General features: G+C 45.2%; 1 protein-coding gene across 1 annotated transcript; it reads left to right on the forward strand.

Annotated features, from left to right (window-relative positions):
• The first annotated feature begins 1,541 nt into the window (after nt 1-1,541).
• tspan11 (tetraspanin 11) lies at nt 1,542-53,231 on the forward strand. The gene is made up of 7 exons (XM_041216256.1): nt 1,542-1,628; nt 9,199-9,390; nt 19,281-19,355; nt 26,195-26,299; nt 30,178-30,336; nt 44,184-44,270; nt 53,226-53,231. The coding sequence occupies exons 1-7, from the start codon at nt 1,542-1,544 to the stop codon at nt 53,229-53,231; spliced, it is 711 nt and encodes a 236-aa protein (XP_041072190.1).
• Nucleotides 53,232-64,764: the final 11,533 nt, after the last annotated feature.

Below are 64,764 nucleotides of genomic sequence, written 5' to 3' on the forward strand. Positions count from 1 at the left end.
GGTGGTAAGAGCTGGAGAGATTCCTGGTCAGCCAAGGGTTGGGAAGAAATTGGAATCTCTCCCATCACCATCCACAGCTCCAGACTACAACATGCATGTAAAAAGTGTAAAAATAGAGGATAGCTGGGTCACTGGGTGGAGAGCTGTGAGACTGAACAAGTCAATAAACTCTCTTAATAAGGAAAAGCTCTGTGTCTTGCTTTCTGCTTCACCAACTGACTTGGATCCTGTTAACAAACAACAATGTACATTTATATAGTGCCTTTAATGTAATGATAGGTCTCAAGGTATTTCATGGGAGCATAAAAAAAATGAAGTTACAGAGAAGGATTTTCTGTTATTGGAAGGGTTACAGGGAAGATATTCTGTTATTGGGGTGCAAAGGAGAATATTCATTTATTGGGGTGCAGAGAGGATATTCAGTGATTGAGGTACAGAGGAAGACATTCAGTTATTGGGGTACAGAGGAGGATATTCACTTTAGGATGGAAAGATATTCAGTTTGAGGTACAAAGGATTTAGAAAGATTTGGACAAATTGGACCCAAGTACAATTTTCTATCATGTTCAGAATTTAAGCACAAGCGGTCATACTTAAAATAAGCATAACAAAAGCTAAGGGAAAATGTAGGAGGGACTTTTTTTTAACCAAAAGGGTGGTGAATGTGTGGAACAGATTACAGGCAGAGGGGGATTGAACAAGAAATATAAACAGGGAGAAGAAACCAGACAGTAGATTTAGACCAGCAGCAAAGGAATATTGTGGATAGGAGAGATAGGTGGGCCGAAGGTCCGCCTGAAACAATTGCTATGAACATGCATCCCCCTCAAAAATAAATTGTCAACTTACAGTTGAATAGGAAGCCTTAACAGGCAAAGCTATAAAAAACAGATAAAGGTAAGTCTGTTCATACCTGGAAGTTAGTTCAATATTAGGGAATACTCTCCACTTGCCTGGATGAGTGCAGCTCCCACAACACTCAAGAAGCTCGACACCATCCAGGACAAAGCAGCCCACTTGATTGGCACCCCATCCTTCAACTTAAATATTCACTTCCTCCACCACCAACGCACAGTGGCAGCAGTGTCTGCCATCTACAAGATGCACTGCAGGAATTCACCAAGGCTTTTTAGACAGCACCTTCCAAACCTGCGACCATCACCATCTAGATGGACAAGGGCAGCAGATACATGATAACACCACCACCTGCAAGTTCTCCTCCAAGCCATACACCATCCTGACCTATTTCATTGTTCCTTCACTGTCGCTGGGTCAAAAATCCTGGAACTCCCTCCCTAACAGCACTGTGGGTGTACCTACACCACATGGACTGCAGCGGTTCAAGAAGGCAGTTCACTACCTCCTTCTCAAGGGCAATTAGGGATGGGCAATAAATACTGGCCCAGCCAGCGACACCCACATCCCGTGAAAGAACATAAAAAAAATGCTTTGCACCAAAGTGGGAACACTTTCTGGTTCATTCTGATTGAATAATATGTAGAATTGTGATGTTGGTTTTGTGTGTGTTTCAGTGAATGACGATGACAGAAAAATACAAAGAGGATTCAGAGGACTGTGTGACAATCTGCTTAAAGTACCTGCTGTTTGTTTATAATTTCTTCTTCTGGGTAAGTGTGCTGACATGTCCAGAACATTCCCAAGTTATAAAAATAACCTGGGCTTTGGAACTTGTGCAGTCGCTGTAACACACTCCATCGCTTACACTGGAGGAAGGTGATAATAGGGCTGAATCGGTCAGAGTTGGTGGAGTGTGCCTGGGGTGTGCTTCCTCAGAGAGGTTTCGATTTCAACATTTCCATACTTTCTAACTGCTTGACTTTTTAATCATCAAAACAGAGAAGTAAAGTATCATTTGACCTTTGATTAAGCCAAACAAACCATCACGATGAGCTACTTTTGAGTTGCGGTCACTCTTGTAAAGGTAAAGACACCAGGAAGCTGGACTGATGCTGAGTGAAGCCTTTGCTTTAGTCTCCTCTGAGCAGGTGGATTTGGGAGTGTTAAATCACCAGGTTCGGGTGTGGAATAATCTCTTGAGGGTTTTATTCAAAGGCATATGGTGCTGAAGAAATGATTCATATTAAAGCAGACCGATGGAGGCTGAGGGAATGTTTGAGGTACTTAACGAGTTCTTTGCATCTGTCCACATCTAAGGAAGAGGATGCTGCCAATATCACAGTTAAAGAGAGGGCAGTAGCAATATTGTATAGAATAAGCAGCAACAAAGGAGAACTACCTTAAAAGGTTGAGGTCATGTGGTGCAGTGGGTAATGTTCCTGCCTTCGGGCCAAAAACTCCGGGTTCAAGTCTTTCAGAACGTGATCAAAATCCTTCCAACACACGCCAGTGACAGGTGGTAAGAGTGGGAGTTATTCCTGGTCAGCCAGCTACCATCACTATCTATAGCTCCAGACTACAACATGCATGTAAAAGTGTATGTTGTCATAGCAACTCAGTGTCTTTGAGTGATCTGTAATACACCACCACTTAAAAAGATTGACAGGGTTCAAAGTCAGGAAGTCATCCTAGTCTGGATGGGATGTAGGCTGGGATACTAAATGAAGTAAGGGTAGAAAGTGCAGAGGGTTTGGGTACATTCTCCCAATCCTCATTGGATATGGGAGTGGTGTCAGAGGACTTGAGGATTGTAAATACCCTGTTTCAAAAAAATGGGAGAGGGATAAAGCTGACAGCGACAGCTTAACATCAGCGATGGAGAACCTTTGAGAGACAATAATCTGGGAAAAATTCATGGGAATTTGGAAAAGTATGGGTTTCTAATTGAAAATCAACACGGACATATGAAGGCAAATCATGTTCGACTAACTTGATCAAATTCTTTGGTAAAATAACAGACTTGATGAGGGTATTGGAGTTGGTGTTTTAAAAGATGTTTAATAAAATATTACATAATAGACTTGTTAGCAAAATTCAAACCCATTCAATTAAAGAGACAATGGCAATATGTATATAAAATTGGCTAATGGTCAAAACGCAGAAAGCAGTGATGAACAGAATGGAAGTAGAAAGTCCTGGATGTACTCAGCAGGTCAGGTAACTTCTGTGGAATGAAAACTGAGTTCATGGGTGGAATCGTCCAAGATTTACACACAGTGCGGTAGCAGGTGGGAAAAAAAGTCATTTTACCCGCTGGCTGCAATGGTGAGTTTTTGCGCTGTATGGTCCCATTCCCCCCTCGTTATTTATGCAGCCACAGGAAACATGCCATCTCTCTGGTGGGTGGCCTCCAATTTACCCGCCATGCTGTTACCTTGCTGCTTCCTCACACAGGGCGTCATGTTTAAATTGTAACCATGCATACAGTTCTCAATGCTTGTAGTGGTGAAGACATGGCCCCAAAAGCCAAGTAGAGTGCAGTCCCCCGATTCAGTGACACATCCCCGGGATGCTTCTGGACAACGAGGAGGTCCGCCGCAATGTCCTCTACCCCAGCTCTGACTGCAGGAGGCCCATCAGTTCCACCGCTCCTGCTTGGGAGGCGGTGGCAGAGGTGGTCAGTGCCAAAGCTGCACAGAAGAGGTCGGCCATCCAGTGCAGAAAACGGATGAATGATCTCAATCAGTGCTGCCAGGGTAATTCAGCCATTTTATTACTCTAAACTCAGACACTCACAAGCCCATCACACACTCACTGGCACCTCACTCACTGACACTCAAGGGACATCACCACTCACTCTCTCACACACACCCTCACATCTCCATCTGGCCCCATCTCCTCTGAGACTGCCTCCTCAGCCCTCACCATCTTGAGGCCACTTGCACAGATCAGCATGCACCCCCGCACATACCCTGAGTTACCCTTCTTCCCTAGTACCGCCCTCAGCCTGCAGTCTCTCCCCTTGCCTGAGACCACTTCCTGCCCCTCCCCCAAGCAAGCCCTAGTTGTTATAACCCCAAGCCCAACACCAATGGGGCTGGAAAATTCCGGCCAATGTTACAGGTTGATTTTGTTTGACTATTTCCAGCATTTTCTATTTTATTTTGAATTTCCAGCATCTTTTGCTTTTGTGGTAATGATAAAGATCAGACTAAAAGGGAAGGATATTGTGGTATTCCCCAGGAGTCAACATTAGGACCACTGCTCGTTTTGATATGTATTAATGAACTGGACTTGGGTATACAGAACATAATTTCAAGGTTTGCAGGTGATATGAAACTTGAAAGTGTAGTAACAGGTGAGACGGATGGTAACAGGCTTCAGGAGGATATGGACAATAGGGTTGCCAACGATGATAAAACATATTCCTGGAGGTTTCGTCACATGACTTGCCCCCAGGTTCCAGTCATTCATCAGTCAGCACAGCCATCCTTGTGATATACTGCCCTCCTACACCAACTGGAAAGCAAAAAGGCTCATTACCCAATTGGATGATGCTTGACTGTCAGCCAAACAGTTTTTCTTCCCACCTTCAATATTTTCACATTTTTCAAAATTAAGGGAAGTGGTCAAAGAAAATGACAAAAAAAACCCAATCTTTTTTAATGTCCCGATGATTTTCTCCAGGGTTTGCACACAGCAGCATCCTGGAGATTGACCTTCAATTCCTGGAGACTCCAGGCCAATCCTGGAGGATCAGCAACCCCAGTAGACGGACTGGTGAAATGGGCAGACATATGGCAGAAAAAATACATTATTGCAGGAAGAGGCAAAGTGGTACAATGGTACAATTTTAAAAGGCGTTCAGGAGCAGAGACATCTGAGGAAGGGAGTTATGATGAACCTTTGTAAAACACTGGTAAGGTTTCAGCCTGAGTTTGTATCCAGTTCTGGGCACTATACTTTAGGAAGGATGTCATGCTTTAGAGAGGGTGCAGAAGAGATTTGCTAGAATGGTACAGGTGCATAGATCATTAACATGTCATGGACAGTTACAGAAAATGATCAAAAAGGCTAATGGAATGCTGCCCTATATATCTAGAGGAGTAGGATACAAAGGGTATGTAATAATATATAATATATATTGTATATAATACAAAGTCATTCTTCAGCTATACAAAGCCCTGGTTAGAGCACATCTGGATTTATTGTGAGCTGTTCTGGGCACTATCGCTTATATTAGCTTTGGAAGTGGTGCAGCGCAGATTCACCACAACAACACTGGGGATAAAAGGGTTAAATTTTGAGGGCAAGTTGCATAAACTTGGCTTGTATTTCATTGAGTATTCCTAAACTCCAAGGGTTAAGTTACGGGGAGCGATTAGACAGACTAGGGTTTTATTTAATGGAACTTAGAAGGTTAAGGGGAGATCTTGATTAATGTTTCCAAGATATTCATTGGAACAGGTAGGATTGATGGAGAGAAAATATTTCCACAGGCTGGGGAGTCTAGCACTAGGGGTGTAGTCTAAAACTTAGAACCAGACCTTTCAGGAGTGAAATTAGGAAATACTTCTACACACAAAGGGATAGTAGAAGTTTGGAACTCTCTTCTGCAAATAGCAATTGATGATAGATCACTTGTTAATTTTAAAACTAAGATTGATAAGTTTTGTTCTCCAAAGGTATTGAGGGATATGGGGCAAAGGCAGGCATATAAAGTTAGGTCACAGGTCATCCATGATCTTATTGATTGATAGCACAGGCTCAAGGGGTTGAATGGCCTTAATTTATTGCAAGGGGAATGGAATATAAAAGTAGGGAAGTTTTACTGCAGCTGTACAGGGCCTTGGTGGGACTACATCTGGAATACTGTATACAGTGTTGGTCTCCTTATTTGAAAAAAGATATAATTGCATTGGAAGCACTTCAGAGAAGGTACATTCAACTCATTCCTGGGATGAGGGGCTTAGCTTATGAAGGAGGGTTAAGCAGGTTAGGCATATACATATTGGAGTTTAGAAGAATGATAGATGATCTTTTTGAAACATATAAGATCCTGAGGGGACCTGATAGGGTGGATACCGGGAGGATGTTTCCTCTTGTGGGTGAGACTAGAACTTCCTTTAATGTGGGTATCACTGGCAAGGCCAGCACTTGTTGCCCATCCCTAATTGCCCTTGAACCAAGTGGCTTGCCACACCATTTCGGAGGGCAGTAAAAGAGTCAATCACATTGCTATGGGTCTAGATTCATATGTAGTTCAGACTGGGTAAGGACAACAGATTTCCTTCCTTAAAGGGCATTTGTGAACTAGCTGGGTTTTTATGACAATGGTTTCATGGTCACCATTACGGAGACAAGCTTTTCTTTCCAATTCCAGATTATTAATTGAATTTAAATTCCATTAGCCACTGCGATGAGATTTGAACCTTTTCCCCAGAACCTTCTGGGCCTGGGGATTACTAGTCCAGTGACATTGTTGTATGATAGCTACATGTGCCACGTAGAGGTGCTGTACCTTTAAGATACATGATGGTTACATCATCATGATATCGGAGCATCATAAAACCTCGAAGCCATTTTGTCAGTTGGTACAGTGTGGTCTAATGTAGCAGTCACTCCAGTCTAGCATAGTCTAACAGTTTAGCATGTGCAACCAGTCTGTAGGTACATAGAATAAGTGATAGTAGCTCAGCCACGCCATGTGCCTGTGAGATATACATTGTTAAGAATGGTTAGTTTGTTTAATAAACCTTCTGAGATCTTTACTACTTAGAATCCAGCTTCGTCTCCTATGTTACATCAGATGACATAAGCACAATAACACAACAACACTACCACTATGTCACTGTATCCCCTACTAGGGTCACAGTTTAAGAACATTAGGTCTCCCTTTTAAGATGGAAATGAGGAGAATTTTTTTTCTTAGAGGGCCTCAATCTGTGGAATTCTCTTCCTCAAAAAGCAGTGGAGGCTGGGTCATTGAATTTATTCAAGGCTGGTTTAGAGAGATTTTTGATCGACAAGGGAGTCGAGGGTTATGAGGAGTTGGGAGCAGACAGGAAAGTGGAGTTGAAACCGCAACCAGATCAGCCACGATCGTATTGAATGGCGGAGCAGGCTCGAAGGGCCGAATGGCCTTCTCTTGCTCCCACATCCTGTGTCCCTGTGGCCTCTTCTTGTTCCGATGGCCAGGGATTTAAGTTATATGGAGAAGCTGGTGCTTTTCCCCTCAGAGCTAAGAAGGTCGGGCGGACATTTGATGGAGATGTTCAAAATCAGGAAGGCTTTTGACAGAGTGAAGAGGAACTGTTTCCTATGCTCGAAGGATCTATAACCAGAGGGAACAGATTTCAGATAATTGGTAAACCAACTGCGGGTGTTTTGCATGCAGTGAGTTGTTATGATCCAGGATGCACTGCCTGAAGCATGTGCAAGCAAATTCAATAATAACTTTAAAAAGGGAGTTTGATAAAAAAAAAAGTTACAATTTAGAGAAGCCAATTAAATGGAAATTCTGCATTAGAGATTGTTGTGTGCATTTTTGTTTTTGAGTTTGTGACACTGGGTAACACTGCGAGATTAATAATTGCCTGTAATTCTACCTCCTTCACCCCAGAGGGAACTGGGGAGATCTATGAGGATGTTCCCAGGAATGGAGATTTCTAGCTATTTATTATTATTAAACTAATAATAATTGAAAATAAAAGTGGGAACTTTAATCACATGCAGCATCCTACAGGTACAGGTGATGTCAGAAGCCTGTGCCTGTCTGGGAGGCCGAGGTTGTTCACTTAGGCTGGGATTTTCCAACCCCAACCCCACCAGGGTCATCAGTGGCCATTTGGCTTGCCCACCACACCCCATCCCCCGCAGTGGGTCCCACCATGGTGGGGCTGAAAATCCTGGCCTTTGGAACAGACCCGGCTGAGAGAAGATTTAACTGAAGTGTGTGAAATTATGAAACTCACAAAGTTCTCACAGGGCATGACAGGGTGGATGGAGATAAGGTGTTTCCCCTGGCTGGTGAATCTAAAACTAGGGGACATAATCTCAGGATAAAGGGTAGGCCACTTAAGACCGAGATGAGGAGGAATTTCTTCACCCAGAGGGTGATGAATCTTTGGAACTCTCTGTGGAAATTCAGCCATTGAGTACATTTAAGACAGGGATCGGTTGATTTCTAGAGATTAATGACAGGGGATTTGGAGATAACACGAGAAAGTGGTGTTGGGGTAGATGATCACCCATGATCTCATTGAATGATGGAGCAGGCTCGATGGGCTGAATGGCCTATCCTGTTCCTTTGAGAGGCCGAGATAGAGTGCATAAGAAAGACCTGTTCCCATAGGAGGGAGGTCAACAACCAGAAGATATAAATTTAACGTTATTGAGGGCTTGAGGGGAGATGAAGAGAAATTGTTTTCATCCAGAGGGTGGTGAACATCTGGAACATAGTACCTGAAAGAATGGTACAGGCAGAAACCCTCATCATATTTAAATAACACTAGGATATTTAAAATGTTGTAATGCACAGGGCTATTTACCAAGAGCTGGAATGTGAGATTAGGCAGACACAGCCAAGATGGGCCAAATGGCCTCAGTCTGTCCTGTAAATTTCTCTGATTCTATGATAAATACTTGGAGCGAAAAAATGTCCAGGATAATGGGGAAAGGACGGTGGACTGAGACCAACTGGATAGCTCCATCAAAGAACCGACAAAGACCTGCACAGGCATATTGGGCGAAATGGGCTCTTCCCTGGAATAGCATTCTAGGAGTCACTGAGAGATCCTCGCGCCAGATAGGCAGAGACAATCCCGGGTAGAAAGATGTGAAATAATGCAATTTGGAAATAAGAAAAGGAAACACACTTTGACTGAGGAAAGATGTGCAGGTTAGGAAAGGGAATAGTGCAATCTGAGCGGGACATTTACAGGTGAATAGGTTACACAGGGTAAAAACACAACTTTGATGAACAGCGGATGGGTAGAATCGGCTGCATTGTGGAATTCTCTGTCAGGAACAGTTGCGAAGAAGAATCCATACATTATCTGAAAAAGAGGATGGAAGGGAATGAAAAATGAGCAAGAGAGGAGAGTAGGCCAAGTGCTTTCTATAGAGAAGTGTTGGGATGTAGCTGATGGACCAAATGACCTGTGACTCTACTGGAACATTCCATCATTTTTATCTTTACACTTGAAAATGTTTTGTATGATATTGATTGAAGCAATTATATTTGAAATGCCAGGACCAACCCAGCGTATAATATTCTTATGTTTACTGTGCTGCAGATGAACAAGTTTGTGTAATGGATGTTTATTGTTATACCCCTAGATGGCAGGTGCTGGAGTGATGGCCATAGGAGCTTGGACATTGAATGAGAAAAGAAACTACTTAAGCCTCCTACCTTCAAGTACATTTGCCGTCTCTGCCAGTATTCTCATCTTTGCTGGTAGCCTTGTGATAGTCACTGGATTCCTTGGGTGTTGTGCAGTTGTTAGAGAGCAGAAGACTGGTCTTGCAGCAGTAAGTACTCGATCTCTGGCGTTGTAACGAAACACAAGGTGTTTCTGAGAATCAGTGAAATTAAGGCCCTGGCGCAATTTTACAAAATGTTTTATCTTTGAAATGTTTGACCTATGTTAGAATTTGCTACTTATTTCAAGAGACACTCACCAAGGCCCCTTTGACAGCATCTTCCAAACCCAAGACCGCTACCATCTATAAGAACAAGGACAGCTGACGCATGGGAATGCCACTGCCTGGAAGTTCCCCTGCAAGTCACCCGTCATCCCCACTTGGAACTAATTTGCCGTTCCTTCACCGTCGCTGGGTCAAAATCCTGGAACGCCCTCCCTAACAGCACTGTGGGTGTACCTACACCACACAGACTCCAGCGGCTTGAGAAGGCAGCTCACCACCACATTCTCAAGGGCAGTTAGGGATGGGAAACAAATGTTGGCCTAGCCAGCGATGCCCACATCCCAAGAATTAATTGAAAAATAATGGGATTTGTGGGGAAAATGTGAATACCTCCCTTTGGGTTTATTAAAGTTAAACATGATTATGCACTGTTTATGCACAAACTCATTGGAACTGTCCAACTGTCAAGGAACTGTCCAGCTGTCAAGGAACTGTCAAAGAAATGTCAAAACTGTCAAGGAACTGTCCAAGGTTACTAGGTGAGTTGGCATGGAGTGGGTAAGAACAAAGTGTGGTGGTTGGGGAGCATGGGTTAGCATTGGGGTTATATGAAGGGCCATGGGGGTGTGTGGGAGATATGGGTTGATTAGCTTGGATGGGGCATAGTGGGTGTGTGGGAGTGGGTGACAGCTGAGGGCTGGAGCAATTTCTTTGTTTTAATCTTTTCTTTTCTTTATTTGAACACAGTGCTGTGCACAGAGGCAGGCCATCCACCCAGGGGCCTCCGCATTTGCTCCTGGATCACCCACCTTGACTCCTACATCCACCCGCACCCCCCCCCCACCCTCCATAAACCAAATATCCAACCTACACACAGACGTTTCTAAAGGTCTGGTTTGCAAAGCCAGCAAACCACCCCCCCACCACCCCACCAACTTGGCAAACCTGACCCGGGGACAAAAATCTGGGCCTCAGTTTCAAACCTTCAGAAATTTACGATGCAAATGTGAGGAATTTTCGGATGCCCAATCCCTCCCATACTTGGCTCTGTTTGACACTCTTACAACTACCATCCACAAGCCTGGGTACAAATTGTAATAATTGTGAATGAGCTTAATTTGGGCTGAAAAATGTACAAACTTAATGTGGGAGTCGTTAGCTAATAAGGAATTAAAGTGGGGATATTTACCCTTTCCCCACAAATCCTATTATTTTTCAATTAATTCTTGAGATGTGGGCATTGCCGGCAATGTTGGTGTTATGCCAATTTTCGACATCAGTGCCTTGCTAGGTCATGTTGCTGTGGCACTGGAGTCACAAACAGAGGCTAATTACACAAGGATAGCAGATTTCTTTCCCTAAAGATTGTCAGGGAGGAGCCGTGCGATACCACCTCTGTTCAGAGTTCCGGTGTGGGTGGTCTATATCATTTCCAAAAACAGCATCGCTATCTTCATCCTGCACATTTTCCCTCCCTTCCTGAGGGTGTAACTCATGCTGGGTGTCAGTCTGATGGGTCATTAGCCCCGTGTACCTTTGTCCAAATGCCCACACTTTATATATAAACAGAAGATACGGCCAGGCTCTTAAAGGAATGGGGAATCACAGGAGGCCTACGTCCATTCTGGTAGAAACCTTGTTCCGATGCCCTGACTGACCCAGCCTGCCCTGAGGAATTGCATGAGCAGCACGCGGCTGGCTTGATAATCAGCAAACCCAGCACGTGTCGCTTGGTGGTACAGAGTTTGAATATTACTGAAAAAAGAGACATTTTGCTGAAGCTTTTCATCTTGCACTCAACAGGACAAATGCAAGAATGCCAAATTTCAAACAATCCCAACAATTTATACTACTGGAGAAAAGGGTGCTGATTGGTTGGCAAAATGACTCTGATTGGCCGAGGCATTGCCATGGAGACAGCGACGGGAAACTACAGGATCTATGTAGGTTCTAGCCAATCAGAGTCAACTCGCCAACCAAACGGCACCCTTTACTTCCATAATATAAATTGCTGGATTAATAGCAGCAAGGTCAGGAAGAGACCCTTAAGTGATCATGAATTGCTCAGTCAAGGGCCTCAATTGGTGGCAGGACAGGCAGACCATCCACGGGCCTTCCTGCCACATACTAAATCAGGGTGGAGGTGGGAAGGCAGCGGGATGCTCGGCTGTCACTCTCCCACCCGATTAAATGCCTTCCCTGCCCCCAAACTTGCGCCATGAGGGTAGAAGATTCTGCCCGCGTCTGGCCCCAACCCGGCTGGCAGTCAAAAACCTGGCCCATGATTTTGGAACAGGGGGTAAAAAGCTTTAAGACTCCACTTTGTGGGGGCTTAAAAGTTAATTAGGCTTGGCCTCAAATATAATCCTGTCCATTGAGTAAAGATTTAAAAGTGTATAAAAGCAGGGAAGTTGGGTTTGAGATATAATTGGATGGTCTATTTATGTAAAATCCCAGGTGTGATTGTGCTAGAACTTCCTGCGCTGCTTCCCAAACCTGGCTGAGTTGTCCCAGATAATTTGAAAGATGAGCTGTCAAAGTGCCAAAACCATTTGTCTCTTTTGTTGTTTTTTTTATCCTCCTCTTTAACACTGGAGAGTTTATTATAACACATGCTGAGTATTTTTAGAATTTGAGAAGGTTGTGCAACTAGAGAAGGGAAAAGAGTAAGTGGTTCCTCATAAAATTTTGTTAACTTTGAACCACTTTCACTTAATATTCTAAAACCTCAAACTTGGCATGTGCTATTATTAACAACCAGCCCCCGTGACCACTTTTTGCCTTTTCATCTATTTGCCTATACACAGGGGCACACTTGTGACTCCAGACTCTGGTAACACCGGTTCCACATTTTTCTGGTGCCAGCCCACAGCTTATCAGAATTTTTTCTAACTTTCAAAACGTGCTGGGGTGGGATTAGCACTCTCAAGCTCTGGATTATTAGCCTGGTTTCTAGCCAGTGCTTTCAATTGGATTTCAGTCATTTTTCAGACTGGCTGCTTCGCTTTATCCAGTATCCCGGTCCCGTGTATCTGTTTGTACTTCGCTCTTAGGGAATGGAAGATTTTCTCGTGTAAGGTGCCAACTGTTGGCACCAAGTGGTTTCACATCAAGAATGGCAAAGTCAACTGTAGGATAAAGCTTTCCCTAATCTTCCCAACAGGGTGCACTAACTGCCAAAGAACAGTCTTGATACACTGTTCCTGTTCCCCATGTGAGGAATCAGATTGCCTGCTTTGTTCTGACTTGCATTGAAACTTCTAAATCTCATTTCACTGTGACTTCCTTGGCCGGAGAGAGGAGACGCCAATCCCAGCCAAAATGCATGGCGGGGGTTGGGGGGGGTGGGGGGGGGGGGTGTGGGGTGGTGGGTGGATACTCCCTGGTCTCTCCTTGATAAACTGGTTGTCATGTGGAATTATCTACCGCATCATTTGTTCAAGCGTGTTTCAGGGATGGGATCTCCTGGACGTATCTAAAAGTATTTTTGTGCTTTGCTTTGGGCTTTGCAAGTATGGGCTGGTTGAGTACGGTCTGTACTCTGCCTATTACGAGCAACCGAAGGAACATGTTAGATATGATTCCGCAATTGGGCAGCACTTGCTGAAAAATCCTGAGTGCGCTAATGGCTACACTAACAACCGATTTAAGATAATCAGTTGAGCTCTTAATGAAGCGACATACATTCATACACAGGGGAAAAATATGAAAAAAACATGTCTAAGCATTGTGCCCTTTTTGAATTACTGGGAGCTTTGGGAGCCTATAGTTCCTGTTGCTTACTCGATGGCAATGACTCGGCCAATCAGAGTTAATTTGCCAACCAATCAGCGCCCTTTTCTCCTGTAGTATAAATTGTTGTGATTGTTTGAAATTTGGCATTCTTGCATTTGTCCTGATGAATGCAAGATGAAAAGCTTCAGCAACATGTCTCTCTTTTCAGCAAGATTTAAGTCCTGTACTACTCTCACTTCATTGTGGGGTTATCTTCCTCCCTGCAGCTATCTTGGACCTTGTCACCATCTGACTGAGAGGCAACCCTTATGTGCAAATTATCTATCAGTTTTCACTTCTTTCTAGGTTTTAAACAAAACAACTTATTTTTTGGCCGCTCAACTCATTAACTCCGAGAGGAGACTGAATTCTAGACTTTTGTCGTCCACTAGCTATTCTCCCTCCCCAGTGTGCAAAATTCCCTCATTCTTATTCAGTCCTCGGAAGTTTACTCTGTGCTTCCTTCCCACCTCTGGCAAAAAGGCCACACCTGAAAGCGCGGACTTGTTCAGGTGTCAATAGACGTGTGTTTCCAGCAATTCTTTTCCTTTTTTTAAATTCCTGATTTTCTGCAATTGCAGTTTTATTTTCCCCTTCTCGACTGTCGAAATGCATCTCAGCACACTGCTTTCTGTACCAGGGTGACGGGCTTGTTCTCTTTGGCACTGTAAGCTGTCCTGGTCAAGGCTTTGCTCGGTGAGGTGTGAGCTCTGTTTAGTCAAGTTAGCCCTTCAAGAGCCGTCCTGTCAGTCACAGGCAGCAGGAGTTAACATTATTTGCTGAGGCCAAAGTGCTATTTTTGTCCCTCTGGCAACTGCAAAACAGAAATGGGGCAGATGAAATTTAATGTACAAAAGTATGAACTTATACATTTTGGTAGGAAGAAGGAGAAGAGGCAATATAAAAGTAATATAATTTTAATGAGGGTACAAACAGACACCTGGGGATGCACATAAACAAACCTTTAATGGTGGTAAGACAAGTGGAGAATGCAGTTGAATAAAGCATATTACTTTATGAATAGAGGCATAGAGTACAAAAGCAAGGGAGCAGTGCTATATCTTTATAAAACGCTGGTTAGGCCTCAGCTGGAGCATTGCATCCAATCTGGGCACCACACTTTAGGAGGGATGTCAATGAAACGCCTTGGAGACGGGGCAGATTTACTAGAATGGTGCTACAGATGAGGGATTTCAGTTACATGGGGAGACTAAAGAAGCCTGGTTTGCACTCCTTGGAGTAGGGAATGTTAAGAGGACATTTAATACAGGCATTCAAAATCATGACAGAATCTGACAGCTGACCGATAGCACGCGTGGGTTCTAAATCCCATCCTTGTTGCCAGTTGTAATAAACTTGATGTATTGGCAAGGTTTCCTAATTGAAACAGCTTTATTTACGGAGCTCTTGTAGAAGCTACATGCGTGAGCCAGGTCCACCCCTAATGGCCGTGCCTTCAGCTGCCAAGGCCCAAACTCTGAATTCCCTCGCTAACCCTCCCATCTCCCTCTACCTCTCTTTCCTCCTGTAAGACGCCCCTCAAAACCTACCTCTGGGCATCCGACCTAATGTCTCCTACACGGCTTTGTGCTCTTGTGAAGGATCTTGGGATATCTTGCAATGTGAAAGGTGCTATACAAAGCCAGTTGTTGTTGCACAGTAGTTGGTTTTCTTTAGTCAGATATCTTGAATAGTTTGGCATTGAGCGGAGGCACAGAGGAAATTAGAATTCTTTCCTCTGATCTTTCTACCAGGCCTCCTCATTAAACTTTCTGCATTTGGCAATGGAGCTAACAGGATTGCACCACACAGAGCCAGCATGGATTCAGTGGGCTGAATGGCCTCTTTCCCTGTGTTGTAGGGTGGCCGAGTTGTGCCATTAGTGATAGAGTTGATCTGCAGACACTTCTTGGGTGGAAACTTTAAGTTTCTTTACAATGTACTCAGCAGCAACTACACGTGTACTTTCAACTCCAACTCTATCCCTACACTGACTGCTGAGGTGGCCAGCGCTACTTTCCTATTGGTTACTACAGATCATGTGATCTCTCTTAACCAATATTATTCTTAAAGGTACATTGCACACTAAATAAAACAATGATTACTACCCCCTCCATTTATGACTCTATGACATTGGTTTGTTTATTGTTCCTTGCTTTCTTTCACGCTAATGTCTCTTCTCCATGCCACAACACTCGATCCTGGAAACTCTTTCTGCCTCTACGCAGGGATCATTAAAGTCCCAATGAGATATAATTCAGGGTCAGCCTGAAATGCTAGATAAGAACGAAGCTTGCATGTGTATGATGTTTTATCAGAGCATCTCAAAGCACACAATTACTTACTGTAAAGTGGAATAACACAAATAAGTAAATGACATGTAATTTTCAGAGTTGCTTTCCTGGCTGCACTCATTTCTATTTGTGGGTCTTGTGTCCTTGATCCTCACTGCCACCTGTGTTCAAATTCACCCCCAGTTTACAATGCTTAACAAGAAAATGGAACTCAACAATGCTAAGACAAATGAGTTGTGACACCTGGCGAACCTTTGTGCCAGCTAATTATTGACACCATCTGTTGTAGACCAAGAGAAGCCAACTAAAATGAGCCAGACCAATTACTAAATCCCTATTCCAAACTTTATGTTAGTTAACTAGGAAAAATTATGGTCACGTTTGAAAACTTGATATCAGTCATATAATCGTGGAATGATACAGCACAGAAGGAGGCCATTCAGTCCATCAGCCTGTGCTGGCTCTTTGGTAAAGCTGTCTAATATATCCCACTCCCCGGCTCCAGCTCCACAGCTCAGTAAATGTCTTCTCTTCAAGTATTTACCCAACCCTTGGCTTTCACCAACCTTTCAGGCAATGCATTCCTGATCGTAGCATTCAGTGTAAAGAAACAAAGTGATTCCTCTGGCTCTTTTCCAAATATCTTAAATCTGGGTCCTTTGGTTACCAATCCTCCTGCCAGTGGAAACAGTTTCTCCTTAATTGCTCATGCATTCATGATTTTGAACACCTCTACTAAATGTCCTCTTAACATTCCCTACTCCAAGGACTGCAAACCAGGCTTCTCTAGCCTCCACATGTAATTGAAATCCCTCATCTGTAGCACCATTCTAGTAAATCTGCCCCATCTCCAAGGCGTTCATTGACATCCCTCCTAAAGTGTGGTGCCCAGATTGGATGCAATGCTCCAGCTGAGGCCTAACCAGCGTTTTATAAAGATATAGCACTGCTCCCTTGCTTTTGTACTCTATGCCTCTATTCATAAAGTAATATGCTTTATTCAACTGCATTCTCCACTTGTCTTACCACCATTAAAGGTTTGTTTATGTGCATCCCCAGGTGTCTCTGTCCTGTACCCTCATTAAAATTATATTATTTTTGATATTGCTTCTCCTCCTTCTTCCTACCAAAATATATAAATTCACACTTTTGTACATTAAATTTCATCTGCACATTTCATGGCTACTCAATCTGCATAAACAACTGCCCATTTGTTGTCTGGGTCTAACTCAGCAGTGGACAGGCCTGAAACTGAGAGCCAACTGCCTGGAGAAAGCTTGCTGATGGCGGGGGTGGGGGTGGGTGTACCTGCGACTGGGCCCTCTCTGTACCTGCACTGTCAATAATCACAACCCAATGGAACGTTCAGATACTATAGCTCACTGCTGATTGGATGTGGATGCTTCGCTTCGGAGCGGAAATTGCAACATTGTAATTCCGCGCCTCTGATTGGTTACTGCAGCTCCAGCCCGGGACTTTTAAACGATCTAGGGGCAGCCGGAGCTGGAGTAAAGGATTGTCCTTTACCCAGGACAACCCAAAACCAGGGGTGGTGGCTTATCTACATAATAACGTACACTTTTGTTAACTTCTTTAGGCAGGGAGATGTTTTGGATGCTGTAGGTGGTGACTGTGGAGATTTGAAGCTGATGTACACAAGTGACGGTTATTGAGTTTGAGCTTCCCAACTGACCAGTGATCCGATTTTGACTTCAAGCCTAAAAGCAATGCTGGAATTGCAAAGCCGTGGGTTTTATTTGAATCAAAAGAGGTTTGGTTTGGAGCCTCCTTTGCTAAAATGGCAAAGATTTCTGGCGTTCCCAGACCCACCCACTGCCGGCATTCCGTGATGTCACTTCTGCCGACGCCCCCTGGACTATGTCCAGCCAGAGTTGGTAAACCGAGTGAAGCCTCCGTGTTTTAATCCCCCCTCACCAGAGATCAGAGGGTTGCTGTTGTGGCCGCCGGCCATGAGGAGGTGATTCCCCTCCACGGGCGGGGCAGCTGTGGCCACTTTATTTAACTGAATACCTCCAAAGAGGGAACCTCAATCTGGAGGCACACTCACATCCCCCTCCCTCCAACAGCAGCAGTTATTGAGGATGTGGTGGCGTAATGGTATTGTCACTAGACTAGTAATCCAGAGACCAAGGGTAATGCTCTGGGGACTGCAGTTCGAATCCCACCACGGCAGATGGTGGAATTTGAATTCAACAAAAAAACAAATCTGGAATTTGAAAGGAAATCTGCTGTCTTTACCTGGCCTGGCCCCTGGTTGACTCTGAAATGCTACTCAGTTCTCAAGGGTGATTAGGGATGGGCAATAAATGCTGGTCTAGCCAGCAACACCCCCATCCCCATCCCACGAACAAATAAAAGAAAAGTGCCACCTCTGCCACTTGGGTTCTTGTCCTTCCAATGTTGTGGGCCCTCTGATTGGGCCTGCAGCCTCAGAGCTGCGCCAGCCCAGAGTCCACCTCTTAATTGGTTGCCTCTGGGAATATCTAACAGTCAGTTTAAGGTTGGGGCCTGGAAATGGTCCTGACTCATGTTCATAGGCTAAGAGCATATGATTCCACCCATTGAATTATTGTGGAACTGTTTAGTACACTGCACTGTGTGATGGAATCTGTGGGCAAATCTCGTAATTCTTGAGACAAACCCTAATTGAAAAGGGAAACTAAGAAAGGAACCTGCTGCTAAGGAAACTAAGACTGAAATCGAGAATTGGAAGCCAAAGCTTCTGGTTGAAACTATCTAAAAGGAGGTCGAGCCATCAGAGCTCAGTAGAGGTCGGTGAGTCCAGTGGTGCAGTACAGCCAGGCTGAAGAAGACAGAGGTTTGATTCAGAAGCTGAGAGTAAGCAAAGGTACAGTTGCTGCAGCTGTTTCTGTTATTTGAAGATAACATTGATGGATCTACACCATCCAGACTGAGTTGAGGAGATTCTGCAGATGTGTGCCATTTTTGGTGAAGACTGTGCCCGTGGAACTCAAGCTGGCTGCTGCTGTTGGCAAGGGATCAGGCTACATCCTAGAGAAGAGGAGCTGAAATTCTTCATGAGGAAGTCAGAGCTTTGAAGGACTTTGTGACTGTGTTTGATGACCTATATGCTGAGTGGACTGCTGAGCCTGTTTGTAAGATCTGTCTTAATTGTATCTGCCATTTAGTGTTTAATTTCTAGTTTATAATCAACTGCAATTCACTTGTTGATTCACTTTTACTTAATGTTCACTATGGGTTTTAGAGTAAAGATGATTAACTAAGATAGTACTTAGTGTTTGCTTTGTTTGAGTCTTGCATAGTAAAAAATCTTCTGTTTTAAACCATGGAATCTTGTGGTTTCATTCTTTTAGTAAATATCTGGGATTTTGGTTTCCATCTACTTAAAAAGAAAAGTTGCTAGTCATTACTGAGATTGCAACAATGGTAAGTTCAATAGGGAGTGAAGAATTAAAGCTTGAGGCCTATTAAATAATTAAAAATATTAATATCATCATCAAAGATAAAAATCTGGAAATTCAGTACAAACAGCTCAGCTAGTGGGGATCCTTTGTCTTTCCTTTGCTGCACAATGATGTAATTATATGCAATTCTATGTATTAAAATATGACTATATTGAAAGTTCTGTAGATAGAGCCACTTTTCATACAATATAAAAGATAAACAGGTTTATGATTGTCATTGTTTTGTTTTACTTTTCAGTACTTTTCCTTACTTCTGCTGATTTTCCTGATTGAGTTGGTGGCTGGCATTCTTGCTTGTGTTTATTATCAGCGGGTAAGTTTAAATCTTACTTCTTAAATGGGTCACATCCAGAGATAAATGTTTATGTGGGAGAATGTGCTGGTGGGATACGTTGGAGCTTGGATGCTCTGCACTGTGGACCATTAGAACCGCAGTCCAGGGCAGCAGTCTGCACACACCAAGTTCCTGTTTGCAGCTCGGTGCTAACCCAATGGATGTTCCATTGAAAAAGCATGATGCCAATTCAATGGAGCATTGGGAGACCCAGGATGGGGTCGGCCAGAGCGGGAGAGTGAGATTTTAACAAAGGGCTGCAGGAAATATGACTTTAAAAAGATAAGTTCCTGTCTTACACAAAGAATAAGAAATAAAACAGGGGATGAAATTAACCTGTGGAATTCTACAGTTTATAACTAATGCTGGATAGGAATATGCATTGCAAAGTTACATCAATGTTTGAGAATCAGCAGCAATGCTGATTCATTACCCTGCTGATCAGTAATGGCTGATCAATAAACTAATTGATCTCTAACCCTCTGCTAGGTAATTCCATGGAATCATAGGATAGTACAGCGCAAAGGAGGCCATTCGATCCATCAAGCCTGCACTGACTATTTCAAAGAGTGATCTGGTTAGTACTACTCCCTGGCTCCTTCCCTAGATCCCTGCAACTTTGTTTCCTTCAAATATTCATCCAATTCCCCTTTGAAGACTGCATTTGGATCTGCTTCCACCACCCTAACAGGAAGCACATTCCCAATCTTAATCACTCACTGTGTAAAATGAAGCTTTTCCTCATGTCACTGCTGACTCTTTTGCCAACCACCTTAAACCTGTCCCTCTCATTTTTGACCCTTCAGTATTTGGCAACAGTTTCTCTTTAATTACTTGATCTAAATCCTTCATGATTTTGAGCACCTCCATCAAGTCTTCTCTTACTCTTGTCTAAGGAGGACAACAGCTTCTCCAGTCTGTCCATGTAAGTGTAGTCCCTCATGCCTGGAACCATTCAAATAAATCTCTTCTGTAAATTCTTCTCTCCAAGAAGTTCACATCCTTTCTAAAGTCCTAGACCCGACCATCTTCAGCTGCTTCATCAATGACCTTCCTTCCATCATAAAGTCAGAAGTGGGGATGTTCACTGATGATTGCACAATGTTCAGTACCATTTGTGACTCCTCAGATACTGAAGCAGTCCATGTCCAAATGCAGCAAGACCTGGATAATATCCAGGTTTGGGCTGACATGTGGCAAGTAACATTCATGCCACACAAGTGTCAGGCAATGACCATCTCCAACAAGAGGGAATCCAACCATTGCTCCTTGACATTCAATGGCATTACCATCACTGAATCCCCCACTATCAACATTGTGGGTGTTACCATTAACCAGAAACTGAACTGGACTAGCCAAAGAAATACTGTGGGCTACAAAAGCACGTCAGAGGCTAGGAACGGTGCGATGAGTAACTCACCTCCAGACTCCCCAAAGCCTGTCCACCATCTACAAGGCACAAGTCAGGAGTGTGTTGGAATATTCCCCACTTTCCTGGATGAGTGCAGCTCCTACAGCACTGAAGAAGCTGGACACCGTCCAGGACAAAGCAGCCCAGTTGATTGGCACCCCATCCACAAACATTCACTCCCTCCACCACTGATGCAGAGCAGCAGCAGTGTGTGCCATCTACAAGATGCACTGCAGAAATTCACCAAGGCCCCTTAGACAGCACCTTCCAAAACCACGACCACTAACACCTAGAAGGACAAGGACAGCAGATAAATGGGAACACCACCACCTGGAAGTTCCCCTCCAAGTCACTCACCATCCTGACTTGGAAATATATCACCATTCCTTCACTGTCACTGGGTCAAAATCCTGGAACTCCCTCCCTAACAGCACTGTGGGTGTACCTACACCACATGGACTGCAGTGGTTCAAGAAGGCAGCTCACCACCACCTTCTCAAGGGCAACTAGGGATGGGCAATAAATGCTGGGCCCAGCCAGCGAAGCCCACATCCCGTGGATGAATTAAAAAAAAGCGCGGTGACCAGAGTTAGACACAATACTGTAGATGTGGCCGAACTAGGACTGTAAATAGAGTTAGTAGAACGTCCTTGCTTTTGTACTCTATGCCTCTCTTTATATAGCCTGTGATACAATATACTTTGTAAACTTGTCCTGCCACCTTCAGAGATTTGTGTACAATTGCTCTCCTCATTCCTTCTATATATACCACCTCACACTTGCTGTGCTGAATTTCTGCTGCCATGTGCCTGCCCATTCTGCAAGTCTGTCTTTGTCCTCTTGAAGTCTATCACTATCCTCTCAGTTGACTGGGCCACTGGGTTAGAATCCTCGAACTCCCTCCTTAACAATGCTGCGGGTGTTCCTACACCACATGGACCGCAGTGGTTCAAGGAGGTGCCCTTCTCAAGGGCAATTAGGAATGAGCAACAAACATTGCCCTTGCCAGCGACACCCACATCCCATGAGTGAATAAATTTTTAAAAAAGTTAAATTCCAAACTTATTCCCATCTGTATATTTGGAAATGTCATCATTTAGAACTACTTGCAGTTCACACATGAGGTACAACTTGAACCCAGTGCGGTGCCATGTTTAGAAGATGTCCAGGCAAGTCTGCTGGAGTGTTCGACATCTGGTGAAGTTGCTGTTAAACTCATGGAGTGGAATTTAATTCCACCCCCAGGAGAGGGCTGGGAGGCTGGGGATGCCCATCTATTCGCGTGAGAAGGCATGGGGTGGAGAGCTTGTTGCCTTCCCAACACCCCCCACAATTAATTCAGGGGCAGGAAAGGTCGAAGTCAACCTTCCCACCTGGAAGCCAGTTGAGGCCCTTACATGGCTGATTAATGGCCAATTAAGGGCCTCTTTCTACACCCCCCCATCAGTGGTGGGAGGATGGGGGCAGTACACCATGTGGACAGGTATACCCTTATGGCCTGGTCTTGGGTGGGGGCTCCTCCTGATCCAGCATCCTGTGGCCCCCAGAATGCCCCATGTGTGGCAAGTGCTGCAAGAGCAACCACCCCCCTCTCTTGCCCCTGCCCTTCACAGCAACTCCAAACTCGTCCCACACAGGGGCCTACCTGACTGGCCCCAGAGAGCCCACCTTAACCACCTGTCTTCTTGGACCTCTATCAGTGCTGCCATTCTTGGGTTTCCTGTAGTCCCAGCAGTGGCCACCACTTCTGGTGGCGCTGCTGGCATTGAAGAGATGACAGCCCTAGGATTGGTGGGCAGCTCTTGGAGGCTCTCCTCCCACGGGAAGACCTGGAAGTCCCGAAAGCAGGCAGATCACAGCGGTATTGACATGCAATCCCATCAGGATTCCTGGAAATGGCTGCAGTTGGATTGCCACTGACACTCCAGCCAATTGACAGGGCCACCACTGTGTGCAAAAATTTAGCCCCATATATTATGTGGCTCCAGCTGATGGAATCACCCTCTCTAAGTATTAAGAATGAATTGGAGAAAGAAGGCCAGAGATATATTTGAGGATTCATCTGTAGGGCTCTATTCCTGAACTCAGTGCAACGCGCAGTGAGGTACAACTGCAGGATTGCTCAGCTCTCCCAGTGAAACATCACACTGGATAAATACCACACGGGGAGCAGGATCCACTCAGGGCCATTCAATTCCTGACCTCGTTACAGCCTTGGTTCAAACATGGACAAAAGTGTTGAACTCTAGAGGTGAGGTAAGAATGACTGCCCTTGACATCAAGGCCGCATTTGACCGAGTGTGGCACCAAAGAGCCCTTGCAAGATTGGAGTCAATGGGAACCGGGGGAAAACTCTCTGCTGGTTGGAGTTATACCTAGCACAAAGGAAGATGGTTGTGGTTGGTGGAGGTCAATCATCTCAGCTCCAAGACATCACTGCAGGAGTTCCTCAGGGTAGTGTCCTCAACCCAACCATCTTCAGCTGCTTCATCAATGACCTTCCTTCCATCATAAGGTCAGAAGTGGGGATGTTCGCTGATGATTGCACAATGTTCAACACCATTCGCCACTCCTCAGATACTGAAGCAGTCCATGTCCAAATGCAGCAAGATCTGGACAATTCCCAGGCTTGAGCTGACAAGTGGCAAGTAACATTCGTGCCACACAAGTGTCAGGCAATGACCATCTCCAACAAGAGAGAATCCAACCATCACCCCTTGATGTTCAATGGCATTACCATCTCTGAATCCCCCATTATCCATATCCTGGGGGTTACCATTGATCAGTACCTGAACTGGATTAGCCATATAAATACTGTGGCTACAAAAGCAGGCCAGAGTCTAGGAATCCTGCAGCAAGTAACTCACCTCCTGACTCCCCAAAGCCTGTCCACCAACTACAAAGGCACAAATCAGGAGTGTGATGGAATACTCTCCACTTACCTGGATGAGTGCAGCTCCAACACCATTCAAGGAGTTTGACACTGTCCAGGACAAAACAGCCCACTTGATTGGCATCCCATCCACAAAACTTTCAATCCCTCCACTACCAACTCACAGTAGCGGCTGAGTGTACCATTTACATGATGCACTACAGGAACTCACCAAGCCTCCTAAGACAGCACCATCGAAACTTATGGCCACTACCATATAGAAGGACAAGGGCAGCAGATAGATGGGAACATCAGCACCTGCAAGTTCCCCTCCAAGTCACTCACCAGCCTGACTTGAAAATATATCGCTGTTCCTTCACTGTTGCTGGGGCAAAATCCTGGAACACCCTTCCTAACAGCACTGTAGATGTACCTACAACACATGGACTGCAGCAGTTCAAGAAGGCAGCTCACCACCACCTTCTCAAGGGCAATTAGGTATGGGCAATAAATGCTGGCCTAGCCAGCGACATCTACATCCCAAATGAAATTACGGAGGCTCTGGCCACAGTGTTCCACTGCTCCATGGAATATTAGAGTGGTGCCAGAGGACTGGAGAATTGCAAGTCTTAAAGCCCTGTTTATACAAAGGGGAGGTGCATGGTGGGGGGGGTTGGGGTGTAAGGGGGGGTTGGTGTCAACCCAGCAATTTCATGCCTAACTGCAGTGACCCAAAGATTTGGAGAGCTGCCAAAAGTCTGTTGACTTCGGGCAGGAATTTCTGGTCCCGCCAGCTTAATATTCTGGGGCAATATTAATTGGTAGACTGAGAAGTATGGGTTAATAAATGAAAACCAGCACAGTGCTTTTTAAGGTATAAAAATATATATTTTATAAAAATAAATCGACTGACTTCGTTGGGTTAATTGATGAAGTAACGGAGGGGTTAGATGAAGATGGTGAGATTCATGTTGTACCTATGGACTTTCAAATGGAATTCAACAAATTTTTTTTAAACTTTATTCTATCATGAGATATTGGTGTTGCTGGCAAGACCACCATTCGTTGCCCATCCCTAATTGCCCTTGAACAGGATGGCTTGCTGGGCCAACCACATTACTGTGGGTCTGGAGACACCTGTAGGCCAGATTGTGTAAGGACGGCAGACTTCCTTTCCTGAAGGACATTAGTGAACCAGATGGGTTTTAATGACAATTGACAACGGTCTCATGGTCACTATTACTGAGACTAGCTTTTAATTCCAGTTTTATTATTATTATTATTATTATTATTAATAATTGAACTCAAATCCCACCAGTTGCCATGGCATTTTCCTGGGCCTCTGGATTACTAGTGCACTGACATTACTACCACACCATTGTCTCCCGCCATATGACATTATAAGTTATTTATGAACAGAGGCATAGATTATAAAAGCAAGGAAGTCATGCTAAACATTTCTAAAACTTTTGTTAGACCACAGCTGGTGTAAAGTGTTCAACTACACCTCCGGTAGATGCCCAAAACTGAAGCTCTAAAAACACTCAAGAAGCTTGACACCATCCAGGACAAAGCAGCCCCGTTTGATTGGCACCCTGTCCACATTCACTCCCTCCACCACCGACGCACAGTAGTTGCAGTGTGTACCATCTACAGGATGCACTGCTGGAATTCATCAAGGTTCCTAAGACAGCACCTTCCAAACCCACGACCACTGCCATCTAGAAGGACAAAGACAGCAGATAGATGGGAACACCACCGCCTGGAAGTTCCCCTCCAAGCCACTCACCATCCTGACTTGGAAATATATCGCCGTTCCTTCACTATTGCTGGGTCAAAATCCTGGAACTCTCTCCCTAACAGCACTGTGGGTGTACCTACACCACAGGGACAGCAACAGTTCAAAGAGGCAGCTCACCACCTTCTCAAGGCAATATGTGCTGGCCTAGCCAGCGAAGCTCACATCCTGTGAATGAATGAAAAAAAGGAAGGCTATCACCTTGGAGAGAGGGCAGATTTACCAGAATGGTATCAGGTATGGGAGAATTTTGGATATGTGGAGAGACTGGAGAAGCTGGGATTGTTCTCCTTAGAGCAGAGAGACCAAGGGTTCATTTAGTAGAGGTGTTCAAAATCATTGAAGGGTTTGGATACAGTGAATAGTGAGAAACAGTTTCCAGTGGCAGAAGGGTCTATAATATGAGGACAAGGATTTTACGTGATTGTCAGAAGAACCAAAGGCAAGATGAGGCAACTTTTCTTTCACACAGTGTTTGCTGCCTGAAAGGGCAGCCGAAGCAGATCCACTGCTAACTTCCAAAAGGGGAATTGGAAAAAGGGGAATAAATTACAGAGCTATGGGAATGAGCAGGGAGTGGGACTAATTGGACAGCTTTTCCCAAAAGCCAGTACCAGGCTCAATTGGCTGAATGGCCTCCTCCTGTCCTGTATCATTCTGCGATTCTAAGTGTGGTTAATAGAAAAAAACTGTGCTAATGTCCTTTGTGCATTTTTTCATTTTCTCTTTGTGTGCAGTTAAGTGGTGAACTAAAGCAGAATCTGAACAATACAATGATGGAGAATTACGCAGAGCCTGGGGAGGAGAGTATCACCTCTTCCATCAACCAACTCCAGCAACATGTATGGAATTAACCTTTTTTGGGAGGTTGTCTGTGATGTGCACATATCGCTGGTTGACTGATAACTGATTACTGATCCGATTATTGCTTGATAACAATATTAATCCCTGGCCAATATTAATCTCCCAATCAACTTCACAAAAAAACTGATTATCTGGTCATTATCACATTGCTGTTTGTGGGAACTTGCTGTGCGCAAATTGGCTGCCACATTTCCTACATTACAACAGTCACTACACTTCAAAAGTACTTTGTTGGCTGGAAAGTGCTCTGAGCCATTCAGTGGTTGTAAAAAGGTGCAAAATAAATGCAAGTTTTTCTTTACCTGTGCTCTCAGAAAAGATCAGAGGCCATTTATTTTGAACAAAAGGTCTATGTTTCTGAGTATAATCTTTTTTTGGTTTTTAACCACAGTGCAATTTAAAGCTCTGAGGAGGTTAACAACTTATATTTATATAGCACCACCAGCTTTCTCAGATGCCAAAGTGGATAGCCTCACACTTGCTCACATTGAACTCCATCTACCTCAGTTTTCTTCACTGACTTAATCAATGTCTCTTCAAAATTTCCTGCTCCCTTCGCAAATCCTGTTGGGCGGAATGTGATGAGAGCGACAGGGCTCCTGCCAACCAGTTGAAGAACTGGTGGAAAACCCTCTCCAGGAAGCCTGAGGCAATTGTCAGGCAATCAGGCACTTACCTGGGCAGCATTCAGCCCTCCTGCGCTATCAAGCCCGCACTAGGGTAGAAATCCCACCAGCGAAGATGCCAGCCAATCCGAGGCCGGCAGCTCTCCTGTATCTGCAGCGCCACTGAAAATGGTGGCCACTGCAGGTACAACACTCAGACCTATCTTGAGGATCACCGATAGATCATAGAAATGAGTATGGGCGGGATGGGAGTCACAAGAAAGGGGTCACCAGCAAGGGAGGGTTGGGGGAAGGGAGGTCAGAAGCAAGATCAGCAGGTTGGCTTTCAGCAGGCACATCCTCTTTCCTGATGCTGGGTGCCTTGACTGGGCACAGAGTGCCTGTGTACAAGGGACCCTCTCCCCATCCCCACTATGCTGCAGGGAAACCCGAAAGGGCGGGTCTGCAGCCCAGAATACCAGGGGCGGCGGGACCTAAGGGCCTCAGTTGACCTCCCAATGAGGTGGCCGCCCTTCACCCTCCCGCACTGAACTAGGTCATCCCGCACCCTCCTGCCTGATCACCACCCACCCTCACCCCAAACCCCCTTCTCCAAACTCACCTCCGGGGGGGGGGGTCATCAATGCACTTGCAACTACAGACGCTGAGGACAAAAGCCCAAGATGGAATTGGATGACATGGATGACATAGAATCGAACAGCCCATTCGGCCCATCGTGTCTGTGCTGGCTCTTTGAAAGAGCTTTCTAATTAGTCCCACTCCTCCCTGCTCTTTCCCTATTGTCTTTTCAAGTACTTATCCAACTCCCTTTTGAAAGTTCTTATTGAATCTGCTTCCACTGTCCTTTCAGGCTGCTCATTCCAGATCACAACTCGCCAAATAAAAATATTTCTCCCCTTCCACTGACTTGCCAATGGTGTTCCACAGGTCTCAGAGTTGGCCCCTTGCTGTTTGTTGTATAAATTAATGATTTGGGCTTAAATGTGAGAGGCATGATTGGGAAATTTGCAGATGACACAAAACTTGGCTGTGTAGTTGATAGTGAAGAGGATAGCTGTTGTCTCCAGAATGATATCAATGGTTTGGTTGAGTGGGCAGAAAGGTGGCAAATGGAATTCAATCCAGAAAAGTGTGAGGAGTTGAGCATTTGGGGAGGGCAAACAAAGCAAGGGAATGCACAACAAACGGGAGGATATTGGGAGGGGTAGAGGAAGTGAGAGAAAGTGGAGTGCATGTCCACACGTCCCTGAAGGTGGCAGAACAGGTGGATAAGGTGGTAAAGAAAGCAATTGGAATGTTTTCCTTTATTGGACAAAGTATAGGATACAAAAGCAGGGATGTAATGATGGAACTGCATAAAACGCTGGTTAGGCCACAGCTGGAATTTTGGGTACAGTTCTGGTCACCACATTACTGGAAGGACATAATTTCCCTGGAGAGAGTACAGAGCAGATCTACAAGAACGTTGCCAGGCCTTGAAAATTGCAGCTGTGAGGAAAGATTGGATAGGCTGGGGTTGTTTTCCTTAGAACTGAGATAGCTGAGGGGTGACCTGACTGAAGTGTACAAGACTATGAGGGACATAGATAGAGTAGACAGGAATGCCCTGTTTCCTCTCACTGAGAGCTCAATTACCAAGGGGCACAGATTTAAGGTGAATGGTAAAAGGATTAGAGGGAACATGAGGAAAAGTTTCTTCACCCAGAGGGTGGCGGGTGGCTGGAATTTGCTGCCTGGTTTGGTGGTGGAGGCAGAAACCCTCAGCTCATTTAAAAGGTACCTGGATCTGCACCTAAAGTAACCTGTAAGGCTATGGACCAGGTGCTGGAAGGTGGGATTAGAATTAGAATCAAATTTTTTATTTTTTATTTTTTGGCCAGCACAGACACAATGGACTGAACAGCCTTTTGCTGTGCCATAACTTTTCCAAAGTTCTATGAATTTATGGGCTTTTTCGCTAATTACCTTAAATCAGTCCCTTTGGTTACCGACCTTCTAGTCACTGAAAACAGCTTCTTTTTATCCACCCTGTAAAAACCCCAAATAATTTTGAATGACACAGAGAGAATGATGATTGATTACTTATTCCACCCTAGTGCCTATAAAATGTTTTTCTAATTTTTAGTTAACTTGATTTGAAAAATTAAATGAAGGTACCTAATGATGGAGAAACGTGTAGCCATCTAATATTATGCCTAATAATCATGGGGCCCTAGGCTGTGCGAAGGTGTATTCCTCTCTCCATCTGGGAGGGAGATGGGGAGGTTGTAGCGTATTGAAAATTGCAATTTTGATCACTTGAAACTACCATGCACACTTGTACCAGCAGAGGGAGTCTGCAACAAGAGAACGAAAAGGAAACCATTGTTTGCTTGTGCAGATTTAAATTCCAGGTGTCTCTGGCCGTTTCTGTTCCAAGAACTCCACAGAGGTTGGGTGTATATAAGGAAAGATCTAGAAAATTCTGAAATGACAAAGAAGAGCTCTTACACCTTTGCTGTTCCATCACTCACCTCTAGTACAATTTCTGTTGAGTGTAAAGCTGTCCTTTATATAACTCTGTCTCAGGTGTGTTTTGAAAATGTTGTTGTCATGCTGTTAGTGTGCATTTACACATTTGATTTGGGGATTTGGTATAAGTAGTGATTTTACACTGCTGTGGGATTTGATGCTTTCATAACACATTGGCCTCTGTGACTAGCAAGCATGCAGCTCTCTCACCGTCTCGCCCTCTTGCTCTTCGGTACCATACCCTAAGGGGCATTAGCAACCATGGACTTCCATGTGTTGGCCCGTGGTTAAGTTTGGCAAGGTACTGCAGCGTTTCGCCATTGCCTCTGCAGGTTCCGGCTGACCCCGACACTGTCCCACTCTTACCGCCTGCCATCAGATGGGAAGGATTTGCAGGTTGATACTCAACCTGTTTGGCCACTTTATGCATGCACCTTCCTTGGCCACCAAGTCCTGGAGTGGGACTCGAACCCAGAGCTTCTGGCTCAGGCAGGGATGCACTTATACACTGTCTTGAAGCTGCTTGGAGACAACAGGGAGGAACGGGCAGGAAAGCAAAGCTTTGTCCTACCACCTTTCTTTCTCCTCCCCGTGGAAAATGTTGACAAATTCTGAGAAGCGTCATGTGTTGCCCTATAATTTGTTGGTAAACAATATGCAAGTTTGTTCACCTCACCTTGTCAGAAGGCATTGCTTACTGTCCTATTCCTCTGTTGCAGTTCAAGTGTTGTGGCAGCAACAGTTCAGCTGACTGGCAGTACAGTGCTTACATCCTCTCACCTGCGGCAGGTAACAGGCTAGTGCCTGACAGCTGCTGTAAGACAGTAACTGAGGCCTGTGGCCAGAGGGACCATCCATCAAATATCTACAAGGTGGAGGTAAGCAAAATATTGCATCACTTTGAAAGGCCATGTTATGGAGGTGAATATTGTAACTGCATTTTTCAAATGATTATTTGTTTCTACTCCGAGCCCTTACCCCTCCTTTCCAAGAGTGATCCATACTGTGGAGTGGGTTCCAAGGCCACGCAATAATTATTCAACTGTGACATTTCAACATTGTTTTCAGATCCATCCATGGCCTCAGCCCCTCCCTAACTCTGTAATATTCCTCCAATCCCTCTGAGACATCTATGATCCTCGAATTCTGGCCTCCTGTGCATCCCCAATTATAATCGCTCCACCACTGATGGCCGTCCTTCAGTTGCCGAGGCTGTAAGCTCTAGAATTCCCTCCCTACACCTCTCCACCTTCTCTACCTCACTTTCCACCTTTAAGACGCACCTTAAAACTTACCTCTTTGACCAAGCTTTTGGCCACCTGACCTAATATCTCGTTAGTGTGGCTCGGCGTCATACTCTGTTTCATAATGCTCCTGTGGAGCACCCTGGGATGTTTCATTACATTAAAGGTGCGACATAAATAAAAGTTGTTGTTGGGAAGAGAGGGCAGGAGGGTTCTCACAGCCAGATCTGATCCTGTCCTGTCCCACCGGACAAACTTGTATTTTGCAACTAAATGTAATTTCTGTTGTGGATTTATTGGATTGTTAGTGCCTGGAGCATGCCAAGGCCATGCTGCAGCTTTACTGTTATTTCTATACTGTAGCCTATTGGCTACACTCTAAATCTGTACACCTTGAGGTTAATTGCTATTGTTGAAGGAACTTTGTCTATATGTCGGCAGCCACTTGTTAACCCTGCTTTTCTTCCTTTAGGAAGAAGACAAGGTATTAAGGAGTGAGTGGCTGTTCTTTCTCTAGTTGCGATTTGCTATTTTATGGATGACACGTGAAACATTATACATGAAAATTTATATATTTGCATGTATAATGTTTTGAGGTGTGATGGATGTGTTAGAGGCAAGATTTTGATTCTATGGATGGATTTTTTTCAAATGTTGATGGGAGATCAGTGACCAGTAGACTAGAAAGAAGCAGCAGTTCAGGCTAGATGTGTTCGTGTGCAATGGGTCAAATGGCCTCCTTCTGTGCTGTAATGACTCCGTGACTCTCTGGGCTGAATTTTGGGCCCCGCCAATGTCAGGAACAGAGGTGAACAGGTCCCGAAGATTAAGAGGCCAGCCAATGTGGCAGTTTCCTGACCCAGTTCCTGACAGCCGCTGTTTTGGCCGATGTGGGTTTGGGGCCTGGGAAGGCCGCCCACACCCTTGAGGTAATTAGGCTCATTAAGAGCCTTGTTAAAAGTTGATAATGGAGGCCAACTGGGATTTTCCAGGTGGTCTCTAGTTTCCTGATGTGACAGGGTGGGTGGGTTGTTGTGGTGGTGGGCACCCAGGGATAAGCTGGGGTGCCAGTGCGCCTGGCAGACATACAGGTCCTCCCTGCCTGCTTCGGCAGGGGTATAGCCAAATGCTGCCCTGTAAAGGGTATATCCCTTAAACCCCTGCCTCACCAAAGTAGTGGCCTGGCTACTTTTTGTGCTTTCTTTTATTTAAGCTTTTAAAAAGTTTTCGAACAATCTTTTTGTTGAAGCGCCCTCTCAGTTATTTACCTTTTGCTGCAGCATGGTGGTCCTCTGAAGCTGGAAGGTGTCTGATTGGCCGTCCAGCCATGAGAGAACCACTTGCCACCCTCAGTTGGACAGGGAAGCTGTTTCCATGATAATTAAGGCTCATCCACATGAGAATACCGACTGGAGGTGGGTTCGGGACTCGAACGCAGTCCCAACTCCTGCTTCCCACCAACTTGGGGAAAGTTCTACCTGATGGACAAGCTGAGTGAGTGGGCAAATTGCAGTATAATGTGGATAAATCTGAGGTTATCCACTTTGGTAGCAAAAACAGGGAGGCAGATTATTATCTGAACGGCTATAACTTGAGAGAGGGGAAAGTGCAGTGAGACCTGGGTGTCCTTGTACACCAGTCGCTGAAGGTATGCATGCAGGTGCAGCAGGCGGTAAAGGAGGCAAATGGTATGTTGGCCTTCATAGTGAGAGGATTCGAGTACAGGAGCAGGGATGTCTTGCTGCAATTATACAGGGCCTTGGTGAGCCCACACCTGCAATATTGTGTATAGTTTTGGTCTCCTTATCTGAGGAATGATGTACTTGCTATAGAGGGAGTGCAGGGAAGGTTTACCAGACTGATTCCTGGGATGGTGGGACTGACATATGAGGAGATTGAGACGGTTAGGATTATATTCGCTGGAGTTCAGAAGAACGAGGGGGGATCACATAGAAACCCATAAAGTTCTAAAAGGACTAGACAGGGTAGATGCAGGAAGGATGTTCCCGATGATGGGGGAGTCCAGAACCAGGGGTCACAGTTTGAGGATATGGGGTGGACCATTTAGGACTGAGATGAGGAGAAATTTCTTCACCCAGAGAGTGGTGAGCCTGTGGAATTTGCTATCACAGAAAGTAGTTGAGACCAAAACATTGTATGTTTTCAAAGATATAGCTCTTGGGGTGAAAGGGATCCAAGGATATGGGGAGAAAGCGGGAGCAGGCTATTGAGTTAGGTGATCAGCCATGATCATAATGAATGGCGGAGCAGGCTCGAAGGGCCGAATGGCCTACTCCTGCTCCTAGTTTCTATGTTTCTATGACTCTCTAAAGTATTATGATTAGATTGCAAGCATAGTTCTGGATTTGATGGAATGGTAGGTAAAAGACGGGAAGGGACTGAGTGATGTCAGGAGTTGGCCGTTCCTGCTATTATACTCAACAAGATCTCATTTGTCACTGTGTCGAAACCTCAAGAAATAAGTTAAGATTACAGGAATATTGTAGATAAAACCTTATAATGACCTTATTCTCAAAGGTATGTAGGAATGAACGAAACTGGAAATGATCTACTAATCGCAAACAGAATTCCCTGAGTGTAATGCCCCAGGCAACATTCATCATTTGAAAAGTTTTTAAACTGTGTTTGCTATTTTACTGATATATCTAGTGCTTTTTTCACATCACGGCAGTTACTGTTCTTTTGACCGATTTCAATTTTGTAACTTGCTATTCTACTCTTGGGTAACTCCCATTTAGGATTGCCTTGTGCATTGGTCCATTGTCATGGGGGAGGCATAGTGTATTGTCACTGGACTGGTATTCCAGAGACCCAGGGTAACGCTCTGGGGACCTGGGTTTGAATCCTACCACAGCAAGATTTGAAATTTGGAGTTAAAAGTCTAATGAGGACCACAAAACCATTGCCGATTGTCATGAAAACCCATTTGATTCACTAATGTCCTTTAGGGAAGGAAATCTACTTACCTGGCCTAGCCTACATGTGACTCCAGACCCACAGCAATGTGGTTGACTCTTAAATGCCCTTGGAACAAGGGGAATTAGGTATGGGCAATAAATACCAGCATGGTCAGTGATGCCCAGATCCTGTGAATGAATAAAAAAAAGACACATTTAGATACAGATGCCACTATTATGTATGTATATGGTGGTGGCTCACCAACCTCCTCAAAGCCTCTCATTCATGGCGTTTGTGATGTAGGCTTCACTGACAAGGGTTGTTGACATTTATCACCAGCTGCCCCTTGAGAAGGTAATGATGGGCCTTCTTCCTGAACCACTGCAGTCTGTGTGGTGATGGTGCTCCCAACATTTTAACAACATCATCACCATCACTCAATTTCCATAGGGAGGATAGAGAGTTCTCTAGGCAATTTGATCCTTCCCTGGAAAACTCTCCCTCTTTGTCTGCCAGCCCAGGTTTCCATCAGGTGCCAGACTGAGGCAGAGCTTAGAATCATAGAAGATTTACAAGCCATTCGGCCCATCATGCCCATACTGGTCGATGAAATGCGAGCCAGTCTGATCTCACCTTCCTGCTGTAGGTCCATAGCCCTGCTGGTCATAGATATCCAAGTAAATATCCAATTACTTTTTAGTGAGGGTTTATGCCTCTATCACTTTTCAGGCACTGAGTTCCATGTCCCTACCACTCTCTGGGTGGAAAAAATGGAGGAGCAGGCTGGAGGGCCTGAGTGGCCTATTCCTGCTCCTATTTTGTATGTTTGTATGTTATCACTATGGGGTAAGCAAGGAGGATAGGCTCCAAAAATGAACTCAGCCACTATGGGGATTGAACTAGCACTGTTAGCGTTATCCTGCACCACAGGAAACATTGAACCAACTGAGTTAACCAACCCACTGAACTCCGATTACATCTATTTAATTTGTTTAGAGATGGACATTGGTTGCCGACAGCGCAGGTCTCTGCGCGAAACTGGGGCTTTCACTTTGCAAAATGCAGACATTTACAGAGAGGATTACAGAGGATATCCAGCACAGAAACAGGCCATTCAGCCCAGCCAGTCCATGCTGCTGTTAACGCTCCACTCGAGTTTCCTGCCATCTTTTCTTATCTAAATCTATCATCAGAACCCTCTATTCCCTTCTCCATCTTGTGCTGGCCTAGTTTCCCCTTAAATACATCCATAATATTCACTTCACCCGCTCTGCGTGGCAGTGAGTTCCACACTTTCACCACTCTCTGGGTGAAGAAGTTTCTTCTGAATTCCCTGCTGACTATCTTATATTGATGGTCTCTAGTTTTGCTCTTCCCCACAAGAGGAAACGTTCTCTGTGTCCACTCTGTCAAAACCTTTCATCACTTCAAAGGCTTCTATTGGACCAGCCCCCAGCCTTCATTTCCCAAGAGAGAAGAGGCCCAGACTGTCAATCCTTTCCTCATATGTAAACCCACAATTTCTGTTATCGTTCTTGTGAAACGCCACATCCCTTTGGATGTTTGCAACAGGCAAAGTACTGACCGTACTCAACCAGCACGTACTTGCAAAACTCAGAACAGTGTCCAACATTAGAAGTGATTCCATAATTGGACAGCCCTTGCTAAACAAATCAGATTGCACTCGAAATTACGCTGACAAACAATATAAGATTATCAGTCAGGCTTGCAGTGTGGCTCAGTCACTTATTTATTTTTCCTTTCAATAAATTTATCGAAACTAGAAGCTGTTTGTGATCCTGAATAGATTTTCAAAAGCTTATGGGAGACAGGAGAGTTTATTGAACTGATTTTTTTGAGTAAACAGTTCAATCTGTCAGCCCAGGCTGAATGTAACTGTTATTTCTCTAAAGGGCTGGGAAACATTTTGAAGAAAAATAAACACAGCGGGTGAGGTCCTGGAGAGTGGGAAGAGGTTTGTGCAGTGCTGCGATACAGGAAATTAAATCAGTGAAGAAGCTGATGAGAAAATTAGAGAAACCCGTAAACCGCAAATTGTGTTATGATTACAAACACTTGCTGAATTATAAAATTTAACAGGCGGATGTGGGGTTGTGGTGCAGTAGCACAGTGGTTATGTTACTGGACAAGTAATGCAGAGGCCTAGACTAATCCAAAGACAAGGACCAGGATTTTTCCAGCCCGTTGGAGACAGGTTCGGAGGCAGGAGGACAGGAAAATGGCAACCAATGGTGTTATGAGGAAAGCTCGATGTGTTCATGTCGCTAGAGGATGGGATGTGGGCTTCGCTGGCTGGGCCAACAATTTTTGCCCATCCCTAGATGCCCTTGAGAAGGTGGTGAGCAGTCTTCTTGAAGCACTGTAAGTACACCCACAGTGCTGTTAGGAAGGGAGTTCCAGGGTTTTGACCCAGCGACAGTGAAGGAACGGCCGATATGTTTCCAAGTCAGGATGGTGAGTGGCTTGGAAGGGAACTTGCAGGTGGTGGTGTTCCCATGTGTCTGCTGCCCTTGTCCTTCTAGATGGTAGTGGTCGCAGGTTTGCAAGGTGCTGTCTAAGGAAACTTGGTGAGTTTCTGCAGTGCATCTTGTAGATGGTACATGCTGCTGCCACTGTACGTCGGTGGTGGAGGGCGTGGATGTTGAAGGTGATGGATGGGGTGCTAATCAAGCGGGGCTGCTTTTCCCAGTGCCGGGAATGACAGCAGCTTGGCGGGCCTCCAACTGGGGGCCAGCTGGCCAACTATATCATTTAAAAACCAACTGATGTCAATTTTGCCAAGTTGCTGCCATTATGCCAGTAACCCAGGCCCCTGCCATGCATGGAAGCTTCCAGATATGTGGAGACAGCCTCCCACTGGCTTCCCAGTGGAAGTGAGAGGGGTGGCCTTGGTTTCAGGAGGCTCCATGCCCCGGAGAAGGAGGCACTCCCCCGGCAGCTGATCGTCCTGCTCCGGCCCTGACGCTGCGGCTGGAGGGGTACCCATCAGCTCATCAGGGGCCTGCCTGCCTGTCTCAGGCACAGAGAGGAATTTTTCACCTTGCTCATGAGGGCTCCTCAATATGGAGGCGCACCCTCTTTCCCCTTGCAGCAGTGGTCACCTCTATCGGTGCGGCTGCTAAGCTGCCCTCTGATTGGGCCAGGAACTTGGAGAGGCGGGACTCTGCTCTTAATTGGAAAGCAGGCCCAGCGCAGTCTCTTAATTGGCTGCCGTCATGTAGGTTGCTTGTGTGGACCCACTGCCCTCTTGCCCGGGCCCAACATTGGGACTTACCTCACACCAGCAAAATCCTGACCGTGAATTCAAACCCCACCACAGCAGCTGGGGAATCCAAATTCAATTAGTGGAATGCATCTGGAATAAAAATACATATCTCAGCGATGGTGACCACAAAACTACCAAGTGTCGTAAAATCCCAGGGAGTTCACTAATGTCCTTCGGAGACGATGTCTGCCATCCTTACCTGGTCTGTCCTAAGTGTGACTCCAGACCCAATAGTAATGTGGTTGATTCTTAGCCCTCAGAAATGGCCTCGCAAGATTATTAGCAATTGGAGTAGGAGTAGGCCATTCAGCCCATTGAAACTGCCCCGCCTTTCAGTAAGATCATGGCTGATCTGAGTGCGGCCTTGACACTACTTTCTTGCCTGTCTCCCATAACCCCTAATCCCCTTTGTAGATCAAAAATCTGTCTAACTCAGCCTTGAACATATTTAATGATGCAGTCTCCAGACCAAAGACCCTCAGAGAAGAAATTCCTCATCTCTGTCTTAAATTGGAGACCCCTTATTTTTAAGTTTGCTCCCTAGTTCTAAATTTCCCCACAAGAGAAAATGTCCTCCCATCATTACCCCCTCCTCAGAATCTTTTATGTTTCAATAAGAACATCTCTCATTCTTCTAAACTCCAATAAGTATAGGCCCAACCTGCTCAGTCTTTCATAATATTTCATTCCAGAAATCAGTTTTGTATAAACCTTCTCTGAACTGCCTCCAATGCTAGTTTTATAAGGATGAGCAACACCCACATCCCATGAAGGAACAAAATTCTTAAATAAATGATGTTACAAGAAATTGTTCTCAAATGTAACACAATTATTCAAGAAAGGAGGGAACGAGGAATCAGGTAACTACAGGTCTGTTAGCCTGACATCAGTTATCAGGAAAATGCTGGTTGTGGTAATAAGGCACTTAGAAAATCATAATGGGGGAGACAGTGGCCTAGTGCTTAATGTCACTGGACTAGTAATCCAGAAGCCCAGGCTAATGCACTGAGGACATAGGTTCAAATCCCACCACTGGAGCTGGGGGAATTTAAATTCCATTAATAAATCTGGAATTGAAAGCTAGTCTCAGTAATGGTGACCATGAAACCATCATCGATTGTTGTAAAAACCCATCTGGATTCACTAATGTCCCTTAGGGAAGGGAATCAGTCGTCCTTACCTGGTCTGGCCTACATGTGACTCCAGACCCATAGCAATGTGGTTGACTCTTAACTGCCCAAAAGAAATGGCTGAGTGGGTCACTCAGGTCACGGGCAATTAGGGATGGGTAACAAATGCTGACTTTGCCAGTGATGCCCACATCCCATGAAAGAATAACTAAGCTTTTGAGGATGTGACTAGCAGAGTAGATAAACAGGAGCCAGTGGATGTGGTATGTTTGGATTTTCAAAAGGCATTCAAATAAGGTGCCACATGGAAAGTTGTTGCACCTCGGTTGGGGGTCATGTATTATCTTGGATAGAGCATTAGTTAAAGGATCGAAACCAGGGAAAGTAAATGGGCCATTTTCAGGTTAGGGTGCCACAAGGGCCAGTGCTGGGGCTTCAGCTATTTATGACTCCGATGAAGGGACCAAGAGTAATATCTCCAAGTTTGCTGACGATATGAAGCTAGGTGGGTAAGTTGTGAGGAGGAGAGGCTCCAAAGAGATATTGATAAATGAGTGGGAAAGTTTGAAAGATGGCGTATCGTTCCCACTGCGGGGAGAAGAAATTAAACTGAATATTTTTGAAGTGGTGGCAAAATATTAGATGTTGGTGTTCAGAGGGATTTGGGAGTCCTTTGCAAGAAACACGGGAAGTTTTTGTCCAGATAGAGCAAGCAATTAGGAAGGCTAAAGGGGAGGTGGCAGTGGCACAGGGGTATTGTCACTGATTAGTAATCCAGAGACCCAGGTCCTGTCTTGGCAGATGGTGAAATTCAAATTCAATAAAAAATCTGGAATTAAAAGTCTAATGATGACCATGAAACCATTGCCAATTGTCATAAAAACCCATCTGGTTCACTAGTGTCCTTTAGGGAAGGAAATTTGCTGTCTTTACCTGGTTTGGCCTACATGTGACTCCAGCCCCAACCAGCAATGTGGTTGATTCTTAAATGCCCTCTGATCAAGGGCGATTAGGGATGTGCAATAAATGCCTAGCCAGCGACACCCAGATCCCATGAACAAATATATTTTAAAAAACGTTGGCCTTTATTGCAACGGTGTTTGGAGTACAAGAGTAAGGAGGTCTTGCTGCATTTGTGCAGGGCTTTGCTGAAGGACACCTGGAGTTTCCTGGACGGTTTTATTTCTGTGCCTAAGGAAAGATATACTTACCTTAAAGGGATTAATCTCTGGGATGAGAGGGTTGTCCTAAGAGATGAGATTGCGTAGATTCGGCCTTTACTCTCTGGGGTTTAGACAAATGTGAGGTGATCTCACAAAAATATGCAAGATTCAGAGAGGGCTTGAGAGGGTCAATGCTGAGAGGCTGCTTTCCCCTGGCGACGAAGTCTAGAACTAGGGGACCTCGTCTCATGGTAAGGGATTGGTCAGTTAGGACTGAAATGAGGAGAAATTTCTTCACTCAGAGGGTTGTGAATCTTTGGAATTTTCCACCATAGAGACTTGTGGATGCTCAGTTATTGAATATATTCAAGACTGAGATTGATAGAATTTTGAATATCAAGGGACATGGGGATTGGTAGGAGCGTGGGGCAAGGAAATGGAGCTATAGAGGAGGGTCAGCCAGGCTCTTATTAAGTGGCTCAGGGCAAGACTATCTCCTCCCTTTCTTATATTATGGAACCTGCACGCTTCCTAAAGGTTGTAAAAGTTATGGCGGAGATTTCCACATATTGGGAATTCTTTGGTGATTTATTTGAACAAACATCTCCCTGGAATCTTTGGGGAAATCAATCTTTTCTGTCCGATCTCTGCAGCTGAAATTGGTTCCTTGGTTCCCAAGCGAAATGGATTATGCTGAGATCAAAGCAAAGTACTGAAGATTGTTGGGATGTTTGAGTGCAGGAAGGAATGTAAAGACTCCAGCAGCAAGTTGCTCGGCCAGATTGTCAGTTTGATATAAATGGGCCATACCTCGGAATCTCTTGATAATACTGCTAAATCCACCCGACTCGATCCACAATCCCCAGGGGCCACAAGCTGGGCCTAGCTGGCATCAGCTGTCAGGTTTTATTGCTACTTTTGAAAAGAGGCCTCTGTTGACCATCAGACTGCATTCCCTCCCTCTCTCTCTCTCTCTCTCTGGCTCACAAGCTGCTAACAGCTGAATATTTGTTGAGGAGCTGCGAGGTCTGACAGCCAGTAACAACAATTCAGCTGCCGCTTGAATTATTCATCAACAGCTCTTTCTATCCAAACTTAACCAGCAGCCAAATATCTCACCTCAATGGCTGTATTTTACCTTTTTGTAACAATATAAACTCTGGAGAGCTTGGCATTTCCATTACGCGCACTGTTATCTCCTCAAAGAACATTGGTTAAGTTTGTCAGACACAATTTGGTTTTCACTAATCCCAGCTGGCTGTCCTCAAGGAATCCACATCTTTTTAGATCAGTATTAATTTGGTAGCACTCAGAAACTGTCCCACTGCTGATGTAGAGTTAATTTGATTTCTAGTTATCTGCTTTACTCCTTTTATTGAATCCCTTTTTTTTAACAGTGGGGTTACATTGATAATCCTCCAGTCCCCCGGTACAGCTACTATGTCCCAGGATTGTGGTCAGAATATCTCCTGTTCCTCTCTGACTTCCTTTAGCTTTCTTGGACGCAGCTTGGGCCTTTTTCCGTTTTGAGTTCCCACCACTTATTTGTACTTTGTTTTTAATTCTGTGCAGGTGGAGGCTACTAATTGGCATTTACATGTGTAAAGAGACACTTACCGAAACTGTGGCCAGAATTTTGTTGGCCTGCATTGGGGGCCTCGTTCACTGGCCAGAGATCCGGCAGGGAACCCCTGTCAGTTCCTTGGCGGGGAGGGAAGGTCTGACAGAACCAAGTGCCCTACGGGTCTTAATTGGCTGCCGTCAAGCCTGCCCTGTGATTGAGGTCCAATAACGCCCTCCTTGCCAGCAGGATCGGTGGCTGCTGGCGGCACTGCGCCCATTCTCGGCCCAGGATCGGGGAGGGTCCCCAGGCTGCACGCGAGCGAAGGCGGGCTGGGGGTCGTGGGGTGGGGGGGGTCGCAGGAGAGCGGGGAGATGGGGTCGACGGCAATGGCAGGGGGACGGCTTTCAGCAGCCGCCCCTTTGCCTGGCACCGGGTCCCTTGATCGAGTACCGAGTGCCCCCCCACGCCCCCCCCCCCCACTGCCTCGGGACTAGGGTTGCCAACTGTGATTCAATGTATTCCTGGAGGTTTCATCACGTGACTTGCCCCCATGCTCCAGCCATTAGTCAGCCAACACATCCACCCTTGAGACGCACGGCCTTCCTACGCCAATTGGAAAGCAAAAAGACTCATTACCCAGTTGGATGATGCTTGTCTGTCAAACAGCCTTCTTTTTCCATTTTCAATGTTTTATATCTGGTAAAGAGAAATGTTCAAAGAAAATGACAAAATAAAACTATCTATTTTAAATGTCTCAATGATTTTTCTCCAGGGTTGTGCACAGCAGTATCCCGGAGTTTGATCTTCAATTCCCCGGAATTGCCCTGCTCTGGGAACCATCTGAAAATGCGACTTAAATCGCAGACTTCAGGTGGTTCCGACTGTGTTGCATCAATAGTTACCCAGAAAAAGAAGAATTAAAACCACTTCTAGCTTCTGGGTAACTGCTGTGCAGACCCACACTGACCCCGCCCAGGGACTCTCCCTGCCCCCACCCCCCACCCCCCCCCCCAACCCTGACTACTGCCTCATGGAACTCCTCCACCCCTGACTACCCCACAATGGGACTTCCCCCCCCACCTCCCACCACGGGATTACCCCACACCCCCCAGCATGAGCCTTCACCACCCCCCTCCCCCCCAGTGGACTACTCCACGGGACAGCCCCCCCCAACCACCAACCACCCCCAAACTTCATAAATTCTAACCACTTACTTGACAAACCTACCTTCTTCCTGGCTTGAAAGTGACAGGACCTGTAAATTCACCTGATTTATGGCAGCTGGTGCCCTATAAAAGGGGGCGTGGTCTCCTTCGTCTCCGACTCTGAAGCCTTCCACAGAAGGCCTGGGGGCATTACCCCCCCCCCACCCCCCCGACATAGTTTTTGCCTGGCCTGTGTTGGAAGGTTGGACGAGAGAGGATGGGGAAGATTTGAAGGTAAAAAAAAGTAGGAGCGGATTGGCAATCTGACTCTGATTGATTGCCACTTCGCCGAAGTTCAGGCCCACATTTTGAGTTTTGCAAGCACGGGCTAGTTGGCTACCCATCAGCACTGATGTTTGGGTACCCAACCAGCCCGTGCTTGCAAAACTCAAAACACAGTGCCCAACATTAAATGTGATTCCGCAATTGGACAACACTTGCTAAACAATCCTGATTATGCTATGAATTATACTGAAAACCAATTTAAGACTGTCAGTCAGGTTCGCAGTACTGCTCACTTACACTATATATGGCACTAGAAGCCATATATATTCACACACACACAGTTCTTTGCAGACAGAAGGAACATGTCCACACATTTTGCACCTTTCTCAACTATACAAAAGTTTAGGGAACGGTCATTCCCTGGTTCATTACCCAGGACAATGCCTTGGCCAATCAGAGTCAACCTGCCCAGTTTGAATTTGAACAAATCTGGACGGTTAACTATTCCAAGCTGCATTCTCCCTGGCAACGCCTCCACCAATCAGAGTCCACTTGCCAACCGATCAGCACCCTTTTCTCATGCAGTATAAATTGTTGTTCCCTTTACTGTTGGTAATTTCTTGTGAGCTGACCTGATGAGTGCAAGTTAAAAAGCTTTGATAGCATGTCTATTTTTTCTTTCAGCAACACTCAAGTTCTGTCCTACCAAAAGACTAGTTGTCACTATAGTTGCTTTCCACTGACTGGCTTGGTAGTTCTCTTCGGACAGTGGGAGGTATGCAGGGAACTAAAATTAATCGAATGGAATGTCACTGGAGTAATATGTCAAATGACTCGGGAGGAGTGGGAATTTCATTTATTACCTCATTTCTAGTCACGACAGACAGTATCTCTCTCCTGAACGCTGTGGAACAAAGAAACTATTTCAGGTGCAGGTCCACGTTTTTAGCTACTTTGTGTGAGACAGGAAGTAGCTCAGTTTAATTGAATATTTTCTCTTTACGAATTAGGCCTGCTTTAATTTTAAACCAATAAAGATAATTAATCTTCATTTTATGAAGACGCCAATCATAGTTTTACTTCCAGTCATAATGAGTTTATGCCCCTCCTGGGGCTAATTTTACACGGTCTTGTCTTCCTTTCATCCTGAATTCTTCTATAAGTAATTATTCATTCCATTTTCTGAATGCTCAAATTGCATCAGTCACCACTTGTGGCAAATCACTTATCTGATGTAAATTGTCCCCTGATATCTACCTTTATGTATCTCGCAGTTATTTGTGAGATCCCAACTCATCATTAGCTGTCCTTGTTCATTTTATACCTAACATGTCTTTTCTCAATCTTCAATGAGATATAACCCAGAACAAAAACAAAAATACCTGGAAAAACTCAACAGGTCTGACAGCATCTGTGGAGAGGAACACAGTTAATGTTTCGAGTCCGTATGACTCTTCAACAGCAGGCCTGCCTTGCTTGTTCATGCCTGATTTGAACATTCTCTTTTTAAAAATTATTCATTCATGGGATGTGGGCACTGCCAACCCTAACTGCCCTTGTTCAGAGGGCATTTAAGAGCCAACAACATTGCTGTGGGTCTGGAGTCACACGTAGGCCAGACCAGGTAAGGATGGCAGATTTCCTTCCCTAAAGGGCATTAGTGAACATATATTAGACATATAATTCCAGATTTTTATTGAATTCAAATTTCACTACCTGTCGTTGTGGGATTCGAACCCTGGTCACCAGAGGATTACCCTGGGTCTCTAGAAACTAGACCAGCAACAATACCACTACGCCATCACCTCCCTGGTGGGAGGAGTCCACAGCCTTCCCAATGTATCCTGGCCTTTGTTATTTTTCCACCGTCAGAACCTCTTTGCTTTTATTTTCAATCTTTCCACACAATAAATTTTGGGAGTAAAACCGAACCTCATTCTTGTCTGTCAAGGTTGCACGAGCATTTCATGTTGAACGTATTGTTTGCAGGGTGGATGCATCACCGTATTGGAGCAGACCCTAGCAGACCACACTCTGATTATTGGAGCAGTTGGCATTGGTGTAGCTTGTCTTCAGGTGAGTCACATCGCCAGTAGTGGAGCACCACTGGAATCTGAGCAAAATAGCCTTTTGCAAACATGTTGAAGCTGCTCTGGGGAGTCAGTGAACCTCATGATGATTTCATATTACTGGGTCGGGCTTGGGGGCTTGGTGCTCCTTTCATGTATAAGATGGTCCATGCAGCAGAAGCCTCTCCCAATAGTACAGACATGACTGCTCTAACACTGAGCATGTCTGTTACTGTGTTGCACAGTGAGTGTGTCTGCCACTACCTTTTCCTCCCTCTCTGTCTCTGGAGTCATTGCTGGGTGGTACTGGGATGGGAGCGGTGGGGTTGCAATTCTACTGCCTTTAGGTATTGGCCCCAGCACCTGGTCTGGTTGGATACCCTGCTGGGCGCTGAATGGGCCAATGTGCAGGAAAATGAGTTGAGAAATGGCCCTCCGGCCCTTTGATTAATTGAGAGAGCAGTATAGGATCTTGGGCTTCATAAATGTACGCTTGAATACAAAAGCAGGGAAATTGCACTGAATCTTCTGGTTAGGCCACAACCAGAGTACTGATTCCTGTTATGGGGAAGATAGTGATGTAGTGGTAATGTCACTGGACTAGTAACCCAGAGGTCCAGGCTAATGCTCTGGGGATATGGGTTCAAATCCCACCATGGCAGCTGGTGGAATTTAAATTCAATTAATAAACCTGGAATTAAAAGCTAGTTTCAGTAATGGTGACCATGAAAACTATGATCAATTGTTGTAATAACCCATCTGGTTCACTAGTGTCCTTTAGAGAAGGAAATCTGCTGTCCTTACCCAGTCTGGCCTACATGTGACTCCAGACCCACATCAATGTGGTTGACTTTTAACTGCCCTACCAAGTCATTCAAATCAAGGGCAGTTAGGGATGGGCAACCAATGCTGGCCTTGCCAGCAATGCCCATGAAAGAATTTTTAAAAAAGTCTGGGTCACCAGATTTTAGGAAGAATGTGAGGGTCCTTGAGAGGGTACAGAGGAGATTTACTCAGAATGGTTGTAGGGATGGGGGATTTTAGCTAGAAGGTTAGGTTGGAGAAGCTGGGGCTGTTCTCCTTGGAATAAAGGAGATCTGATAGAAGCTTTTTTTATGTTCATTCATGGGATGTGGGTGCCTCTGGCTGGGCCATCCCTAATTGCCCTTGAGAAGTTGGTGGTGAGCTGCCTTCTTGAACAGCTGCAGTCCCTGTGGTGTAGGTACACCCACAGTGCTGTTAGGAAGGAAGTTCCAGGTTTTGGACCCAGCGACGGTAAAGGAACGGCGATATATTTCCAAGTCAGGATGGTGAGTGACTTGGAGGGGAACTTCCAGGTGGTGGTGTAACAGCTGCTTTTGTCCTTCTAGGTGGTAGAAGTTGCGGGTTTGTAAGGTGCTGTCGAAGGAGCCTTGCAAGTTGCTACAGTACATCATGTAGATGGTACACGCTGCTGCCGCGGTGTGTCGTTGGTGGAGGGAGTGAATGTTTAAGGCCGTGGATGGGGTCCCAAGCAAGTGGGCTGCTTTGTTCTGGATGGTGTCAAGCTTCTTGAGTGTTGTGGGAGCTGCATTCATCCAGACAAGTGGAGAGTATTCCATCACACTCCTGACTTGTGCCTTGTAGATGGTGGACAGGCTTTGGAGGGTAAGGATGTGAGTTACTCGCCATAGGCTTCCTAGCCTCCAACCTGTTCTTGTAGCCACAGTGTTTATATGGCAGGTCCAGTTCAGTTGCTGGTCAATGTCACCCAGAGGATGTTGATAGTGGGGGATTCAGTAATGGTAATGCCATTGAATGTCAAGGGGCGATGATTAGATTCTCTCTTGTTGGAAAAGGTCATTGGTGGGCACTTGTGTGGTGCGAATGTTACTTGCCGCTTGTCAGCCCAAGCCTGGATATTTTCCAGGTCTTGCTGCATTTGGACATGGACTGCTTCAGTATCTGAGGAGTCGTGAATGGTGTTGAACATTGTACAATCATCAGCGAACATCCCCACTTCTGACCTTATGATAGAAGGAAGGTCATTGATGAAGCAGCTGAAGATGGTTGGGCCGAGGACACTACCCTGAGGAACTCCTGCAGTGATGTCCTGGGATTAGCCTCCAACAACTACAACCATCGTCCTTTGAGCTAGATATGACTCCAACCAGCGGAGAGTTTTCTCACTGACTCCCAGTGAATTCAATTTTGCTAGGGCTCCTTGATGCCACACAAAAGCTGCCTTGATGTCAAGGGCAGTCACTCTCACCTCACCTCTGGAGTTCAGCCCTTTGGTCCATGTTTGGACCAAGGCTGTGATGAGGTCAGGAGCTGAGTGACTCTGGGGGAACCCAAACTGGGTGTCAGTGAGCAGGTTGTTGCTGAGGAAGTGCCACTTGATAGCACTGCCAATGTCATCTTCCATCACTTTGCTGATGATGGAGAGTAGACTGACAGGGCAGCAATTGGCCGGGTAGGATTTGTCCTGCTTTTTGTGGACAGGACATACCTGGGCAATTTTCCACATTGCCTTGTAGATGCCAGTGTTGAAGCTGCAGGGCCAGGAACGAAATCACAGGACCTGCTGCTTCTTTGCTTTCTGGGTCGCTTATTCCCCACACCAACACACTGACCCTCCCCCCCGCCCCCCCCCCCCACCCACCACTTAACCCTCCCCCTCAAATACATATGATATTTTTCCCCCTTTCAAGATTCACCAATCAATTCGTCAATCAGAAAGGTAACAGCAAAATGATGATGCCCATTGTTGGCATCTGGTTACACATATCATCCAATATATATAAATTTATATATGTACATACAGCATGGATCATTAATATTAAGAGCAGCAATGATATCATTCTAACAACAACCCCCCTCCCAGTGAATCAGATGGGTTTTTATGACAATTGACAATGGTTTTCATCACTGAGATTAGCTTTCCATTCTGGATTTATTAATTGAATTCAAATTCCACTGGCTGCTGTGGTGGGATTTGAACCCATATCCCCAGAGCATTAGCCTGGGCCCCTGGAGTACTAGTGCTGTGAAATTACCATTACACCACTGCCTCCCCACTAGATTACAAGATTATGACAGGTTTGGGTAAGGTAGACAAAGAAAGGCTGCTCCCATTAGCTGATGGTACAAGGACCAGCTGGGGGCAGAGATTTAAGGTTTGGGCAAGAGATGCAAGGGGGGGATGTGAGGAACAACTTCTATTACACAGAGAGTGAAAATGACCTCGAACTCACTGTCCACGAGAGGGTGGAAGCAGAGACGGATGAATGATTTCAAAAGGAAATTGGATGGGCACTCGAAGGAAATAAACTTGCAGGGATACGGGGATAGATTGGGTAATGGGACTGACTGGATTACCCTATAGAGAGCCAGCATGGACTCGCTGGGCTGAATGGCTGCCTCCTGTGCCATAATCACTCTATGACATTCAGCGTTTGTATGCTTCATCGAGGTGCCTGATTTCAGGGTGATGATGAAAATGTCAGTGCTGCTAACTCTCGTTTTTCATATGTCAAACAATGGAGAAATGGGCCTGATTTTCAATCCTCTGTATTCGCCTTTGCTTGTGAATGGACCTAAGCTGTCAGGGATGGGTGTACGAGTTTCCCTGGCAGGTTGTTTAATGTGTTGTGTGCTGGCTGTGTGGTTCGACCGCAAACTCTAAATACAGAAGTTGTTAAGTGGCTAATTTCTACAACTTTGTTCTCTGTGTTACAGCTGATCGGGATGGTAATAACAGCTTGTTTTATCTGTGCACTGATCAGAGAAGAGGAAGAGGATGAGTATTCTCAGACCTGATTGCTTAGCATTTTCGGGGCAGTCAGTTATGATTGTTTATCTGCTGTTCGCCAAAATTGCTCTCAACTCCATGTTCACAGCTTCCCTAACCCAGAACCTCCTCTCCCGACATCATTGTTGTTAAGTTGCTATTGTTTGATTCTGACAGCCACCTTGTGGTTCATATTTTGTATTTCTACTGGCAGGTCATGTTAAGAATCTCTTCCTTTATATAGAATTAAACATGTGATAACTGACACTCACCATGAACTTTCTGACATTTTGATCCACTTGATTTTCCTGTCCCATTAATTTGTTTGGAAGGGAGGGTCGTGTAGGCACATTCAGGTGATGTGTAAGAGCAACTCTCACTCTTCCTCCTTAGCTCAGGATAGACCCTGACCTCTGGTCATTGAGAGTTGAGATGGCCATTCAGCCCATCTCAACTCATCCGCCCATAATTCCCAACCCTGACATCACCCCAGTGAAACAGCACTGATGCCATTTGGTTCTTTTACAAATTGCCTCTTTAAACTCCACCCCTCCCAAAGCCCACCCTTACCACCCCCCACCCCCACCCCCTGCTCCCACCCCCCCACAGCCACCATTTCTACAATAAAACACTGTTTGGGAGCTGGGTGCCTCACCAATAGGGTGTCATCTTCACCGGTGTTGTGCTCCTGAAGTCACACACCTGGATCTTGTCTTCAAAACACTCATCCCCATCTCTCAGTACCCAGAGTTAATGTGAGGTGAGGGGGAATGGAGATAGGTGGGAAGTGGTGAGGGAGGGGTAGGAAGGTAGGAAGGAGCAGAGGGAGAAGACGAGGTGGGTGGAGTGCGGGGGGAGATGTAGGGGGAATACTGAGGACAGTGGGGGGAGAGTGGTTGGAGGATGAGTGGGTGCAGGTATGTGGGAGATGGGGGGTGGGGGGGGAGTGGGGTAGAACGGAAGTGAAGGAGATGAGGGGAAGAGATGGGTGGGGTGAAGAGCATGTGGGGTAGGGGAAACTGGGGCTGCACAAGGTGGGGGCCAGGTTGGAAGGAGAGGGGGGAGAGATGAGGCGGAAGTGGGGAAATGGAAGCTGTAGGAGGGGGAATATGAGGGGGGAAATGAGCTTCTTCATAGTAACATTTTTAAAAAGTGAAATTTCTGGTAAGACGGTTAGTTATTTCTATGAAAAAGGGAAGTAAATTAAGCAAAATGCACTTCCCCTAAACTTTTGTCTAAATTAACAACTGCTTATAACTTTAGAGAAAATAAAAAAAAGCCTGTTTGATTTGAGATGAAATGTATTTTTCACTTTGTAAACGGCCACTGTCGAACAAAGAAAACTCAACTCGTCATGATGTGGGTGGATTTCCCTTTGCAAACACTTTGTGTTTATTACAATGTGTGGAAATGTAGCACAGTTTGGATATGTTGTTCTCACAGCAGGACATGGATGTGAGCCAGTATCACCTCCAAGTCCACATTCCCTTTGCAACAGACTCTAATGACATGATCTCAAGACTCAGAGTTTAAAAGTTAAAGCAGTGAATTATTTCCAGTCAGTTTTGGCCCAGTCCTAATTTGCAAAATTGGCCGACCTCAGTTACTGAAGGAAGGATAGGGTGGGAGGGCATGACCCTTGATCCATGACCCATGACCTATGACCATCTCCCCTCAACTATCCTGCCACAGGTTGCTGCGGTTATAAGTTAATGCATGGCCTGTCTTGTGAACCATTCACCTGAGTCTGGCCTTTGCAAAGGAATGATCATATGGTACCTGGGGATCGTGCATGTCATTCAGTGATGGTCCAAAAATACACCAACCATCAGTGAACCGCCACACACCACACGCCACAACATATCAAACATTTGTTATCTGAACAGATAGGTTGTGTAAATACTATCAGTGTAATTGTGCTTTTCCATTACATGCATCGTGACTCTCAGACGAGTTTATGAGGAAGATCTTGCGAAATAAGGGTGAGTTTACTCTAAACCAAACCTGGCTCCTCCCCCTCCCTGCAGTAACCAATCCTGACTCTTCATCCACCCAACAGTAACCAATTCTGGCTTCTCCCCCTCACTGCAATAACCAATCCTGGCTCTTCACATTCCCTGCAGTAACCAATCCTGACTCTTCATCCATCCAACAGTAACCAATTCTGGCTTCTCCCCCTCACTGCAATAACCAATCCTGGCTCTTCACATTCCCTGCAGTAACCAATCCTGGCTCTTCACGTTCCCTGCACTAAACAATCCTGGTTCTTCACCCAACCAACAGTAACCAATCCTGGCTCTTCACATTCCCTGCAATAACTAATCCTGGCTCTTCACACTCCCTGCAATAACCAATCCTGGCTCTTCACGTTCCCTGCAGTAACCAATCCTGGCTCTTCACGTTCCCTGCAGTAACCAATCCTGGCTCTTCACGTTCCCTGCAGTAACCAATCCTGGCTCTTCACCCTTTCTACAGTATCCAATCCCAGAGTTCCACTTCTCAGAGCTACAATACTTAGGGAAAATTGTGCAGGGTTGTGGGGAAATAGTAGAGGAATTGGATTAAGTGGCCAGCTCTTTCAATGAGCCAAAACAGGCAGGATGGGTCCCTCTCTTTTTATTATTCTATAATTCCGCCTGCCTTAAACATGGTCTCACTTTGGTTGTCCTTTTTTGCACCATCTCCAGTGCCAGGATATCCGTGCTCTCATACAGAGACCAGTAGAGTGCTCCAGGTGTGGCCATACCAGTGCCCAGAATCGTACGCAACACAATATTAATGAGAACAGGTCAGAACATCACTTTTCTGTAACAGTTAAGAATTTCAGTATTGAGTTTACAAAGGCCTCCTCAGCTGAGTGTACTCATGAGCACTGTGAAAACTCAGCTTCGCACCCAACTGACATTCTACTCCAGTCAGTAACAGCTCTAACCCTGTGTGATGATTTCATGAAGAGGAACGTCATCCTCCTCATCAATGCAGCTATTGGGGGTTCTTGCCCTAGAGTCAGAGGGCTGAAGACCCAATCCAGAGGCATGAATGCAAATTTACATGCAATGCTGAGGGGCACTGTCAGAGGGGGTAGGTACTGAGGAGCAACTGCACTGTTGGAAGGTCGGTGCTGAGTGGCACAGCATTTTTGGAGGGTCAGTGCTGAGGGAGTGCTGCACTGCCGGAGGGTCAGTACTGATGGAGTGCTGCACTGTCGGAGGGTCAGTGCTGAGGGAGTGCTGCACTGCCGGAGGGTCAGTACTGAAGGAGTGCTGCACTGTCGGAGGGTCAGTACTGGAGGAGTGCTGCACTGCCGGAGGGTCAGTACTGAGGGAGCGCCGCACTGTCAGACGTTCAGTGCTGAGGAAGCACTGCAATGTTGGAGGGCCAGAATTGAGGGGGCGCTGCACTGTCAGAGGGTCAGAACTGAGGAGGCACCGCACTGTCAGAAGTCAGTGCTAAGGGGGTGCCACACTGTCACAGGTGAGGCACTAGGGAGTGCTGCACTGTCGGAGGGTCAGAACTGAGGGAGCGCTGCACCGTCAGAGGGTCAGTACTGAGGGAGTGTTGCACTGTTAGAGGGTCAGTACTGAGGGAGTGCCACTATGTCGGAGGGTCAGCACTGAAGACATGCTGCATTGTCAGAGGAGATATCTTTTGGGTGAGATATTAAACCGAAGCTTCCTCTGGCCTTAGATGGACATAAGAGATCCCGTGACACTATCTGAAAAAGAGCAGAGCTGCTTCTCTAGCCAATATTTATCCCTCAACCAAAATCAGCAAAAACATTTACACTGGCCATGACCTTAATCCTTGTGGGATCTTGCTGTGTGCACATTCACTTCCATGATTTTAACATTACAACAGTGACCACACTGAAGTGTTTCATTGGCTGTAAAGCATTCTGGGATATCCTCAGGTGGCGAAAGGTGCAATAGAAATGCAAGTCTTTCTTTACTGCTCCTGACCTCCTTCAGCCAACTGCTCACCCAGAAGCCCCTCTTCTACATAATGTGGCAGTTTTACTGCAGTTTGAGGGGTTGCTGTGGAATTTCGTAGAATTTTCAGCATAGAACCAGGTCCATGCTGGTGTTTATAGTCCACTTCAGCCTCCTCCATTCCTGCAGCATCTCACCCATCAACATATCCTTCAATTCATTTTTCCCGCATGTGTTTATCTAGCTTTCTCTTCTAGGGTATTCTAGGCTATTCACCTCAAGCACTCCTGTGGTAGTGAGTTCCACATTCTGAGTTCGAATTCTCTCCCCTCCTGGTGGATTTGCAGAATCATTTTGTAAGTCATGTATTGCACTGAAATATAAGATTTTGGCACGTGACATAGACAGACAAAGATCTGGCAAATGGAATATAATGGGGGCAAAAGTGAAATTGTTCATTTTGGCAAGAAGACTAAAAAAGAAGCATATTATCTAAATGGTGAGAGACTGCAGAGCTCTGAGATTCAGAGGGATCTGGGTGTCCTGATGTATGAATCACAAAAGGCTAGTATGCAGGTACAGCAGGTAATTAGGAAATAGAATGTTATCATTTATTGTGAGGGGAATTGATTACAAAAGTAGGAAGGTTATGCTTCAGTTGTACAGGGCACTGGTGAGACCACATCTGGAGCATTGTGTACAGTACTGGTCTCCTTATTTAAAGAAAGATGTAAATGCATTAGAAGCAGTTCAGAGAAGGTTTACTAGACTAATAACAGGAATGGGAGGGTTGTCTTATGAGAAAAGGCTGCACAGGTTAGGCTTGTATCCACTGGAGTTTAGAAGAGTAAGAGGCAACTTGATCAAAACATTTAAGATCCTGAGAGGTCTTGACAGGGTGGATGTGGAGAGGATGTTTCCTCTTGTGGGGTCACTGTTTGAAAATAAAGGGTCGCTCATTTAAGACAGAGATGAAGAGAATTTTTTTCTCTCAGAGGGTCGTGAGTCTTTGGAACTCTCTTCCTCAAAAGGCAGCAAAAGCAAAATATTTTGACTATTTTTAAGGCAGAGCTAGATAGATTCTTGATTAACAAGGGGGTGAAAGGTTATCAGGGGTTGGCAGGAATGCGGGGTTGAGGTTACATTCAGATCAGCCATGATCTTATTGAATGGCAGAGCAGGCTCGAGGGACCAAGTGGCCTACTCCTGCTCCTAATTCACATGTTCGTATGTTCGTAGCTCTTCTATTTTTGTTTTACAGATCTGAGGAATGATATTTACTTGTTAGTACAGAAGAATAAAAATGGACCAGTACTGAGGATCGATGTCCTTCACTTTGACAATGCCTCCATTGTTGCAGAGTTCCTTTAGACCAAGTTAAACCTATTGAAGCATTATATCTGTGCACGAGAATGTTGAGATGGTATAATTTATAAATCATTTATAAATCAGCATGTTTTTTTGACCTTGTGTGCTGTTGTACCTGGCTCCACCTTCACTTTAATGAATATATTACCGGCTAGTGTTGGGGTTAAAATTTCATCTGATTCTAAATGACATCTGTTCTCGCCATGGATCTATGGTACTGCTTCAAACACTGAAACTGCTTCAGATATAACATGTAACTTCTGTTACTGATCTTGGTGCAATGTGAGTGGGGACAGGTGTAAAGAGTTCATTTCACAAGCTGAAATTGCTATTCTTCTGGACTCTGGAACGAAATCAGCAAATCCATGTCCCTTACACCAGTTTGAACAATTACTGATTAATTCTCTGCACTAATTGTATCAGTCACGTGAAATGGCTCACTCGCAGGATTTTCTTGCTAATTGTTTTGATTTGGAGTCAGTAATTCAGAAGAAATCAGAGCTGGAGTTGACCATTTGGCCCCTCAAGCCTGCTATACCATTCAACAAGGTCATGGCTGATCTACCGCCTTCCTGTTCATCCCCATATCCCTTAATTAGGGCCTTAGGACCCAAAAGTCTATCAACCAATGTCTTGAATATACTCAATGCCTAAGCATCCACAGCTCTCTGGGGTAGAGATTTTCAAAGATTCACAACCCTTTGAGTGAAGAAATTTCTCCTCTTCTCAGTCCTAAATGGCCAACCCCTTATTCTGAGACTGTGACCCAGTGATCTATATCCCCAGCCAGGGGAAACATTTTCTCAGCATTTACCCTGTCAAGCCCCTTAAGAATTTTACATGTTTCAATCAGATCGCCTCTCATTCTTCTAAACTCTGGGGAATATAGACCAAATCTACTCAATTTCTCCTCATCGGACAATCCCTTCATCACACGAATCAGTCTAGTGAACATTTGTTATACGCCCTCTAGGTCAGGTATGTCCTTACTTAGGTAAGGTGACCAGAACCACGCACTGTGCTCCACACGTGACTTCACCAATGACCTGTATACTTGTAGTAAGTCAGTTTGACCAGGAGGTGGAGGCGGTTAACTCTTCCGGAATCAAGGTGTATTGTTTGAAGAGCTGTGTTCCGCTCATTAATTACAGATAATGTAATGCTGCCTAATTTATTCATCCCTCAATCTGTTGCAACCTCTGATTTAATTGAACATGCAATGTCACACCTTTCAAGAGCTGCCTACCTCTTAGAACATGTGTTAAACTTTAACAGAATTAAATGAAGATATGCTTATTAGAAATAGTAATACAATCTGCTGAACTGTATTAAAATTAATTTAAACAGGATTTTAGTATTTAGTGCCATTTCAAATGTTTTAATTCTTTAATGTACTAACCATTGAATTAGTCCTATAATCTCAGTTAATTATGTTCTGTTGGAGAACATCATCTTACAAATGGAAGCTTTCCTTATGAAAATGGGCTGTTTGCTTTACATCTCACTAGAATTAAATTAATTGCAATCGAGTGTCTTATATTAATTGCTGTGGATTTAACTCTTGTATCTTGTTGGTGACCATGTTCGATAAGGTTCCAATGGGGTCTGCTAGCTGTGGATACCACTTATGGATTAGTTGCCAAGGTTTCTTTAACCACAGAGATAAAAGCAAAGAACTGTGGATGCTGGGAATCCAAATCAAAAACAGGAACAGAAATATCTAGAAAAACTCAGCAGGTCTGGCAGGTTCGGCGGAGAAGAGCACAGTTGACGTTTCGAGTCCTCATGACCCTTCAGCAGAACTAAGTAAAAATAGGAAAGGGGTGAAATATAAGCTGGTTTAACCACCCCCCCCCCCCCCCAAAGTAAACAATAGGTAGACTCTTTTTTTTTGTCATGGGATATGAGATACCAGTTCCCTAATTGCTCTCATTCCAAGGGCATTTTTAAGAGTCAACCACATAGCTGCAGGTCTGGAGTCACATGTGGGTCAGATAGAGACAGATTTCCTCATTAGGGAGGCAGATGGATTTTTTACAACAATGGTTTCATGGTCATCATCAGACTTTTAATTCCAGATTATAATTGTGGTGGGATTCGAACCCCAGTCCATTACCCTGGACCTCTGGAATACTAGTCCAGTGACAATACCACCACCGCCTCGCTCTCCTACTGTCTTTAAAGATTTTTAGTGGTCGTGACCAAAATCGGATGTCAGTCCCAAAGGCGATGCCTGGCCGCCCTGCGCGATTGTGCCAGAGGTGGCCGATTCAGATACCGCTGTGCAATTTAGGATGGCGGGTGGGACATGCCCTCTGCTGGCAGTCCCACCAGGAAAGGTGGGCACCCTTGGACTCAAGCAGGAGACCACAAGGGTGCCACATAATGGAAGCATCCTCAGGAATTGCAAATTATTTGAAGTGATTCATGCCGACATTATGGAAGGGGTGGGTTAAATACAGATGGTTTTACTGCCCTTGGTTGGTTGAATGGACAGAAAAGCACAATTACTGGTTATAATGGTTGAACATTATCTTGGTGGTTGCAGTTAGTATCAGAGTGCATGGAGTAACAGGTTCAACCAGAAAACTGGAGCTGCCGTGATTATAAGCAAAGGGTTACAGAGGTTCACACTAAAGGAAAAGTAGACACAGATGTACAAAAGCCGGAGGGAGGAGTCCACAGACGAAAGGCACAACATTGGAAAGTAGCATCAAGCATCTCGAGTGAGAAATGGTGAATTTTTGTATCAGTGTCAGACTCAATATTTTAACATTTTGCAATGAAACCCAAAGAAGAATAAAGTCCGGACAAACAAAAACAATGGAAATTCTCGACAGGTCAGTTGGTGTCGACAGGGAGTGAGGTTTAAATGGGTCAGGACAACCCATGACGTTTCTCAGGAACCCCGCCGTCCGACTCCGAGCGCCCCCGCGGCCACTTCACCCTCCAATGAGCGTCAATTGGGCCACAGGCGGGATCACCGCCCCGCGGGAGGGCGGGACCACCTTGGAAGTCCTGCCTTGGAGAACCGCCGGCCAATCTGATTGGCTGGCAGCTCTCTAGCCCCCCCCCCCCCCCCCCCCCCGAGCTGCCGTGGATGGGAGGAGATCTTCCTGAAGATGTCGGAGCCTAAATCCCGGGATTGGACAGAAAGGTTGGTTTTCCAGGTCTCAGGGTGGGTGGGGTAGGGAGGGAGGGAGGGGATAGTGGGATAGTGGACAACTGCGGGGGGGGTGGGGGGGCAAGAGAGGCCAGAGGGTGATGTGAGGGACGTCCAGCGGACTGGACGTTAAGGGGGGCCCCGGTGTTAGAAGGGGGGGTGGGGGTTTCTGTTGGAGGTGCCCCCCCAGGTCTAAACTGATAATGTTTGGGGCTTCTCCCAGGAAATCCTCCCGCCAGCCTAAAAATTGAGGTTGGGCAGGAGACTGGTCAGTAACTGGTCAGTAATTGGCCACTTAAGGACCCCAACTGGAGCAAGCCCCTCCCCACACCCAACCCCAGCCCATTCCATCCCACCCCACACCACCCCCCCAACCAGCCCCACCCATCCCATCCCACACCACCCCCACCTCCCCCCATCCCATCCCATCCCCCAACCACCCCACTCCCCCACCAACCCCACCCATCCCATCCCATCCCACACCACCCCCCACCCTCAACCACCCACCGACCCCACACCACCCCCACCCCACCCCCCAACCCCCCCCACACCCCCCAACCCCCCCCCACACCCCATCACCCCCACCCACCAGCACCACCCCCACCCTACCACCCCCCACCAGCATAAAATCACTGAGAGTTCGGGGTGGTTGGGTGGGTGGGTGGGTGGGAACCCAGCGGGAAGCCCATTCATCCCATTTCACAATAAAAATACCTGGAAAAACTCACCAGGTCTGGCAGCATCTGCGGAGAGGAACACAGTTAATGATTCGAGTCCCATTTCACACTCCCACCCCTGCCTAAGAAACCACTGGCTGGGGTGCATGAAAAAAATCCAGGCCATGTTTTTCATTCCACATCTCTAGCATCTGGAATTTTTTTTTTTTGCTTTATGAAACAGAAGGAAGTTTAAATTTTCAACAGAGGAACCAGGCTAGAGTTACCTCAGTAGTAACTAGCCTCCCTACATGGCCTCATCCCTCCCTATCTCTTGTGATCTCCTCCAGCCCTAAAAGCCGAGGGCCCTCAGAGATACCTGTGCTCTTCTAAGTTTGGCCCCCTGCACATCCTTGATTTAAATCGGCCTCACCATTGGCAGCTGGGCCCACGGCTCCGGAATTCCCTCCCTACACCTCTCTGTCTCTCTACCTCACCTTCCCCCATCACTTCTCCCACCTCTTTGACCAAGCTTTTGGTCATCTGACCGATGGGTCCTTATGTGGCACAATATAATTTTGTTTTATAATGTTCCAGTGCAGCACCTTGGAACATTTCATTATGTTAAGGCGTTATATAAATATAATTGGTTGTTGTAGTAACTACCGCACACTCCCTCCCCCTTGCCCCTGCTGTAACTCTTGCCCCCCCACCACCCCCCCCCCGCCCTTCAGCAGTACCTCTCCCTTGCCATTGAAAGCCCCCCACCCCTGAATCCCTGTCTCACTCTATGACTCCAAATGTATCGGCGCAGACCGCTCCCTCTCTCACCTCACTACCAGTTGCAGCTGAGGCCTTTGCCTCATCACCAATGGGAACTCCGGCTGTTGGGAGAGAGTCCCTGCCCATTTGCAGGAGCCACACTCGCTGCCCTTGTTTGAGAGGTCACACTGAGAGGAAGGAGAAACCCCCCTGTTTTAGCACATCAAAAACATTGCCCGGGGGGTGGGGAAGGTGGGATATATGAACAGGACTGAGGAGAGAAACCTCTTTCTAATTATTGCCAACAAACTTCGGGGATTGCTGCTCTGGCCCTCTTCCATTTTCACTGGGATTATACTGAACATGAAAGAAAAACAAGTCACCGATTATATGCAAATCTTCATAATTTGTTGACCTCATCAAAAATTGAAGGCCAGCAAATGTAAGCAGGCCTGCTGGTTGTAATCTGCGTCCTGTTTATTTTTGTACCTAGCATCTTTCAAGCAGTAATAAATTTCTTGCCTGCGTCATAGATCTTTGTGGGTTTTTTTTTTGTCTGTCTGTTTAAGTGAATGACGGAGTTTCATATACCCCCCACCCCTCAGTCACAAACAGTCTGGACAGGAAGCTCAATCATTGGAATTTCTTCTGTTTATGCTGTTAGAAGTGATCTCATTAAAATCTTCCACTATGGCACTTTGAACCACAGTTCACAGGACACAAGGAGGCTGTTAACTATTTCCACTCATACTCCTGCATTTGCCTTCATACCACACACCTGAGTTTCCTGAACAAGGCTCCAATGAGACACATCCTCAAAATACGCAAACACCACATCTCCTCAATTTTCTTTATCCAATTAATTGCTCTTTTTAAAATTTACATTGTGTTTGCCAGATAGGTTTTGGCTTTAACCAGTCTGTTCAGGCTGTGCCTCAATAGCTCATGCATTAACTCGCTAATTTTATCCTGAATTATGGATTCTGGGAGTTTACTCACAAGTTTTTTTAAAAATTTATTTGTTCATGGGATGTGGACATCGCTGGTTAGGCCAGCATTTATTACCCATCCCTAACTACCCTTGAGAAGGTGGTGATATGAACATGCCATGAACATAGGACATTCGGCCCCTCGAGCATGCTGCATCATTAAACCATGGCTGATCTGATTGTAGCCTCAACTTCACATCCCACCTTGCCCCTGGTAACCTTTGACTCCCTTGTTAGTCAAGAACCTATCTCCCTCAGCCTTAAAAATATTCACTGGCCCTGCATCCACCAGTCCCTGGGGAAGAGAGTTCCAAAGACTCATGACCCTCTGAGAGAAAGAAATTTCCTCTCATCTGCATTGTAAATAGGAGACCTCTTATTTTTAAACTCTGTCCCCTAATTCTAGTCTCTCCCACAAGGGGAAACATCCTTTCAGCATCCACCCTGTCAAGTTCCCTCAGGATCTTATATGTTTCAATAAGATCACCTCTCTCTTCTAAACTCCAATGGCTACAGCCATAACTTGTTCAACCTCTCCCATCCCAGGTATCAGTTGAGTGAATCTTCTCTGAACTGCTCTAATTCACTTATACCCTTTCTTAAATAAGGAGACCAAAACGCTACACAGTACTCCAGAGGTGGTCTCGCCAACGCCCTGTACAACTGTGAAAAAACATCCCTACATTCAATTTCCATTCCCTTTGCAATAAAAGACAACATTCCACTTGCCTTCCTTAGTAAGTTGTGGTGTTACATTAACTAGTTTGTAGCTACCTGGTCTCTTCCCTTCTTGAAGAAAGACATTACATCTTCACTTAGACACTGTGCGCGACATGGTCTTACTGAGCTTGGTATTTAGTATTTATTTTTCAGCGTTCACTACAATGAATAAAGCTGTGGAAAAGAAGGCGATAATGAATAAATACTTAACTACATTAGGATATTCCGGCGGGATATTCCGGTCCTGCCAATGGCGGGTCTCATCACAGGTGGGACAGCAAAATTTGGAGAGCAGCCACGTGTCACCTGTGACTTTGCCCACTGTTGGCGTGACCGGAAAATCCCAGCCAATGTCTGGACCGATAAACGTACAGTGACGGCATTATACTTCAAATGTTACAGCTCATCAATGTGCTACGTTTTGAGGGATATGGAAGCCTTGAAATATGTACTGGGCTGTTTCTCTTTTGCGATTCCGTGGAAAGGCCATTGATCTGAAACGTTCACTTGGTTTCTCTCTCCACAGATGCTGCCAGACCTGCTGAGCATTTCCAGCATTTTCTGCTGATGTTTCCCTATCTGCACAGTCGAAGGCTGGAATCCACCGTGATTATGTTTCCTTTCAGTTGGTATTTATGAAAGAGAAAGGACAGCTGGACATTTAATTAAACGTGAGGCTGCATTGACTACAGCTGTATGAAGGGGTGTTACTTCAAACTGATGCTGCAGTTATTGTGTGACTTGAAGGTCAGTGGTCCTCATGGAGGTAGAACCTTGGCACCAGTTTGAGTCCAAAGTACCCAAGTTACAGACTAGTAATGGATATTTAAATAATGTTCAGCCCCATATGGGTTATATAACTGGACTAATATCCAGAGACCGTGCATTGAAATCCCACCAGGGCAGATGGAAAATTTGAATTCAATATAAAATGTCTAGAAACAGGTGTCGGTATGAGGCTGTCAGGTTGACATAGAAACACAAAGGCTTCATGAATGTCCTTTAGGGAAGGAAATCTGCCATCCTTCCCCAGCCTGAAGTATACATGACTCCTGCCACAATGCTAACTCTTGTCTGCAAATACGGCAATAAATGCCAGTGATGCTCACAAGAATGAATAAAAAATGCACTATGACCTTCTGTATCCACCTGAACATTCATATTCTCAAACCAAATTGGCAACAGAGGAAATGCACAAATGCTTCTGCTAAAACATTTGTGATAATTGTAATTTGACCTTGCCCTCACCTATCTACCTATTGCAGATGAATCATAATTAACAGGAGTGACCCCTGCTCAGTCTTTGTGGAGACAAAGTCCCATCTTCACACTGAAGACACTGAATACAGTAAAGGCTGCAGCTATGATAGAATCCCAGCTGTAGTGCTGAAGACTTGTACACCAGAACTAGGTCATGCCCCTAGCCAAGTTCTTCCAGTACAGTTAAAACACTGGCATCCATCTGACAATTTGGAAAATTACTTAGGTATGTCCTGTCTACAAAAAGCAAGATAAATCCAGTCTGGCCAATTACTGCCCATCCGTCTACTCTCGATCATCAGCAAAGTGATGGAAGATGTCTTCAACAGAAATGGCTCTTACTCACCTGCTCACCTATATTCAGTTTGGGTTCCATCAGGATCATTCAGTTCCAGACCTCATTAGAACCTTAGTCCAAACATGGACAAAAGAGCTGAATTCCAGTGGTTAGGTGATGGGAACCTGGAGGAAAACTCTCCACTAGCCGCAGACGTTCCTAGCACAAAAGAAAGATGGTCATGGTTGTTTTAGAAAAATCGTCCCAGCTCCAGGACATCGCTGCGGGAGTTCCCCAGGCAGTGTTCCAGGTCCAATCATCTTCAGCTGCTTCCCACCAAATGTACACAGCACTCTCGAAGACCACCTACTTCCAGATCTGTAATATCACTTGACTTCACCCCAATCTCAGCCCGTTTGCTGCTGAAACATTCATGCCTTTGTTAGCTCTAGGCTTAACTATTCCAATGCACTTCTGGCTGGTCTTCCATATTCTAACTCCATAAACTTGAGTTCATCCAAAACGCTGCTGCCCGGGTCTTAACTCACACCAAGTCCTGTTCCACTTCACCTCATTGCTTGCTGACTCACATTGGCTCTGGCTCTGCAATGTCATGATTTTAAAATTCTCAACTTTGTTTCAAATCTATCCATGGCCTTGTCCCTCCCTATCTCTGTAATCTCCTCCAGCCTCACAACCGTCTGAGATATCTGTGCTCCTCTAATTCTGGCTGTTGAACATCCCTAATTTTAATCACTCCACCATTGGTGGCTATGCCTTCAACTGCCCAGGTCCTAATTTCTGGAATTCCCTCCCTACACCCTGCTACCTTGTTTTCATGAGATTGGTACCCCATTCACCACCTTCAACATTCACACTCTCCACTACTGGCATAATGTGTACCATTTACATGGTGTAATGCAGCAACTCCAAGACTCCTTCAACAGTTGTAAAGAGAATATAGTTTTTCCTAATATTACTGTGGGATATTGTGAAGCAGGCTTGTTGGGGCTGTGTGCGTGTGACTAATTTAATTAAACTGAAGACAGTCAGACTGCAAGGTTTAAATCATCAAAGGGTTTAGGTGTAAAAGCAGGCATTTTGAAATAGAGGTGCACAAGCTAAGATGAGATCCCAATAGATACAGTATGAAGTAGAATTTGCATTAGGGGGTAAGTGAGGAGTGAATTGTTAGCTGTTGAATTTCAATGAAGCAAGACAGGAAGTTTTGCAACTGGCAAAGATCATAAATCAATGAGGCAAATTTATCAAGTTTATTTTTCCTGGAAGTGCTGGCCATAATGACAACATGAAAGATTTTTATATCCTAGGGAAGGTAACTTTCAAAGAAAGTTTAGAACAATTGGCTTAAAGACAAAAGGAGATAAAACACCTCCAAGGCAAGTATATCTTTCCTTAGATTTGGAGTCCAAAACTGCGCACAATAAATACTCACATGTGGTCTCCCCAAAGCCCTGTGCAACATAGCAAGGTTGGACAGGGTGGGCTCGTATCCACTGGAAGAATGAGAGGTGATCTTATTGAAATGTATAAGATCCTGAGGGAACTTGACGGGGTGGATGCTGAAAGGATGTTTCCCCTTGTGGGAGAGACTAGGTCTAGGGGACACAGTTTAAAAATTAGGGATCTTCCATTTAAGATGGGTATAAGGAGAATTTCTTTTCTCTCAGAGGGTTGTGACTCTCTTGCAACTCTCTTCCCCAGAGAGCAGTGGAGGTAGGGTCATTGAATATTTTTAAGGCTGAGTTAGATAGAGATTCTGATTGACAGGGGAGTCAAAGGATATAAAGGGAAGACAGGAAAGTAGAGTTGAGGCCACAATCAGATCGGCCATGATCTTATCAAATGGCGGAGCAGGCTTGAGGGGCAGAATGGCCTCCTCCTAATTTGTCTGTTTGTATGCATGCATGTTCCTTATTTTTATGCTCCAGCCCTCTTGCAATAAAAGCAGATATGCTCTTTGCTTTGCTTTTTGCGCCTGTATGATAATTTTCTGTGTTCCTTTTACGAGCACACCCAAGCCTTTCTCAACATTTAAAAGTTTCACTCCTTTTAAAAATATTTTGCTTTTCTATTCCTAAGACCAAACCTCACACTTCCTCACATTATATTCCACCTGCCACCTAATTGTGCTCTTACTTAACCTGTTTATATTTCTTTGCAGCCTCTTTGTGTCCTCCTCACAGCTTACATTCCTACCTGGCTTGTATCATCAGCAAATTTAGATACATTACACTTGGTGTCTTTCTCTAAGTCATTACTATAGATTGTAAATAGCTGAGGCCACAGCACTGATCCTTGCTTCACATCACTAGTTATGCCTGCCAACTTGAAAATGCCCTGCTTATCCCTATTCTCTACTTGCTGACCATTAATCAATCCTCTATTCTAATATATTACCTCCCAACTGGGTCTTGTGGTGCAATGGGTAGTGACTTTGCCTTTGAGCCAGAAGCTCTGGGGCTGAATTCCACCCTGGGTCTTGATGGGCAAGGAAGATGCATTCATAACACGGCCAAACAGGTAGAGTACCAACCTGTAAATCCTTTCGACATGTGCCAATGACAAGTGGTAAAAGTTATGTGATGGAAAGAACATTGGAACCTCTATCATTACTATCGGTAGCTCTACACTACAACATGCATGTAAAAATTGCATGTTCTCATAGCAACTCAGACTCCCTGAGTGAACTGTAACACACCATCACCACCCCACAACTCCATGCTCCTTTATCTTACCTTTTGTATGGCACTGTATCTAAAGCCTTCTGGAAATCAAAGTATACTGCATCTATTGGTTCCCCATTAGCAACCATACTCATTACACCATTGAAAAACTCCTACATCTTTCAGGCACGATTTCTCTTTTAGTCGTTTGGTAGTACAGAACTTGAGTATCGCTGAAAAATAAACATGCTATCGAAGCTTTTCGTCTTGTACCCATTAGGACAATTCGCAAGAATGCCAATTGTAAAGGGAACAACAATTTATACTACATGAGAGGAGAGTGCTGATTGCTTGGCAAGTGTACTCAGATTGGTAGAAGCGTTGCCATGGAGAATGCACCAGGGAACAGTTAACTGCCAAGCAGCTTTCATGCAAGACAAAAAGCTTTTTTCTGTCATAGGATGTGGCAACTGGCAAAGCCAGCATTTTTTCCCATCTCTAACTGCCTTTGAATTGAACATTTCAGAGGACCAATACTGGCTTTTAATTCCAGAATTATTAATTGAACTTAAATTCCAGCAGCCACTGTGGTGGGATTTGAACCCCTAACCACAGAGCATTAACTTAGGCTGCTAAATTATGAATCTAGTAATGTTACCATTACACTAGAGCCTCCCCTTAGACAGGTTCCCTCTTTTTCAACAATTTCTCTTTTGTAAAACCATGTTGGCCCTGTCCAATCATACTATGATTTTCTAATTGCATTGTTAGAACTTCCTTAATAATAGATTCCAGCATTTTCCAGACAAGTGATGTTAGGCTATCTGACCTGGTCTGCTGTTCCTGTTCTTCTATCCCACCTTCCTCGAATAGAGGCGTTACATTTGTTAACTTTCAATCTGGTGGGACCATTCTAGA

This window comes from Carcharodon carcharias, chromosome 21, assembly GCF_017639515.1.
Source record: "Carcharodon carcharias isolate sCarCar2 chromosome 21, sCarCar2.pri, whole genome shotgun sequence".
Lineage (NCBI taxonomy): Eukaryota > Metazoa > Chordata > Chondrichthyes > Lamniformes > Lamnidae > Carcharodon > Carcharodon carcharias.

Excerpts from the sequence above, each read along its gene's own strand:
- tspan11 (XM_041216256.1), top strand. The coding sequence starts at position 1,542 with ATGACAGAAAAATACAAAGAGGATTCAGAGGACTGTGTGACAATCTGC. Across the intron at positions 9,391-19,280 it reads AGAAGACTGGTCTTGCAGCA|TACTTTTCCTTACTTCTGCT; the intron begins GTAAGTACTCGA and ends TTTACTTTTCAG. Across the intron at positions 19,356-26,194 it reads CTTGTGTTTATTATCAGCGG|TTAAGTGGTGAACTAAAGCA; the intron begins GTAAGTTTAAAT and ends CTTTGTGTGCAG.